General features: G+C 42.2%; 6 protein-coding genes and 1 long non-coding RNA gene across 9 annotated transcripts; 4 read left to right on the top strand and 3 right to left on the bottom strand.

Moving 5' to 3' along the window:
- Positions 1-19,765: 19,765 nt before the first annotated feature.
- Positions 19,766-22,219, bottom strand: LOC127343765 (uncharacterized). Its single transcript, XR_007877498.2, has 2 exons — positions 21,737-22,219; positions 19,766-20,166 (listed from the first exon to the last, which is right to left on the bottom strand). It is a non-coding gene; the product is annotated as an uncharacterized lncRNA (long non-coding RNA).
- Positions 22,220-23,516: 1,297 nt separating this feature from the next.
- LOC127343766 (polynucleotide 3'-phosphatase ZDP) lies at positions 23,517-31,925 on the top strand. Of its 3 annotated transcripts, XM_051369946.2 has the most exons (17): positions 23,517-24,078; positions 24,191-24,226; positions 24,521-24,832; positions 24,927-24,962; positions 25,117-25,203; positions 25,500-25,811; positions 25,906-25,941; positions 26,087-26,173; positions 26,678-26,779; positions 27,870-27,941; positions 28,048-28,104; positions 28,242-28,318; positions 29,057-29,138; positions 29,259-29,375; positions 29,679-29,806; positions 30,438-30,507; positions 31,611-31,925. In XM_051369946.2, the coding sequence occupies exons 1-17, from the start codon at positions 23,521-23,523 to the stop codon at positions 31,656-31,658; spliced, it is 2,217 nt and encodes a 738-aa protein (XP_051225906.1). In that variant the 5' UTR covers positions 23,517-23,520; the 3' UTR covers positions 31,659-31,925. The 3 variants fall into 3 exon arrangements, with proteins under 3 accessions (XP_051225906.1, XP_051225909.1, XP_051225913.1); XM_051369949.2 differs by lacking the exon at positions 26,678-26,779; XM_051369953.2 differs by lacking the exons at positions 25,500-25,811; positions 25,906-25,941; positions 26,087-26,173; positions 26,678-26,779.
- A 4,133-nt stretch (positions 31,926-36,058) lies between these two features.
- LOC127338595 (3'-5' exonuclease-like) lies at positions 36,059-36,754 on the top strand. The gene has a single exon (XM_051364646.2). The coding sequence runs from the start codon at positions 36,114-36,116 to the stop codon at positions 36,741-36,743; it is 630 nt and encodes a 209-aa protein (XP_051220606.1). The 5' UTR covers positions 36,059-36,113; the 3' UTR covers positions 36,744-36,754.
- A 418-nt stretch (positions 36,755-37,172) lies between these two features.
- Positions 37,173-44,335, bottom strand: LOC127343768 (protein farnesyltransferase subunit beta). Its single transcript, XM_051369956.2, has 14 exons — positions 44,037-44,335; positions 43,590-43,676; positions 43,412-43,517; positions 42,803-42,838; positions 40,587-40,669; positions 40,452-40,505; positions 40,301-40,352; positions 40,171-40,235; positions 39,999-40,055; positions 39,848-39,920; positions 38,613-38,699; positions 38,400-38,541; positions 37,792-37,895; positions 37,173-37,637 (listed from the first exon to the last, which is right to left on the bottom strand). Exons 1-14 carry the CDS (start codon positions 44,318-44,320, stop codon positions 37,392-37,394), a joined length of 1,476 nt encoding a protein of 491 aa, XP_051225916.1. The 5' UTR covers positions 44,321-44,335; the 3' UTR covers positions 37,173-37,391.
- Positions 44,336-44,460: 125 nt separating this feature from the next.
- Positions 44,461-47,888, top strand: LOC127343767 (uncharacterized). Its single transcript, XM_051369955.2, has 2 exons — positions 44,461-44,724; positions 45,100-47,888. The coding sequence occupies exons 1-2, from the start codon at positions 44,612-44,614 to the stop codon at positions 47,678-47,680; spliced, it is 2,694 nt and encodes an 897-aa protein (XP_051225915.1). The 5' UTR covers positions 44,461-44,611; the 3' UTR covers positions 47,681-47,888.
- A 1,260-nt stretch (positions 47,889-49,148) lies between these two features.
- Positions 49,149-51,166, top strand: LOC127343769 (uncharacterized). Its single transcript, XM_051369957.2, has 3 exons — positions 49,149-49,393; positions 49,477-49,598; positions 50,929-51,166. Exons 1-3 carry the CDS (start codon positions 49,218-49,220, stop codon positions 50,946-50,948), a joined length of 318 nt encoding a protein of 105 aa, XP_051225917.1. The 5' UTR covers positions 49,149-49,217; the 3' UTR covers positions 50,949-51,166.
- Positions 51,167-52,407: 1,241 nt separating this feature from the next.
- On the bottom strand, positions 52,408-62,980 carry LOC127343772 (uncharacterized). Its single transcript, XM_051369958.2, has 14 exons — positions 62,556-62,980; positions 60,525-60,585; positions 59,074-59,159; positions 58,707-58,963; positions 57,028-57,091; positions 56,528-56,598; positions 56,383-56,415; positions 56,211-56,306; positions 55,577-55,664; positions 53,963-54,057; positions 53,676-53,798; positions 53,390-53,501; positions 53,155-53,262; positions 52,408-53,076 (listed from the first exon to the last, which is right to left on the bottom strand). Exons 1-14 carry the CDS (start codon positions 62,877-62,879, stop codon positions 52,891-52,893), a joined length of 1,704 nt encoding a protein of 567 aa, XP_051225918.1. The 5' UTR covers positions 62,880-62,980; the 3' UTR covers positions 52,408-52,890.
- Positions 62,981-69,815: the final 6,835 nt, after the last annotated feature.

Here is a 69,815-nt window from a genome sequence, read left to right as displayed (position 1 = left end):
GGGTGTCTCGTTCCGAGGAAACATTGTCTTATAAACCAGGGACAAGGTCCTAGTGCAGAAATCAAGGAACTCGCGAACCTGACAGGCGCGGTCTTGAAACCTGACAATTTGTCGGGTACATTCTGGAGTGGCCCAGAAAAGAGAACCATGGTCAAGAGAAAGGTTAACGAGGAGATTTGTCCTTGCATCTACCCTTTGGTCTTCAGCAGCAGCGTCGAGAAAGGAACCTATTTGGCGACAGCACAAGAATTTCAAAAAAGGAAAACAGCGGGAAAAAAGAAGTTTTAGTTTGCAAAAGCATACCTGACATGTCCACACTGGCTTCATTCATCAACTCGAGCATAAAATTTTCTCGAGTAGTCGCTTTTTCATCCTCAGACACCGCGGCTTCCTTGGCAGCTATTGCTTCTTGAGCTTGCTGTAGACAATCTTCTCTTTTTCGGCTGCCTTTTGAGATCGTTCCATCATCACAAGTGTTTGCTTCTTTGCATACTAAAGTTGTTGACGAAGTTCTTCCAAGTCTTGTGCTAAACCTTTACTCGACGAATCTCCACCAAATTCATTATCGATAGGCATTTCCTTCGAGTGAGAGGAAGCAGGAAAAACATCGGAAGGGCGAGGACTTGAAGCACGGTTATCAAATGTCAACTGAAACAAAAAGTTCGACATCAATCATCAAGCAAAATAGAATTCCATTGATTTTCAGAATATTTACAACATATTACAATGGAGGTCGCCTTAACAAACTAGTGAGGTAAGTGTCGCCAAAGCTACTTTGGCGACAGCATCAAAAGGACAAAGAAAAAGAAAGACAAGGTGGTCTACTTGACCTTCGGCTTGGATGCGCTTGGAGCAGGAGTTGGTTTCACACCAAGGAAAGCAAGGATTGGCTTTGAGGGAGGCTTGGCAGCTCTAATTAGAGATTGCCATTTCTTTGTTTCCATCTCCCCTATGTCGCCAACCTTGGTCCAGTCGACGCTTTGCTGGCTATCAGCAATCAAAGCTATGGTGCCTTCAACACCAATCTTCAGGCCTTCTTGGCGAAGTTTAAGCCCAAGATCTTCCGGCACGTTGAAGCTCTTGGCGAGAGCAGTAAAAGTGTTGGGCTCCTCTTTCTTCGGTAAGAAATAGGGGAAAAGCTGCGATAGACCTGCTTCAGCGTCAGCAATACCTTCGCGTGCTTCATCCCCATGAATTTCAAGAAGAGTAAGTGTGTCAATAAGCTCATCGCTTTCAGGATCTTCCACTTCATATTCTTGATGAGTTCTCCCTGAAAACACGCAAAGGAAAGCCCGTCAATAAGAACGCTCGAGATATGAAGTAACCTAAAGAAATGCACAAGGAATTGAGCACTTACTAACAAAACATCGACTCTGCAACTGAAGGCGGCTGAGAATCTCTTTTTCTCGAGCAATTTGCTCGGTCACTTTGTCGCCCAAAGCAGTTTCTGCGTCGTGAAGTCTCTTCCGAAGATCTTCGATACCAGCAACATCTGCCTTGGCCTTCTTAGCGTCTGCTTCAGCCTTCTTACGAGCTTTTTCACTTTGCTCTAGTTTACGAGCAAGTGCGTCAGCACGCTTGTTAGCTTCCGCAAGATTTTCTGCCAAAATAGTCAAAATCAGTCAAAATCACGACAAGAAAGGAGCGAGAAATCAGTTGTCAGAAGAAGCAGCAAAATATTACCTTCAGCTTTGCTAGCATGATCACGGTACCCGACGAATTGGGCACCGAAGCGGATGAATTCCTTAATCAAAGGCTGGCGAACAAAGATAGAGAAAAGAAAGCATCAACATAGAAAAAGCTCGACAGCACAAAGCAAAAAAGAAGCAAACAACAAAAAAGTCGATAGCATCGGAAAGTACTTAGCACAAAAAAAGAGAAGGGACTTACATCATCCAGAAGAGGAGTCGTGGAGCCACCCAATTGTAAGGCAGGCTTCGTGATTGATTCAACCCTTGCCCTTTTTGGTGAAGGGACACGGGGGCTTGCAGGAGGAGTAGGCTGTTCGGTGTTTTGCTGAGGAGGCGAAGATTCTTCTCCATCAGCTTGCGCTTCAGAAACAACTAAAGTACGCGACGTACTCGTTCGAGCAGTCGCGTCAATAGCTTGCGCTTCTTCCTCGTCACCACTGCAGTAAAATGGCGATAGTATAAGAAGCAAGATAGACAAAAACATCGAGAGCAAAAAAAATAAGAAGCAATGGAGAACTTACGAGCTGACGAGGGCATCGTCGTATGGATTGAAAGTTGCTTTCTTATCTGAAGGACCAGCTTCTTCGGCCTTGGAGGTGCCGGAATCTTCGACTTCATCCCTTTTTCTTTTGTTCCTTGGAGAAACAGCGGGAGGAAGGGAGTGTGTCGAGGCAGTGGCCTCAGACTCAGCCTCTTTTTCAGAAGAAGCCGCGGATTTGTGAGAACCCGCGACTTCACTTTCAGGGCGTGAGGTACCTTGGTTGTCATCATCGACAACGGTACGATCTTCAACTTCTCCACCCTCCGGAAGAGGAGGAAGAGAAGCGAGAACGGGGTGGTTCTGAGAAAAAGAAAAAGTGTCGATGAAAAAAAGAAGTTATGCAAAAAAGCTAGCAAGGCAGTAGTCGACAAATAATAAAACTCGAGAAGACAATATAGCAACTAAGAGAAAAAGTTACCTCGGGAAGGGGATTGGCGCCACTATATGGCGTAATGCGGCAAGAAGATGGAATGGGATCCTTCTTGTTGAGCGATGAGATTTTGCGGATAAGCTTTTCAAAATCCTTCAAAGGAAGGTCTTTGGAGAGCCTGTCGACGTCCTTTTCACCAGCATACATCCAGAGGGGATTCTTGCGCGCCTGGAGAGGCTGCACTCTAATCCTAAGGAAATACGTTGTAATCTCGATACCCAACAGTTCCTTGCCGCGGGTGTTTTGTAGCTCGTGGATGTGAGTCATCAGCGCTTCTGTCGCCAATTTCTCAGCTTCGGTAGCTTCGGCATCCCAGGAACGGCGGCGAAGGATTTTGGATTCTCCGTCAAAAGGGGCGATGTTGTCCTCCACTGAATTAGCGCTTTCTTCATGGACATACAGCCATATCTTCCGCCAACCTTGGACGGAGTCAGGGAATTTGACGTCGAAATATTCGACGTCAGAACGAACACAGATAACAACGCCGCCAATGTTGTAGGCGACGTTGTGGGAGCCATTACGGCGGAGGCAGAAGATACGCTTCCACAGAGTCCAATTAGGTTGGACCCCGAGGAAGCACTCACACAGTGTGATAAAGATCGACATGTGGAGGATGGAGTTGGGCGTCAACTGATGCAGTTGAAGCCCATAGACAAACAGAAGACCTCGAAGAAACTCATGGATTGGGGGAGAGAGACCTCGGATGAGGTGGTCAACGAAACTGACCCGATACTTGATTGGAGGCGTTGGATAGCTCTCCTCCTTGGGGAAGCGGAGCAAGTTCTTCTTCTTGTTGAACCCCATCTTCTTCAGCAAGTTGATGTCTTGGGCAGAGATCTTAGATCTCTCCCACTCAGCGCTCCCCAGATCCGCTGTCGCCATCTTCGACTCCGGAGTGCTATGCCTAGTAAAACGGATGCGAGGCGGCATCAATGAGCTTGGCGGCGAAAGGTGTGAGTGTGGTTGAGCGCTTGAGGCAATGTGAGTAATGGAGGATTTTGCAGAGGAGAAGCAGAGGTGCGGCGCGAGCGAAAGGACTAGAGGAGGAAGACGATGCCTTTATATAGAGGTGCGGTGAATCGATGCACCGTTGGATGAGGAGATTGCGGGATAGATGGTGTACACGTGGACAAGGGGTAAAAGGTAATTCCATTCAGACTAGAAAGAACAGGAGCTACAGTACGTGCGCCAGAAAAAGCGGAGGACGTGTGTCCCCCACTTGCACGACGTGTCAATGCAATGAGTAATTTGGGCCCGCAAGGCAGAGAGAGTAGTTCTCGCGTTTTCTCGGTACAACGGTCGTGGCCATCGTCAGCAGTGATGTCACCTTAGCAAGAGAAAATTTCGACTAAGCAGCTTCATAAAAACGGCGACAACAGAAGATTGTGGATTATTTTGAGAGCCTTTGATCAAATACAAGTTTTTGATCAAATGCTCGGGGGCTACTTTGGAAAAATGAAAAAACTCGAGAAAGACAAAATAGAAATGGCGAGAGCCTATGATCAAATACAAGTATTTGCTCATAGCCTCGGGGGCTACTCCCATCGGGAGCGCTGTTCGCGCACCCGAGAGATTTGAAAATTTCGAGAGAGGAAAAAATATAGCAACATAAGGCGTGGAGCCTACACCCAAGCACAAGTCCTTGGCTGTAGCCTCGGGGGCTACTCCCATCGGGAACGCTGTTCGCGGGCCCGATGAAATTATAAGAAAAGAAAGAAAGAAGAACAAGAGAGCATATTTCGAGTTATATAAATAACTCTACATATACTCCCATCGGGAGAGCAATATAAGTCATCCGTTGACTCAATAAAATGTGTTATTTCAACAGCCGAATAAGCACTCGACAATATATTCTCAGAACGCCAAAGTTGCGAACAATTTCTGAATGCCGCAAAACTTTGCGAAGGTAAGACCCCAGATCCATTCTGTGTGGCGTGGCGCCGTCTCTGACGTCGGTTTGCTACTTTTTTCCGTATCAACAGATACGAAGAAAAATCCTAACGGACGCGTTAGGTACCCGATAAATATACTGGGACTCGACAGAATGGTAAGACCTTAAGCGACACCTGTCGAAGTTTACACCAGTATCCCGAGATCATGTCCAGGGACGTGATCTTCAAGTAGGTTTTTGCGGATTGCCACTAGAGCAGTTAACTAGTACCTGATCCTCAGATGAACTAGCCCCAACTACCATTATCCCTGTACAATATATAAATTCGTATGCAAAGATATGTGATAAAGTTCAGAGTTATCGAATAAATATAAAGGTGGAGATTTTACCTGACTCTACGATTCAAGCAAAATCTCGTGGGCTACTGACATAGGCATCCCCAATGGGCCTGCCAAAGGTGGTACCCGGGGTTTACTGAAGGCCCATGACCCGAAGGATAAGAAGAATCGGAAGCCCAAGTTGCTATTAAGGAAAGCTAGAGTTGTATTAGGTGAGAACACTTGTAATATTGCGAGATGAGTTGGAAACCTTCTCGGACTCTGTAACTTGTATATCACGAATCCCTCGGCTCCACCTCCTATATAAGGGGGAGTCGAGGGACAAAGAAAGCATCGATTCATTGTCTCACAAACCCTAGTTTTCATATCGTCGAGTACTTTTCGGGTGAAACCTTCGAGATCTACTTGCCCTCTACTTCTAGCTAAAACCCTAGTCTACAACCCGTAGGCATTGACAAGTTAATCCCTTGTCACCATGATCGCCTCCGGATTGATGTGTGAGTAGTTCATCCTTGGACTATGGGTCCATAGCAGTAGCTAGATGGTTGTCTTCTCCTCATTGTGCTATCATGTTAGATCTTGTGAGCTGCCTATCATGATCAAGATCATCTATTTGTAATGCTACATGTTGTGTTTGTTGGGATTCGATGAATATGGAATACTATGTCAAGTTGATTATCAATCTATCATATTTGTGTTGTTTATGTTGTTGCATGCTCTCCGTTGCTAGTAGAGGCTCTGGCCAAGTTGATACTTGTAACTCCAAGAGGGAGTATTTATGCTCGATAGTGGGTTCATGCCTCCATTGAATGCAGGGGATGCTGACAGAAAGTTCTAAGGTTGTGGATGTGCTGTTGCCACTAGGGATAAAACATCAATGCTGTGTCTAAGGATATTTGTGTTGATTACATTACGCACCATACTTAATGCAATTGTCTGTTGTTTGCAACTTAATACTGGAAGGGGTGCGGATGCTAACCCGAAGGTGGACTTTTTAGGCATAGATGCATGCTGGATAACGGTCTATGTACTTTATCGTAATGCCCTGATTAAATCTCATAGTAGTCATCACGATATGTATGTGCATTGTTATGCCCTCTCTATTTGTCAATTGCCCAACTGTAATTTGTTCACCCAACATGCTATTTCTTATTGGAGAGACACCACTAGTGAACTGTGGACCCCAGTCCATTCTTTTACATCTGAATACAATCTTCTGCAAACATTGTTCTCTACTGTTCTTCGCAAACAAACATCATTTTCCACACCATACGTTTAATCCTTTGTTTACAGCAACCCGGTTAGATTGACAACCTCATGCTTGTGACGGTAAAGCACTCGTCCGTTGGGAACCCCAAGAGGAAGGCGTGATGCGTATAGCAGCGAGTTTTCCCTCAGAAAGAAACCAAGGTTATCGAACCAGTAGGAGTCAAGAAGCACGTTGAAGGTTGATGGTGGCGGAGTGTAGTGCGGCGCAACACCAGGGATTCCGGCACCAACGTGGAACCTGCACAACACAACCAAAATACTTTGCCCCAACTTAACAGTGTGGTTGTCAATCTCACCGGCTTGCTGTAACAAAAGATTAGATGTATAGTGTGGATGATGATGTTTGCAAAGAACAGTAGAACAAGTATTGCAGTAGATTGTATTTGATGTAAAAGAATGGACCAGGGTCCACAGTTCACTAGTGGTGTCTCTCCAATAAGAAATAGCATGTTGGGTGAACAAATTACAGTTGGGCAATTGACAAATAAAAATGGCATGACAATGCACATACATATTATGATGAGTAGTGTGAAATTCAATTGGGCATTACGATAAAGTACATAGACTGCTATCCAGCATGCATCTATGCCTAAAAAGTCCACCTTCGGGTTAGCATCCGCACCCCTTCCAGTATTAAGTTGCAAACAACAGACAATTGCATTAAGTATGGTGCGTAATGTAATCAACACAAATATCCTTAGACATAGCATTGATGTTTTATCCCTAGTGGCAACAGCACATCCATAACCTTAGAGCTTTCTCACACCGTCCTGCATTTAATGGAGGCATGAACCCACTATCGAGCATAAATACTCCCTCTTGGAGTTACAAGTAATGACTTGGCCAGAGCCTCTACTAATAACGGAGAGCATGCAAGATCATAAACAACACATAGATGATAGATTGATAATCAACATAACATAGTATTCCATATTCATCGGATCCCAACAAACGCAACATGTAGCATTACAAATAGATGATCTTGATCATGTTAGGCAGCTCACAAGATCGAACAATGATAGCACAATGAGGAGAAGACAACCATCTAGCTACTGCTATGGACCCATAGTCCAGGGGTGAACTACTCACACATCACTCCGGAGGCGATCATGGCGATGAAGAGTCCTCCGGGAGATGATTCCCCTCTCCGGCAGGGTGCCGGAGGCGATCTCCTGAATCCCCCGAGATGGGATTGGCGGCGGCGGCGTCTCTGGAAGGTTTTCCGTATCGTGGCTCTCGGTACTGGGATATTCTCGACGAAGGCTTTAAGTAGGCGGAAGGGTAGGTCAGGGGGCGACGCGAGGGGCCCACACGCCAGGGCCGCGCGGCCCCACCCTTGGCCGCGCCGCCCTGTTGTGGCGGCGCCTCGTCGCCCCACTTCGTTTCCCTTTCGTACTTCTGGAAGCTTCGTGGAAAAATAAGACCCTGGGCGTTGATTTCGTCCAATTCCGAGAATATTTCCTTACTAGGATTTCTGAAACCAAAAACAGCAGAAAACAGCAACTGGCTCTTCGGCATCTTATCAATAGGTTAGTGCCGGAAAATGCGTAAATATGACATAAAGTGTGTATAAAACATGTGAGTATCATCATAAAAGTAGCACGGAACATCAGAAATTATAGATACGTTTGAGACGTATCAAGCATCCACAAGCTTAGTTCCTACTCGTCCTCGAGTAGGTAAACGATAACAAAGATAATTTCTGAAGTGACATGCTATTATAATCTTGATCAATACTATTGTAAATCACATGAGATGTATGCAGCGATTCAAAGCAATGGTAAAGACAATGGATAAACAATTGAACCATATAGCAAAGACTTTTCATGAATAGTACTTTCAAGACAAGCATCAATAAGTCTTGCATAAGAGTTAACTCACAAAGCAATAGATTCATAGTAAAGGCATTGAAACAACACAAAGGAAGATATAAGTTTCAGCGGTTGCTTTCAACTTGTAACATGTATATCTCATGGATAGTTGTCAATACAAAGTAATATGATGAATGCAAATATGCAAGTATGTAAGAATCAATGCACAGTTAACACAAGTGTTTGCTTCTAAGATGGAAGGAAGTAGGTAAACTGACTCAACATAAAAGTAGAAGAATGGCCCTTCGAAGAGGGAAGCATTGATTGCTATATTTGTGCTAGAGCTTTTATTTTGAAAACAAGAAACAATTTTGTCAACGGTAGTAATAAAGCATATGTGTTATGTATAAGATATCCTACAAGTTGCAAGCCTCATGCATAGATTACCAATAGTGCCCGCACTTGTCCTAATTAGCTTGGATTTACATGGATTATCATTGCATAACATATGTTTTAACCAAGTGTCACAAAGGGGTACCTCTATGCCGCCTGTACAAAGGTCTAAGGAGAAAGCTCGCATTGGATTTCTCGCTTTTGATTATTCTCAACTTAGACATCCATACCGGGACAACATAGACAACAGATAATGGACTCCTCTTTAATGCATAAGCATTCAACAACAGATAATATTCTCATAAGAGATTGAGGATTGTTGTCCAAAATGAAACTTCCACCATGGATCATGGATTTAGTTAGCGGCCCAATGTTCTTCTCTAACAATATGCATACTCAAACCATTCAACTCATGATAAATCACCCTTACTTCAGACAAGACGAACATGCATAGCAACTCACATGATATTCAACAAAGATAGTTGATGGCATCCCCAGGAACATGGTTATCGCTCAACAAGCAACTTATTAGGAAATAAGATACATAAGTACATATTCAATACCACAATAGTTTTTAAGCTATTTTTCCCATGAGCTATATATTGCAAAGACAAAGAATGGAATTTTAAAGGTAGCACTCAAGCAATTTACTTTGGAATGACAGAGAAATACCATGTAGTAGGTAGGTATGATGGACACAAATGGCATAGTTTTTGGCTCAAGGATTTTGGATGCATGAGAAGTAATCCCTCTCAATACAAGGCTTAGGCTAGCAAGGTTGTTTGAAGCAAACACAAGTATGAACCGGTACAGCAAAACTCACATAATAACATATTGCAAGAATTATAAGACTCTACACTGTCTTCCTTGTTGTTCAAACCCTTAGCAGATAATATCTAGACCTTAGAGAGACCAATCATGCAAACTAAATTTTAGCAAACTCTATGTATTTCTTCACTAATAGGTGCAAAGTATATGATGCAAGAGCTTAAACATGAGCACAACAATTGCCAAGTATCAAATTATTCAAGACATTATACCAATTACCACATGTAGCATTTTCTGTTTCCAACCATATAACAATTAACGAAGCAGTTTCAACCTTCGCCATGAACATTAAGAATAAAGCTAAGAACATATGTGTTCATATGCAACAGCGGAGCGTGTCTCTCTCCCACAAAATGAATGCTAGGATCCAATTTTATTCAAACAAAACAAAAACAAAAGCAAACAGACACTCCAAGTAAAGCACATAAGATGTGATAGAATAAAAATATAGTTTCACTAGAGGAACCTGATAATTTGTCGATGAAGAAGGGGATGCCTTGGGCATCCCCAAGCTTAGATGCTTGAGTCTTCTTGAAATATGCAGGGATGAACCACGGGGGCATCCCCAAGCTTAGAGCTTTCACTCTCCTTGATCCTATTGTACCATCCTCCTCTCTTGACCCTTGAAAACTTCCTCCACACCAAACTCAAAACAAACTCATTAGAGGGTTAGTGCATAATCAAAATTCACATGTTCAGAGGTGACATAATCATTCTTAAAACTTCTGGACATTGCACAAAACTACTGAAAGTTAATGGAATAAAGAAATCCATCAAACATAGCAAAACAGGCAATGCGAAATAAAAGGCAGAATCTGTCAAAACAGAACAGTCCGTAAAGACGAATTTTTTAGAGGCACCAGACTTGATCAAATGAAAATGCTTAAATTGAATGAAAGTTGCGTACATATCTGAGGATTACTCACGTAAATTGGCAGATTTTTCTGAGTTACCTACAGAGAATACTACTCAAATTCGTGACAACAAGAAATCTGTTTCTGCGCAGTAATGCAAATCTAGTATGAACCTTACTATGAAAGACTTTACTTGGCACAACAATGCAACAAAATAAATATAAGGAGAGGTTCTACAGTAGTAGCAACTTCCAAGACTCAAATATAAAACAAAAGTGCATAAGTAAAATCATGGGTTGTCTCCCATAAGCGCTTTTCTTTATAGCCATTAAGATGGGCTCAGTAATTTTAATGATGCCCTCGCAAGAAATAAGAGTTGAAGCAAAAGAGAGCATCAAAAGCAGATAAGAAACACTTTTAAGTCTGACCCACTTCCTATGAAAAGGAATCTTGTAAATAAACAAGTCATGTAAGCATAATGCAATAAGCATAGGAAAACTAGACAAGCGCAACTTCAAGATTTTCAGCAAAAAGAGAGGTGTTTTAGTAACATGGAAATCCCTACAACCATATTGTCCTCTCTCATAAAGATTTTCAGTAGCATCATGAACAAACTCAACAATATAACTATCACATGAAACATTCTTATCACGAGCTACATGCATAAAATTATTACTCTCCACAGAAGCATAGTCATTACTATTAATTGTAGTGGGAGCAAATTCAATAAAATAGCTATCATTATTATTCTCATCACCATAATCATCATATATAGGAGGTAAAGTATCATCAAAGTAAATTTTCTCCTCCATGCTTGGGGGACTTGAAATATCATGCTCATCAAAACCTGCTTCCCCAAGCTTAGAATTTTCCATAACATTAGCAACAATGGTGTTCAAAGCATTCATACTAATAACATTGCCATTAGCACGCATATAAAGTTCCATAGGTTTTTTAATTTTCTCTTCAAACACCTCATGTCCTAACTCAAGATAAATACTATAAAGATCTCTAATATTTTTGTGGTTTTCCATTAAGCCTAACTAGTGAAATAAAAACATGCATGGAATTAAGTAAAGTAAAACAAGTAACTAATTTTTTTGTATTTTTGATATAATGAGCAAACAAAGCAGTAAATAAAATAAGTAAAGCAAAACAAAGTAAAGAGATTGGAAGTGAAAGACTCCCCTTGTAGCGTGTCTTGATCTCCCCGGCAACGGCGCCAGAAAAAATGCTGCTTGTGACGGTAAAGCACTCGTCCGTTGGGAACCCCAAGAGGAAGGTGTGATGCGTATAGCAGCGAGTTTTCCCTCAGAAAGAAACCAAGGTCATCGAACCAGTAGGAGTCAAGAAGCACGTTGAAGGTTGATGGTGGCGGAGTGTAGTGCGGCGCAACACCAGGGATTCCGGCGCCAACGTGGAACCTGCACAACACAACCAAAATACTTTGCCCCAACTTAACAGTGAGGTTGTCAATCTCACTGGCTTGCTGTAACAAAGGATTAGATGTATAGTGTGGATGATGATGTTTGCAAAGAACAGTAGAACAAGTATTGCAGTAGATTGTATTCGATGTAAAAAGAATGGACAGGGGTCCACAGTTCACTAGTGGTGTCTCTCCAATAAGAAATAGCATGTTGGGTGAACAAATTACAGTTGGGCAATTGACAAATAAAGATGGCATGACAATGCACATACATATTATGATGAGTAGTGTGAAATTCAATTGGGCATTACGACAAAGTACATAGACCGCTATCCAGCATGCATCTATGCCTAAAAAGTCCACCTTCGGGTTAGCATCCACACCCCTTCCAGTATTAAGTTGCAAACAACAGACAATTGCATTAAGTATGGTGCGTAATGTAATCAACACAAATATCCTTAGACATAGCATTGATGTTTTATCCCTAGTGGCAACAACACATCCATAACCTTAGAACTTTCTGTCACTGTCCCAGATTTAATGGAGGCATGAACCCACTATCGAGCATAAATACTCCCTCTTGGAGTTACAAGTAACGACTTGGCCAGAGCCTCTACTAATAACGGAGAGCATGCAAGATCATAAACAACACATAGATGATAGATTGATAATCAACATAACATAGTATTCCATATTCATCAGATCCCAACAAACGCAACATGTAGCATTACAAATAGATGATCTTGATCATGTTAGGCAGCTCACAAGATCGAACAATGATAGCACAATGAGGAGAAGACAACCATCTAGCTACTGCTATGGACCCATAGTCCAGGGGTGAACTACCCACACATCACTCCGGAGGCGATCATGGCGATGAAGAGTCCTCCGGGAGATGATTCCCCTCTCCGGCAGGGTGCCGAAGGCGATCTCCTGAATCCCCCGAGATGGGATTGGCGGCGGCGGCGTCTCTGGAAGGTTTTCCGTATCGTGGTTCTCGGTACTGGGATATTCTCGACCAAGGCTTTAAGTAGGCGGAAGGGTAGGTCAGGGGGCGATGCGAGGGGCCCACATGCCAGGGCCGCGCGGCCCCACCCTTGGCCGCGCCGCCCTGTTGTGGCGGTGCCTCGTCGCCCCACTTCGTTTCCCTTTCAGACTTCTGGAAGCTTCGTGGAAAAATAAGACCCTGGGCGTTGATTTCGTCCAATTCCGAGAATATTTCCTTACTAAGATTTCTGAAACCAAAAACAACAGAAAACATCAACTGGCTCTTCGGCATCTTGTCAATAGGTTAGTGCCGGAAAATGCATAAATATGACATAAAGTGTGTATAAAACATGTGAGTATCATCATAAAAGTAGCATGGAACATAAGAAATTATAGATACGTTTGAGACGTATCACCTCACTGTTACGTTGGGCAAAATACTTTGATTGTGTTGTGCAGGTTCCACGTTGGCGCCGGAATCCCTGGTGTTGCGCCGCACTACACTCTGTCACCAACGACCTTCACGTGGCCCTTGACTCCTACTGGTTCGATAAACATTGGTTTCTTACCGAGGGAAACTTGCTGCTGTACGCATCACACCTTCCACTTGGGGTTCCCAACGGGCGTGTGCTTTACGCGTCATCATTCGGTTAATACAATTATAGCATGGTATGTAAACATTATCATAAACATAAAGATATATAATAACCATTTATTATTGCCTCTTGGGCATATCTCCAACACTAATAAGCCTTGGCTTAGCATCTTTATTTTCCGTAAGGTACCTAATTGCAGCATGATCAGTATGAATTGTGACTTTTGAATCAACAATATAAGGTCTAAACTTGTCACAAGCAAAAATTACAGCTAATAATTCTTTTTTCAGTTGTAGCATAATTTTTTTGAGCAGCATCAAGAGTTTTAGTAGCATAATGAATAACATTCAATTTTTTATCTACTCGCTGTCCAAGAACAGCACCTACAGCAAAATCACTAGCATCACACATAATTTCAAAAGGTAAATTCCAATCAGGAGGTTCAACCACAGGAGCAGTTGTTAAGGCTTTCTTTAGAGTTTCAAAAACTTCCTTACAATCATCATCAAAAATAAAAGGTACATCTTTTTGAAGAAGATTAGTAAGAGGCTTAGAAATTTTAGAGAAATCTTTAATAAATCTCCTATAAAAACCAGCATGACCAAGAACACTACGAATACCTTTAACATCCTAAGGATATGGCATCTTCTCAATTGCTTCAACTTTAGCTCTATCAACTTCAATACCTCTCTCAGAAATTTTATGTCCCAATACAATTCCTTCATTAACCATAAAGTGACATTTCTCCCAATTAAGAACAAGGTTAGTTTCTTCACATCTCTGCATAACTTTATCAAGGTTTCGCAAACAATTATCAAAAGAATTCCCATAGACAGAAAAATCATCCATGAATACCTCTACAATCTTTTCACAAAAGCCATGAAAAATAGCATACATGCATCTTTGAAAAGTAGCAGGAGCATTAGATAAACCAAAAGGCATACGCCTATAAGCATAAGTTCCATAGGGACAAGTGAAGGTGGTTTTATCTTGATCTTTAGCTCTAACATCAATTTGTGAAAACCCAGAATAACCAACAAGAAAACAGAAATTAGTATTTTTAGATAACCTTTCTAGCATTTGATCAATAAAAGGTAAAGGGTAATGATCTTTCTTAGTAACTTTATTAACTTTTCGAAAATCAATGCACATTCTATACCCTACAACTACTCTTTGAGGGATGAGCTCATCATTATCGTTAGGTACAACAGTTATTCCTCCTTTCTTAGGAACACAATGCACAGGACTAACCCATCTACTATCAGCAATAGGATATATAATACCAACTTCAAGAAGTTTTAATACCTCATTCCTTACCACATCCTTCATCTTAGGAATTAGACGACGCTGATGTTCAACAACAGGCTTTGCATCATCTTCCATGTTGATGGCATGTTGGCAAATAGAGGGAGAAATCCCCTTCAAGTCATCAAGAGTGTAGCCAATAGCTCCTCGGTGTTTCTTCAATATTTCCAATAATTTTTCTTCCTCAAAATCTGAAAGTTTAGCACTAATAATAACAGGATATGTTTTCTTATCATCAATATAAGCATACTTAAGATTACCAGGCAACGATTTCAAATCAAAAACAGGATCTTCCTTTGGTGGTGGTGTTGTACCTAGATCTTCAACCGGTAAGTCATGTTTAAGAATAAGTTGACGAAGGAAAATTTCATCAAGCTCATTCCTTTCTTCCCTAAATACTTCACTCTCATGATCCTCCAAATGTTGCTGCAAAGGATTATTAGGAGCAAGAGCAATAGATGCACATTGTTCAACTCTAAAATCATCATTAGGCAATTCAGCTTCATAAGGAACTTTGGCAAATTTAGAGAAATTAAACTCATAAGATTCACGAGCAAATTTAGTCACAATTTTCTCTTTCTTGCAATCTATAATACCTCCACAAGTATTTAGAAAAGGTCTACCAAAAATGATAGGACAAGTCTTACTAGCAGCAGAACCAAGTACCAAAAAGTCAGCAGGATATTTAATCTTACCACATAGAACTTCCACATCTCGAACAATACCAATAGGAGAGATAGTTTCTTCTCTATTAGCTAGCCGAATAACCACATCAATATCTTCATGTTCACAAGAACTAATTTCATGCATGATTTCCCTGTAAAGCTCATAAGGAATGACACTAGTACTTGCACCAATATCACATAAATCATAATAACAATGATCACCAATTCTAACAGAGAGCATAGGAACACTGACTTTCCTAGACTTACTAGGATGTGAAACAATATTAGAAGCATCTTCACAGAAAATGATGTGACCATCTTCTACATTTTTAGTCACAAGGTCTTTAACTATTGCAACAACAGGTTCAACATTTATTTCTTCCTCAGGTTCTATAGGTTTCTTTGCACTTTTGTTAACCACACTAGTTATAACAGAATACTCCTTCATTTTAGCAGGAAAAGGAATTTTTTCAATATAAGCTTCAGGAAGAATATGATCAACAGTTTTAACTTCAATACATTTACCTATAGGTGAATCAGTTTTATCTTTGTAGGGTTCATGATACTTATTAAAATTCTTCCCAGCCAATTCAAAATGAGAGGCAAAAGCTTTATAAAAATTTGCAACAACTTGAGAGTCAAGACCATAAGTAGCACTCATATTTCGAAATTTATCAGTATCCATAAAAGTTTCAATGCATTCATAATCATAATTTATACCTGACTCTCTACCTTTGTCGTTCTCCCAACCTTTAGTATTCTCCTGAATCCGTTCAAGAAGGTCCCATTTAAACTCTTCTTTGTTACGTGTAAATGATCCAGAACAAGTAGTATCCAGCAAGGTTTTATCTTGAAAAGAAAGTCTTGCGTAGAAATTATCAATGATGATATTACCAGGAAGCTCATGAATGGGGCATTTGAGCATTAAAGACTTCAATCTCCCCCTTGCTTGGGCAATACTCTCTCCATCATGAGGCCAGAAATTATATATGTGGTTTCGATCTTTGTGAATTTCACTTGGAGGATAGAATTTAGAATAAAATAGAGGCACAATATCCTTCCAATAAAGAGAATTTCCATTCTTCGGCAATTTATACCAATGCGCTGCTTTACCAGACAACGATGTAGAGAATAGTTTCTTCCTAACTTCATCCATAGAAATACCTACACACTTGAATAACCTGCATAATTCATGTAAAAACAGTAAATGATCTCCAGGATGGACAGTTCCATCCCCTTCATAGCGGTTATCCATAACGCGTTCAATAATTTTCATAGGTATTATTATATGGAATCACTTTCTCACCTGGCGCCTCATCCACTACCTTTGCAGTAGTAGTAGATTTTCCAAATAGGAATTCAAGAGAAGATCTCTCCATAATGAATTATAGCAGCAGGCAGAAATAAAAATAGCACGTACAGTAAAAGTTTTCCTTACCAATAGCGCTTCACTCCCCGGCAACGGCGCCAGAAAATAGTCTTGATGACCCACAAGTATAGGGGGTGTATCGTAGTACTTTCGATAAATAAGAGTGTCGAACCCAACGAGGAGCAGAAGGTGTTGACAAGCAGTTTCGATGAAGGATTCACTGTAAATGCTCACAGACAAGTTTTCAGGGGTTTTTGATATAGCAGATAAATAAAATACAATTGAGTAAAATGCGGGAATAATAATTGCAGCAAGTGGCCCAATCCTTTTTAGCACAAATGACAAACCGGTTTGTTTACTTATGATGACCAAACGTTCTTGAAGACACACGGGAATTTAGTCTAGTGCTTTCGCTTCATATAGTTGATTAATCTTCATTGTTTTGATAAGTGTTGTGTGGGTGAACCTATGCTAATGCACCGCCCTTCCTATGACTAATACATACTTGTGATTAAACCCCTTGCAAGCATCTGCAAATACAAGAAAGTAATTAAGATAAATCTAACCACAGCCTTAAACTCTGAGATCCTGCTATCCCTCATGCATCGATATACCAACGGGGGTTCAGGTTGCTGTCACTCCGGCAACCCCACAATTAGCAAACGAATACAAGATGCATTCCCCTAGGCCCATAAAGGTGAAGTATCATGTAGTCGACGTTCACATGACACCACTAGAAGAATAACACCACAACTTAAATATCAAACCATTAAATATTACTCAACATAGTTCACTACTAACATTTAGACTTCACCCATGTCCTCAAGAACTAAACAAACTACTCACAAGACATCATATGGAACATGATCAGAGGTGATATGATGATGAATAACAATCTGAACATAAACCTTGATTCAATGGTTTCACTCAATAGCATCAATAATAAGGAGTAATCAACACCGGGAGAGTTTCCCCTATGAAATAATCAAGATTCAACCCTAGATGTTACAGCAGAGACGAGGTGCAGCGGTGGAGATGACGGTGTTGGTGGTGGAGATGATGATGATGATGATCCCAATGAAGTCCAGCTCGATGACGGTGATGATGGCGACGATTTCCTCCTCCGGGAGGGAATTTCCCCGGCAGATTTCAGCCTGCCGGAGAGCTCTTTTCTCTCTGGTGTTTTCCGCCCCGCAGAGGCGGCTGCGACTATCCTTGATGTTCTGTCGCACTTTAGGGTTTCTGGGAGATGAAGTACGCGAAAGGGCGATGGCCGAGGGGGGTCGTGGCCCCCCTCCCCACATGGTGGCGCGCCAGCCCTGGTGGCCGCGCCGGCCTATGGGGAGGGCCCATGGCGGCCCTCCTCGGCCTCCCCTTTTGGCTGGCTCCGTCATCTGGAAAAATAGGAGCTTCGGTATATTTTCTGTCAATTGTTGATCTTCAGAAATATTGTATCCTGACGGTGTTTTTTCCAGCAGAATTCTGACTCCGGTGAGTAATTCTCCAATAATCATGAAACATGCAAAATAGGTGAAATAACATAAGTATCATCTCTAAATATGAAATATATCAGTGAATAACAGTAAATTATGATATAAAATAGTGATGCAAAATGGACGTATCAATAGTCGGATCTGTGAAGAGCCATGAAGTACCCGGATCCCATACGACGCATAAGGAAAGGTGGATCTTTGACGTGCATGGTAATGTAATATTCCGTAGTTAGGCATCTTGTATTCCGGCTAGGACTCTCCGTGTAAACCTTAGATCTAAGCGCCTTTATAAGTCGGATCCTGGGAGCCCTAAGGGCACAACCACAACTCATTGTAACAACGCGAAAGCGCCCAGATAATTCCAGACAAGCAGCAGTAGGCCCTGTTATCGTGCAGGTGTTCCGAAACTGGGTAAATCATGTACCACCGTCCCGGGAACTCTCCGCCCGATGGCTCCTACTTCTTCTCCCCCTCGTGAGGATCCCTCCTCTAGATAGGCTACCGTTGGATACATGGAGTATGAGCTCTCACCGGAGCAGATTGGTTCGTTTTGGAAGTATGTGAGGAGCCAACTCCGTCAGCTCCGTCAGCTTTTTCTGTCACGGGGTGCATGCAAGGCACGCACAGTGGGCAGGGCATCCTCGTCTAGCTGTATGGAGTTTACACACTAGAACGGCTGAGCAAAAGCATCATGAGCAGATCGGCTGCCACTCGACGCGACATGAGTTCCGTGCATGGAGATTTGGTGAGAGAATGTATAGTGTGCATGCCGTTTAGTTGCTTTTCTATCCTTGTGTGCATGTCATTGTGTTGCTTCAGTCAATGAATAGGTCGTGGATTCGTATGAAATTAGGTCCATCCTTGTTTCCGCACATCTGCTACTCTTCTAACAATGATTCTCCATGGATATTTTGGTGAGAGGAAGTGGAGTGCATGTCATTATGTTGCTTCATCCATGTAGTGAATGCCACCGTGTTGGTACAAACAATGGCCCTGTCTTTAGGTTCGTATGAAATTTCGCTCAGCTTTATTGCCGCACGGCTGGTACTCGTTTGACAAGGGATCTGCATGATTATTTTGGTGAGAGAAACCAAAGTGCACGTCGTCCTGACGCATATAACCATGTAGTGCATGTCACTGTGTTGCTTCAAGCATTGGACCGGTCGTTGGATTCGTATGAATTTTTTAGCTGCATCTATGTTGCCACACGGCCGTTCAACCTGCAGTTCATGAGCCGAAATCGAAAAGGATGCGTACCTTGCACCAGAGATAAAAGCTTTGCGACGGATTGACGGTACATGTCAATGAACCCGCTATACATTGCCACAATTCTGATTTCTATTTGCAGGTTAACTTTTCCTGTTTTAGGTTCGCCTAACCAAAGAAATCGTAAATTTATCTTGAATCAGAGATTGGAGCAGAGAAGAAAAAAAAATCTGCTGACGATCTAAGGCTATGAATTTTCTTCGCAACTTATGTTGAATGGTCCAACATGCACTTAGCTTCAGCATTGTCACCACAATGAAATCATATAAATCAGCAAATCTGCATTTTTTTTGTAGACACAAATCCATCATCCTAGCACTATAAACTACAAAATTATCAAAAGTAAATCAGACTAATCATGTGATGGACCAACAAGCCATTCCAACCTCAAATATATGTGCCTAATCACACAAAACCTTGCTACAACCTAACAACGTAAGATCAAGATAAAATACAAAGTGCAGACCACAAAAAAAAAAGAATAAATGAAGGGGAATTGGTCCACCGACAACAATCTCTAAAATGAATGCAATCCGACCAAATTACAGAGAATGAAGTGGGTAAAAAATCCCACTCTAAAATCACAAGAAGCAGATGCACCTTTTCTACTACTGAAAGAAACGGTGATTTGCAATAACAAATCTGGGGACGGTTCTTTACAATTTGCTCTAATATCCAATGAAAATATATGATAAGACAAATTTGTTCTAGCATCCAACGCAATTACATGATCGAGAGAAACCTGAAAACAAGCTGGAGCGCATTACGCTCCCTCTGAGCGGGTTGTTGGCTACGGGTCCTGTGGCGACGCCATGCCCTGCACGAACTCCGGTAGCCCTCCAGTTAGGCGCCAAACATAAACCAACATTAACGATGCCAAATGATGATTCCAAAATGCTGACTGGCGTTGGATCATGGCCGCTACCAAAATATCAGTAAGAAGACAAGGAGAAAAAATATCCTCCCCATGATCACACTTTCCGTGCTTTACCAGCAACTCCAATTAACACGCCCTACACACACAAAATCAACATCGCACGGTGAAGCAAAATCGTAATCAAAAACCAGATCGAAGGAAAAACACGGACGACCTCGTGCGTGCCTCAACTTATCAAAGACAAACTGCTGCTCAATCTATAATGAAACGGCAAAATATTAATGTGTCCGGGATCCACACAAGAAAATAATGATGCATGCGCCCCAAAGGCTTGAAGCTCACTGATCGATACGATAAAGATCAATTAAAATGGCATCAATCAAACGAGCCGAAAAATCCACCACATACACAGCTAATCAAATCAAATCAGTTTAGCTTGAGAATCCTTCACAGAAACAATAAAACCAAACTGAGTCTCCACTGCCGAGTCTGTGCTGCATCCAAATTTCTAAAGGTTTTGCAATATGTACATTTAGAAACATGATAGAAGGGGCTATGCATGATGAATTCGTACAAAAAACAAATCCTTCGGAAAATGATCTGGATCTTGGTAAATCTCAATTCGAACAAAAAAAATTAAGAGAGTCAAGGGAAAAAAGAACCGATCTGGATTCTGCTAATCAATCCGGCTGACTCCTCATGTTACATAGTGCGAGGCGATGCCAGCTCGCTTGTTCGCACGGAGCTTCGCACGGCTTTGAATGGCCGGCAGCCGGCGCGCGGGGAGTAGACGCGGCCATGGCCACCAAGCTCTTCACGCCGTACCAGCTCGGTGCAGCACCATGCTCCTCCGCCATCCGGAGCCTAAAGCCTCCACGCGCCGGCACCATCCTCCGCCGACGCCCGGAGCCCAAGGTCTCCTTGTGCCATCACCATCTTTCCCTGCTGGTGGAGGAAAGTCATGCATGGTAGGCGATGCTGGAGGCCTGCCGCGTGTGGAGAGGTTGGTGGCGGCAGCGCGAGGCCGAGACCTAGGTGAGGGTGGTCATGTGGGTGGCGGCGACGGCGGCTAGGTTGGGGAGGAGGGTAGGCCGAAACCGATCGAAAAAGGATGTGAAGCAAATCCACATACTGCAAAGTGCTACAACTAAACCGAAGCAAAAAAAAAAATAGACATAGCAAATAAACTAGCAAATGAAAAATTGGATCCGTTTGAAGCCAGAACAATTATATCTGGATGATGGATTATACCCCCAAAAAAAAAGCTCCGGGAGAGGATATGAATCTTGGTAAATCTTTATTCCAACAAAACAAATTAAGAATCTGAACAAAAAAAGCAAGAACGGATCTGGATGGTGGATTCATACCAAAAAAAATCCTTGGGGAAAGTATCTGGATCAGAACCTTGTTACAACCTAACAGCGTAAGATTAGGACAAAGATACAAAGTGCAGACCAGAAAAAAAAGAGAATAAATGAAGGGGGATTTTGTGAAGAAGGCAACAGCAGCAAGAAATAAGGAATCACAGAATGCCTCTCTGGCGAAAGCAAGGGAGCGGCGTTCTTCTCGTGTGGGCTATAGCTAAAACGAGCAAAGCTGAATCTAGCCAAGCTTCCTTTTACAAGATCTGGTCGGGAAACACGCCATAAACAGACCATGGGATCTGGATGGGGCGTGCCTCCGCTGGAGGGAAAACACGGACGAACCTCGTGCGTTCCTCCACCACGGCTTCTCCTGCCTCCCGACGCCACCTGCTGGAGGCCCTCGACGCTCGGGACGGCAGATCATCTTCCCGTCAGCGAGCAAGGCGCCCAGGGGATGGATCTACTCCAAATCGTGTGCCACCGAACGAGCTGGAGAGCGCCTGCTGGGATCCATCGGTGGTGGGGAATCTGGGAGGTCGGGCATGGAAAGGGATGGATTTGTAGAGAGAAGCAGGCGACACCGGTAGGCTGGGGTAAAAAAACGACGGTGGTTGAGGTGCCTGCGGCGGAGGACGGGACGGCCGTCGGCGGCGGTCGGTGGGAATCACGGTGGTCTTTCTAGATCGGGAGATGGTGTGATAGGTGCGGGAGGAAAATGAAGAGTGGAAAGAAAGGACGACACGCAGGCTGTCCATCTACCCAGCAACAGATAAACACCGCGAAAAGGGGATATGACGCGCTCTTGGTATGACGGCGTTTGGCCCGGCGTTGGCATTGTCCTACCAAACATCGTGCTCCCTATATCATCAAGTGTGTATATCAACGGTTGGCACCCCGTGCGTAGCTAGCCATGTGGTTAGCTGGCTATTTCCCATATATATATATTCGAAAAGCAATAGAGACTAACTACAATGACACATACCGAATTTCTTTGATTACTTTTCTATATGCACCTAAATTTTGACCATTAACCGCTGAGACTACTTCTTACACAGTCGGAGCTAACCATGAGATGTTGAAGTCCCATATCAGCGGCCAACGCAAGCGCATCTATGTGAGCTATGGCTTCAAGTGTTTCTGGGTCTGTATTGGACGACGACTACCACTACCAGAGATCCCACATTTCAGAGTTTATTCCACTGCCGCAACAACATTGATCTTCACACAATCTGCGGAAGGGAGATCTGCCGAGGTGATGATTTTGGAACTCGGTTTGTAGGGTTTTCCACCCATACTGAAAAATCCCGGACGAATTTTTTCACAAATGTCTATCGAGAGGGGATGTTCGCTCTGAAAATTATTCTCATGAATGGCCTTCCTTCGAGTGTGCCAAACCACTTGCATTTTTGCCTTGTCCATTGGTGACCGGGTTGAAGACGTTTTTTGGGCTAATGGGTTCTGACTCTTTCTTAGGCCTTGTTCGGTTAATCTTCACCCAAGTGGATTGAAATGTTTTGGAGAGTATTGAGAGCAATTTTAACTTAAAAAAATCTACTCCCTTCATCTTAAAAACTGCTCAACTTTTTTCTAGATTCGGATGTATCTATAGATAAATGTATCTATATAGATCTTTACCTATGTACATCCACATTTTTTAGGTGTATGTATACACCTCAAAATGAGTGAATTTGGCTGAAACCAGTCCAGGTCTAAGCTGCATCCTGCCCATTTTTTACAAATTCAGTGGCCCATAACAGATCGATTCAGCTGGCCCATGAATTTGGTCATTTCACAAGATACGTTCTCCGAACAGAAATAGGGGTGGCCGCAACTACACCTGGGCATTCTTCGGGCCGGGCTGGTTTTGGGTCAGGCCCGAAAAAGCTCGAACCTAAATTTCCAGATCCTAGCCCGGCACGGCCCGATCTTCGAGCTTACAAATCGGGCCCAAACAGGGAAAAGCTCGGCCTGGCCCAACAAACCCGGCCTAAATTAGGCTTAAATCACGTTTTCTGCAAGCCCGAACCTAACCTGGCCCGATGTTTGAGGTCCGAAATGAGACCCGAACACGGTCCAACCTGCAAGCCCAACCTGGCTCGACTCGGGGTTTTCGGGCCGGGCTGCCCATGCCCAGCTGTAGCCGCAACGAGGGGCAAATAGGAACCGCCGCAACCGACCCCGCGACGGCAGCAGGTGTCAGCGGAGACCACGTCCTCACCGGCCACCTTCCTCTTTCTTCCCGCCCGCCCTCGCCGCCGCCCCACGCCGTGATTCCAGCGCCGACCGACCGCACCGCACAAAACCCTAGCCACCACCCCACCGCCCCGTCCTCATCCCCATTCCCCACCTTCCCTCGCATGCTCCTGGCCTCCCTCTTCTCCCGAAACCCCAGCCTCCGCTTCCTCCCCGCCGCCGTCCGCGCCGCCCGCGCCGCAATGTCCGCCTCGCCGCCGGCGGAGCTCGCCCCCAGGGCGGCCGTCACCGTCGAGTACGCCAAGTCCGCCCGCTCCGCCTGCAAGGGCTGCAGCGCCGCCATCGCCAAGGGCGCGCTCCGCCTCGGCGCCCACGCCCGCGACCCCCGCGCCGGCTACGACACCACCAAGTGGTACCACGTCGCCTGCTTCCCCGCCTCCTCCCACCCGCTCGGCCCCCTCGACAAGCTCCCGGGCTTCCTTTGGATTAAGGTTTGGGGGTTTTTGTTGTTGTTCCATTCGTTATTTCGTTATCTTCTGTTGTTTCAGTCTGTTGGTTTGTCCTTTGTGGCTAATAAACTCCGGGTTTTTGGGCGGTGTGCAGGAGAGCGAGCGTGACGAGCTGCGAGCGCTTGCCAAGGTAACCCATTCCTCATCTGTTGAAATGCATGTTCCATTGGTGCCGTTCCTGCTAGCAGTGTGCTGAATATCTCTGCCTACTACTATCTGCCAATTTTGAGTAATGTCGAATGATGTTGTTTGCTCGATTGTAAGGTCGGTTCAGCGTTTGGGTAGCTTTCAGTAGAAACGATAAATTTTACGATGAGCAAATGGATACCGGATATATCTTGTTTCCCCGATAAATTGTACATCACTTTTGCTCGGTAAAAAGATGTGTACAGTTCCACGAAACTGAGAAACCCACCGTTTTCAGAACAACGAGAGTGACGGGACCGAACTCGGTCCATCGGAAGAGCCGAGCGCGAAGAAAGCCAAGGCAGATCCATCTTCGCCCGAAGCGGCAGTGGCAGATAAGGGAACTGTCTCTGTTGAATACGCCAAGTCTGCCCGTTCCACCTGCAAGGGCTGCAACGTAAGCATCGCAAAGGGCGCAGTTCGCCTCGGCGTCGCAGCCCACGACCCCCGTGGCTGGGACAGCACCAAGTGGTACCACGTCGCCTGCTTCCCCGCCTCGTCGCACCCGCTGGGTCCTGTTGAGATGCTCAGCGGGTTCGACTCCATTAAGGTTTGGGCTCTGCGAGGCTTCATTTCGTTCGTATGTGTTGTTGTTCCGTGTTTTCCTTTGGGTGCTAAACTCCAGACTTTGTGTGGGCCTTCAGGATGAGGATCGCGTGGAGTTGCAGGAGCTAGAGAAGGTAACACATTCCCCACTTATTGAGATCCCTATTCTGCTAGGTGGTGTTTCTGCTACGGTGCTACCGTAAGCTGAATGTTTCTGATTTCTGAATTCCAAATTTTGCAATATTCTGTACAAGTATGTGCAAGTCCATAAAATGTACTCATTTTCAGAATAATAAGAGAGACCAGGCTGCAGTCGGTCCACTGGAAGGGCCAAGTCCAAGCAAAGCAAATCCTGAAGTGGAGGTGGCAGAAAAGGCAAGTGTATTTTCTCTTGCACAATATTTACCGTAGAAAACTTTGAGGGCTTTGATTCTGAAGAGGTTTGGGTTTTAATTAATTGCAGTTGTTTGGGTGGTTTTTGTTCCATTCATATTTAGTTTGGAATGCTTAATTTGATACACCATGTGTAGAGATAAAGTGTCTCGCATACTTTCAAATCCCTGTACCTGTCCATCATAAAATGTAGTTGTTTCCCGGATAAATTGTACATTACTTTTGTTCGGTAAAAGATATGTACAGTTCCATGAAATTGAGAAATCCACTATTTTCAGAACAACAAGAGCGATGGGACTGAACTAGGTCCATCGGAAGAGCCAAGTGCGAAGAAAGCAAAGGCAGATCTATCTTCGCCTGAATCGGTGGTGGCAGAGAAGGGAACCGTCTCTGTTGAATACGCCAAGTCTGCCCGTTCCACCTGCAAGGGCTGCAACGTAAGCATCGTGAAGGGCGCACTTCGCCTCGGTGTCGCAGCCCACGATCCCCGTGGCTGGGATAGCACCAAGTGGTACCACGTCGCCTGCTTCCCTACCTCGTCGCACCCGCTCGGTCCTGTTGAGATGCTCAAGGGGTTTGACTCCATTAAGGTTTGGGCTCTGTGAGGCTTCATTTCATTCATATTTAGTGTTGTTCCGTGTTTCCTTTTGGGGGCTAAACTCCAGACTTTTTGAGGGCCTTCAGGATGACGATCGCCTGGAGTTGCAGGAACTAGAGAAGGTAACACATTCCCCCACTTATTGAAATGCCTATTCTGCTAGGTGGTGTTTTTGCTACCGTATGCTGAGTACTTCTGACTACTAAATTCCAATTTTCAACAGTTTTATAGAAGCATGTGTAAGTCCATAAAATTACTCATTTTCAGAATAATAAGAGAGACCAGGCTGCTGTCAGTCCACTGGAAGTGCCAAGTCCAAACAAAGCAAAGCCTGAAGTGGAGGTGGCAGAAAAGGCAAGTGTATTTTCTCGTGCCCAATATTTACTGTAGAAAACTTTGAGGGCTTTGATTCTTAAGAAGTTTGGGTTTTAATTAATTGCAGTTGTTTGAAAATTTTAGATTCAGGAGGTTAACAGTTTGGCCACTCATAGAGCTATTTTAAACAAAGTGGTATTGTAGCTGCTTGATATTTCTGCACATTAATAATTGGTGACTTCTCATTTGTTATCTGAAGGTTATTTTTAGTTCCGAATGGCGAATGTTAGTTTGATTCACCATGTATAGGGTTTTTGGGTGGTTTTTGTTACATTCGTATTTTATTCGTTCTTTTTTTGTCCTTTGGGGTTAAACTCTGCTGAAATTCTGACTACTCCCTCCGATTCATGTTACTTGTCGCTAATATGGGTGTATCTAGAACTAAAATGTGTCTAGATACATTCATATTGACGGTATAAATACCAAATTTTGCAATAGTTTTGTAGAAGTGTATGCAAGTTCATAAAATTTACTCAATTTCAGAATAATAAGAGAGACCAGGCTGCAGTCGGTCCACTGGAAGTGCCAAGTCCAGAGAAAACAAAATCCTGTATATCTTTACCTGAAGTGGAGGTGGCAGAAAAGGCACACATATTTTATCGTTCCCAAAGTTACAGTAGCGAATTCTGAGGGTTTTGGGGTATGTTTTGTTCATTCCATCTCATGCCCTACCAATTTTTGCCAACCGTTGGCTAGCCAAATAATCGGCTAAGGATTCCTTGGCCTAGTGTTGGCCAAAATTTCTGGCAAGAACTGTGAGGGAAACATGAGGTAGGTGGGTAACTTTTCATTGGCAACCAAAATTTTGGATATCAACCAAACAATAGCCAATATGTTATAGGTTGCCAAAATTTTGGCAGGTTGCGGGACAACAAATTGTACTAGCTCTCCTCTAAATCTCCCCCAATCTGTAAGCAGGTTTGCTCTAATTTTGCTGTTTGCGGGACTTTGCGGGCACGCCGCTTGCAACCCTACCCTTGATGCTTAAGAAGTTTGGATTTTAATTAATTGCAATTGTTTGAAAATTTTGGATTTGCTGGATGTGCAGAATCAGGAGGTTAACAGTTTTGCCACTCATAGAGCTAAGTTTAAACAAAGTGGTACTTTAGCTGATTGATATTGCTGCACATCAATAATTGATGAACTTATGATCTTCTTTGGTTGGTGCGACATGTCGTTTCTTATCTGATGGTTATTGTTACTCCTGAATGTTAATTTGATTCACCATGTATAGGGTTTTTGGGTGGTTTTTGTTCCATCCATATTTAGTTTGGAATGCTTAATTTGATACACCATGTATAGAGATAAATTGTCTCGCATACTTTCAAATCCCTGTACCTGTCAATCATAATATGTAGTTGTTTGAAATTTATAGTTCTATGTTTCGCTTGAACCTTCCTTATGAGCATTTGATAAACTGTATGAATAAGCCAGAGGAATGACTAGTACATGCTTTTGTATCTTATACATTCCCCCCCCCAAAAAAAAAAAAATCCTACCCTTCGCTGAATCAAATATGTAACCAAGGTTATGAAGTGCTAAAATGTTGAGAGAACTATGGAGTAACTCTTAGTACTGTATCCACCTCCTTTTTTCTTTTCTTAACTTCCATCTTAGAGCTCAACTGCATGCTTATATATTTGATTTATAATGCTTGTTTTGTTTCTCATAACAGTCGTCCCCAGGAAACAAAGGGGTTGGTACAGTAATACCCTTTTCAGCTTCTCATGTCAAGAAAGAATACAAGGTTTTTTAGTTCCTAGCAATTCTCACTGCGGTATTTCTCTCTTGGGCTGTTGATAAGCATTTTATTGTACTGAATTACTATGCACATGTTCTTGTCTTTGATGCAGGATGCCACCCTTCCTGCTCACTGGAAAGCTTTTGAGACAGTTATTTTCCGTGAGCAGGTCTGTTGAGCAGAAAGAGTAACAACCCTCGAGAATTATTCTATATACTTCAATACTCTAAAACATTCCAGTACTTTTGGTAATACAACGTCATGTATAATTGTCAGGAAGTAATCTTTTGCACTTCTAATGTTCAGGATGATGGCCTTCGTGCTTCAGCTAAGATTGCTGCTTTCGATTTCGATGGGTGCCTTGCCAAAACTTCAGTGAAGATGTATTACATTATATAATATAATTCCCTTCTTTTAAATATGTTAAGCAATATTAGTTGATGCAAGTGTTTGATATGCTTCTTCTGTGAGTACTGTATACATTATTCATCGATTTATAAAGAGGACACATTTTAGTTGACTTGCTAAAGGAAAGATTTGCACTAAAGTTGAATACTATGGGCAATGTTGCTCTGGTTGGGTAGTTATATAATGCAAATTATATGTAAACCGTGGGCTATCATGTCCCACATCCTGTTATAACTGGAAGCGAAGCGAAACATGATGTCTGTGAAATCCAAATGGCTTATTGTTATTGTTCTAATATGGAGAATTAATTAAAAAGGTTTAATTCATGCATGCATGCCGTTGGCTGTACTTAGGGTGCTCGATACCATATATTAGTTAGAACCTGTAGACTTTGATATGCTAATCTTAATGAGTCTTGAAAGCTAGGAAATCACAAGTTCACAACCTTTCATCATTCACCATCCTTCTGCCTTGGTGTCCTTGACCCAAGCAGTATCAATTGTTTCAGTTAACCATCTCCGAAGAAAAATATTTGGTATCTAGATCAATTAGAGTTGTGTTGTGAAAAAAATTATGATTGGCCTTTTGATGGTCTTGAGTATAATCTTTAGGTGATCTTTTGTGCGATATTGCTCTCCTGAGATTATGTTATTTTACAAATACAGTTTCTGATTTGAATGAGAGTAGATAACTTTGACCTACTGCAAATGCAGCACTGGTGCAGACAAGTGGTCTTTACAGCATAAATCCATTCCTAGCAAGTTGCAAAGCCTGTACAACGATGGTTACAAGTTGGTTAGTTATGTTCTTGTTTTGTTCCCATCACCTACTCTTCTCTTGGATCTGTGCACTTTGTTTCAAGATAAGTATACGCATAGTTTGTTTATACAAAATCATGTTGTATGGTGCTGTCAGGTCATATTCACCAACGAGTCAAACATTGACCGCTGGAAGAATAAGCGGCAGCAAGCTGTTGACTCAAAAGTTGGACGTCTTGATAATTTTATTGAGTGTGTTAAAGTCCCTATTCAGGTATTTTGCGAACCTATCTTCTTTTCTCTAATATTTGTGTTTATGAGTATCTGTTGAGTTTCTGATCGATCCTCTGAGTATTCATAATAATAGAAGAACTTTAGCATTTTGTTTGTCTCGTAATTGAAATGATATTTAGCTATTGTTAGTCTATTACCTGATCACCTAGATTTTTTCCCAGTCTGCTACTGTAGTTCATGACATTGGGAACACCACATCTTGCTTACTTAAAATCACCTAGTTATTTCTTGTACTAGTCAGTAAGTTAATAGTCAGAAACACGTGGCTTGTGTTTTCCTACAGGTTTTCATTGCATGTGGTGTAGGGAAAGGAAAAGGCACACCAGACGATCGATTTCGCAAACCAAATTCGGGAATGTGGTGGTTGATGGCAGAGCATTTCAATTCAGGAATTGCCATCGACATGGATCAGTAATCATTCTATTCCGGACGTTTTTTTTAACCATTTCAAATTGATTAGTTTCATAATGGGCTTAAGCTTAACTCTTTTTTAATAGTCTTATTATATCTGTGCATGTGTGGTTTGGTGGGAAAGCAGGTGACATGCACACTTGCACAAATACACGTGCTTCATTTCTTTGTTTGTTTTGGAATATTTGAACGCCTCTGCTTTAAGGAATGCATTCATTCAGGACCATTGCTTCTTACTAATGCCCCTGTTGCTGACTTGGTTATATGTCTGTCAAGAGCACTCACAAGACTGTCTTGTGATATATATGAAGCTACTGTAGTTATATGTGTAAGATTGACAACCTATCCTATATTTGGGCGATTGATTGGCACATTGAGTTCCCATAATAGCGCAGGCTAGATCCAAACAAAGAATAAGGGACCCACAGCATATCTGATATCAGGGTTGATCAAACTTAAACATTAGTTGTGCTGTTATGCAATACTAAACTAATATTGCCCACCGCGCCCTTATAGCTTAAGTTTTTGGGTCAGTTCAGTGTGTTGATGGATGAACTCATACCTTACCTTTCCACCTTAGGTTTTTTTCATACCACAGGCTCCCCTTCTGAGATTTGCTGTGATTTTTCAGATCTTTCTATGTTGGTGATGCTGCTGGGAGAGAGAACGATCATAGCGACGCAGATATAAAATTTGCTAAGGTATGGCAAGCATCTAGCCCTTGAGCTACAGTGCACTAGCATTTCTTTATTCGATTAAAACATTCAGCAACTCAAAATGCCCCTTACAGTTTCACTTGTCATTTATAGAAATACCAACGACCTGGTTACAGATATATATTTCTTTAGAATCTGATAAGTGACCACACCATATACAGCAGCATTTAAATTTGTGGTATCCGTTTGGAAGTTACTCTCACGAGTTTACTTTTCAACTGATTCCTGGACAGTTTAGCAAGTAGCATCAACCCAGCCTAGCTATGCAACCAATTAAGGAGATGCTTTTACGAAAACTGACAATAGTTAATGGTTAGGTAGGATACAGATCTTAAAGCTTCTAACAGAACCATCAGATTGAACATGATTGTTGCTTTCAGAGTCTGGAAAGCTAGCCTTAGAATCCCTGATTATAAGTCAGCCCATCTTGTGTGTTAGGAGAACTTGTAAGTTGGATATCTCTAATCCGAGTTGTGAAGGTTTTACTCTGGAATTTGATGAGTCTATGTGAATCAACTATTTAAACGTCCTTTCATAATGATCATAACGAATTCCGTGCGCTTGCAATTTGCTGGGCATGGCTCTGGTAACAGGTGCAGATTGAAGTAGGTTTTAGAAGTGCCTTTCCTTTAGGGATGATACCTGTTCTAGTTTGATTACCATTTTCATTGCCTCATGCGGTATTCTCCTTGCATGGTTTCAAGACCCTACTTGCTAGCTTGGCAGCATGTCAGAGTGATACAAGAAAATCTCAGATACCCATTTTGGTAGCCATTTTGCCAATCACCAATGAAATTGGCCATAGTTGAACTTCATTTTAGTTTGGAGGATGCTGGTTCCATCTGCAATAATTTAGTTATGTTAAATAATTTAATCTTGTCCACAGAAAACTGGGCTATATGAAATTCGACCCATCAGGTTTATGTGCTTATGTGGGCAACTTTGTCTCTACCCTATATTATTTGTTCCATCAATTTTTTTTGTTCGCTATGCTACTTCATCACTAATATTAACTGGTGAAGCTTTAATTGGCTATATTTTTTTTTTTGCTTCCTCATTTCTGAAGTTCTGTTATTTTTCTATTATAGGATATCGGTCTGAAGTTTCACGTTCCTGAAGAATTCTTTGGTCCCTAGGTGTTCATTGTGATGGTGATGGTTTACCAAATTACCGTAGGCCGATGTGTCGTGTCTGGAAACTAAGACTAGTGGTCAGCGAGTTACTTTGACATGGAAATCTAGCACAAAGGTTGCTGTTAACTTCCCTTAGCTGTTCCCAAATGCTGTTTGCGGCAGATCCTATCTTAAAATACTTTGCTGTCAATCGCGTTTACATGCACCCACTGGCCTCTGAATGAGGAATCCACATCCGCCTGTTTACCACTGAGGATCGGTGTCCTACAATTGGGAATTGAGTCAAATGCCATATTGGGAAACTGTTGGGATTTGAATTAACGCCATTTGTGGGGACTGGCCGCTCACTGGTTACTGCCTCCCTTTTTTGGGTCATGATGTCGTTTCCTGGTAATTAGGCATTTAGAGCATCTCCAACTGACGATGTAAAATATGACACATGAAAACAGTTTTAGGGCTTGGTATGTAGGGCACCGGTTCTAGATGATGTAAATTAGGGCACATGCAAATTTTCAGATGATGCAAAATAGGGCACCACGCACATAGAGCGGCATTCCACAATTTCAGTATCACCACAAACATATAAAATACATATGAATTTAGATCTTTGCAAAATCATTGACTCATACATTGAGTTTTGAGTATACTAGAGATGGTGGTACATTGCAGAAAATTAGAGCCGAAGATGAATGCCTAGTTTTTTTTTGAACAAAGAAGGGGTCTAGAAGACCTTAGAGGAGCTTCATTCCAACACGGGGCAGTACATATTACATAGAGACCCTTTACAACACTCGCACTAAAGAACCTAATATTTGAGGATAGGGCCTCCACTCTTACATAAAACCCCCTGACAAGAAAAGGAAAAAAGCAATCAAGTACAATGGAAGCTTCGCCACCAGTCGCTGGTGACCTCCAGGTGTTGTCATCGAGATCGAAGAGAAGCTTGCTCGAAATCTCTATTCTGGCGGAGCAATCAAGCCGCCGACCACTTCTAGGGTTCTGGGACGCACCACTTGGCTCCCTAGAGGTGTCGAGCTTCGTCGAAGGATTCGAAAGCATGCCTCTGAAGTGGTGGTTGAAGATGGGCCACCATACTGGCCAAGGATCACGTCGACGATGGTGCTCACCATGTGTTCCGCACGAGAAAAGCCCCAAAGCCGCCCGAATCCTCCTTCAGCAACAACTCTTGCCTTCTTCCTTCTGTCACCATGCCGACCAAGAAGAAGAGCAAGAACTCTGCTATCAGAACAAATCCGAGCAGGAACACGAACCGCGAGCTTATTTTGTGGGTAGACCGCTAGATCTGCACTGCTCATCTTCAGCTCAAACTGCCGGCCGCTAGAAGCCGAACGAAAGCTTCAACAACTTGCTCCCCTTCGGCATATCGCCATACTCCATATGGAGCCCGAGAAACACTTGGACACGTGATAAGGTGGTCTATGATCTGGTCCACTCTCTAAAAGTGGCCAAGGAAGCTCTGCAAATCTTGGAAATTCCGAAGAAATGGTCACGGTCACCGCCCGCTTATGACGATGTGGTTAAAAACAACACTGGTGAAGGGCTACCGATGGATGCTTGAAAAGGTGGAGTAGGGGCTGCGGCTCGCTCGCACATTGCCTACTTGAGAGCATGGAGTAAACCCTACATAGGGATTACCGGTGGCGGGGACGTTCTAAAAATTTGGTAGGGAAAAATCATAGGCATACATTATTGTTTAACGTGAACCATGGGGAGTATGGAAGGGGAGGGTGGGAGGGGGCATGCCCCCTCCCCTACATTTGTATTATGTAAGTCAGTTTTGTCAATTGTTAACCTTTCAGTAAACTGGTAAGGAAAAAAGTGCGTCTGAAACTTGTTCTATTTATTTTGACCTCCATACTTCGATCGAGATATTGGACATAGAATGCCACTCTTTAAAAAGAAAAAAAAAGGAGTAATCAGCTGTGACACGAAAAAAAATGAATCCTTTTGTAGCTCATCATTTATTGGCAAAAATAGAAAAGATAAATATGAAGGAGGAAAAAAGTGCGTCTGAAACTTGCTGCTTCAATCAAAGTACGGTTACATCATTTATAAGCCTACGATTTGATTGCAAAAATTGGGTCGATGAACCCCTGATTTTATTCTTGGTAGGCTTATAAACGATGTAACCGTACTTTGGTTGAAGCAGCAAGTTTTAGACGTACTTTTTTTCTTACCAGTTTACTGAAAAGTTTCTAATGATGCTTTTTAATGAGGCGGCTTGCTGGCTTAATATATATGTTATTCCAAAAAAAAGATTTGATTGCATCACTCAAGGTAAACGTTGTTTATTGAAATTGGTATATTATTTACAAACCCAAAGTAATATAGCAACATCTTTAAATAGAAGTACAACCTATGAACAGTAAAAAAGCTATAGCTTCTTTTTGAAAATCTTTCTTAATTTCGGAAAATCAAGACTTTTTAATATATCTCGTTCTATGTAGCACACTCGTACGAAACATATATATATCTATTTTAATGTTTTTAATATTATTATTCATGATATTTGATAAGTTCTATTATATTTATTGAGACTAACATGTTAGTAGTTGTAAAAGTGCACACGTTTTTTAATTACACTTTGATATGTAAGGATGGCATTGATACGGGACTAATCAGGAAGTAGCCTCTCATTGCATTGAAATTCAGATTTTCTCAAAATTTATCCCTCATGGACCAGTTCTTTAAGATGCCAAAAGGCTTTGGGAAGATGCTATCAAATAAAATAAATCAAGACAGTTGTGTCCTTTTTCTAAAGCTTTCGTTTGCCTTAAACATATAAATCCGAGTTTTCATAGGATTAAAAAGTCCGATTTACTTAACAGAAAATAGTAAACATTGTATACACATAAGAACATATGTGAATAGATGTAGTTTTTATCCAAAAATTAAGTTAGGACAGTTGCCCTATATTGCCCTAAGGGAAGCTCCACCCCTGGAGATTACCGATCCTCTCGTTGCTGAGATCTTGGCAGTACGCGATGTGATGATCATGGCTAAACTATGGGACTGTCGATTCTAATACATCCAAATTTTAACAAAGTTGAGATATTTTTGGTGGGACGAAGGGAGCACAAGAAATATGAGAGCTAACTCTAAGTTTTTCTTACTTTGTTATTTAGCATGTTTCTAGGTCTGCAACAATTCGGCACACCTCTGTACTAAGTTAGCTTGTACTTTGGTGGCGACGAGCAACTGGCTTGATTGTACTCTTGATTTTCTGGTCGTTAGCCTAGGATGGTTGCTCTATGTCAATGCAATGTTACCACTTGCATAGGGGTTGAGGAGACTGCAACACAAATAAAAATGTTTATAAAAGAATAACAATGACAAAAAAAATGCCTATTCATCATTCATTTTTAATATATTGGAGACCTCGTGGACGACGGGACTGATTTGGGTTTCAGGGTTGATTATGGTTATAGTTGGCGCAAATGAAAAACTTCATGTCTAGCCAGTTAGAAAAATCCTCCACCCCATTCACCTTGGCAAGATGGCTGCACCAAGACCACTATGCTCTCACCACCTAGGGTAAACTTGCATCCTTCATCTTCTTCGGCCTAAAAGTTTGGTCCAAGCAAAGGCATACTCGTGGTGGCAAAGAATTGGCACGAGGAAGAGGAGGATTCTTAGTACTAGTACATCAAAACAAATCGATGCCTGGTTTATAGAAGGATATATATACAACGAGAATTGGTGGCGGGAGAAAGTGGAGGAAATTGCTGGCGGGGGAAAATAACGGAACTGCTGGCGGGAGAAAGTGGTAGGACGAGAAATGGTTACAATTCTCGGCCTAACCACGTACACACTATTGTGCTCATGCGGGCTCGGTCGTGCCCAAGCCGAACAGTTTTGGTCGGCACCGCCCAAGCCAACAAGCCTTGTCGGCTACACCCACTCCGACATGGTTCTATCGGTGTTGTCCCAGTCCACGTCTGCTTTGACTGGATTGAGCATGGTCGACCAGGCTTTCGGCTTCACCTGCGCTGACAAGTACTGTCGGTCTTGCGGGTGTATTATTTTTAAAAGTTCTCAGATTTTCGTATTATTTCTGAAATTGAATAAAAAACGTATTATTTTGGAAAAAAAGAGCCACGATCTATATCCTCTTCCATCAACCCACACCGCCACACGTTGTTTCTTTGCCAAAAATACGTCGCCGACCGATGCCATATAGGACTGCCCTATGAGCTATGACGGTTGCATCTCAACATAACGTAAGCCGTAGGTTCTGCCAACACGTAATCTGGGCCGTCCATCTTACCGCCAAAACAAACCGTCGTTTCGCCAAAACAAACGCACCGTCGTTTCGCAAGCATATATACGGAGACCACCTGAAGCCTGCTCGACAATCTGAATTTCTGGGTCTGACCAAACCAGACAAGTTCGAGTTTCAAATAAATAAATAAACGACAAGTTCGAAGACGATCGAAGATGTCGACTAGAATCGTCAAGGACTTCGGCAACGGCCACTACATCGTGGCGTTCGGCGAGGACCGCGTCTACACCACCCTGACGTCCTCCGGCGACGTCGTCACCGGGTGGCTGGACCTGATCTACCGCATCCACCGCCGCCGCCTCGACACGCTCGTCGTGGGCCTCGACGTCGAGTGGCGCCCCGCCCAGTCCCGCGGCGCCGCGCCGGGCCCCGTCGCGCTGCTGCAGATCTGCGTCGGCCGCCGCTGCCTCGTCTTCCAGATCCTCCGCGCCGACTACGTCCCGGACTCGCTGTTCGACTTCTTCGCCGACGAGCGCCTCACCTTCGTCGGCGTCGGGGTCGGCGCCGACGCGCAGAAGCTCAGCGCCCACTACGGGCTGGAGGTGGCCAACACGGTGGACCTGCGCTACTTCGCCGCCGACGTGCTGGGGAAGCCGGCGCTGCGGAGGGCCGGGCTGCAGGGCGTCGTGTGGCAGGTGATGGGCGTGTGGCCGGAGAAGCCGCACCACGTGCAGGTCAGCGCCTGGGACGCGCAGCGGCTGACGCTGGAGCAGCTGCAGTACGCCTGTGCCGACGCCTTCATGTCCTTCGAGGTCGGCCGGAGGCTCTACGACGGCGTCTACTAGCTAGGGTGCCATGCCATCTGCTTAATCATTCCACGTCTCTAGTATTAGTCGTTACTACTAGTAGGTGTGCTAATTTTTTTGCTTCGCATCTGTGATGAACACTGTCCAGTGCAGTATGGTGACGTAGAGTTTGTACGTATCCGGTTGATACATGCATTATGCACTAGTGCAGTCGCGCCATGAGAATATCCGTAGCTTTCGTCCGATCCTTTAATTTGAATTTTCCCTAAATACTTCTCACAGGTTGAATGTACCTATACATTTGATCATCCCGCGACAAATATTTAGGCGCCGCATGGAGTATTTGACCTATGTTTGCAGCTTCGGCCGGGCTCAGCGAATTTGCTTCTTGCGACTTCAACTATCCGTGGGCTTCGTCTACGCAAACCAAACAAATCAATCAAAGGACAAAAAAGACCAAACATCATCTTTGAAAATCCCTGAGTGACAACATCCAGAGACGTGGTTACCATAAGCAAGAGCTCAGCCTCTCAAACTGATGCAGTCATATACATGTAATGTGCGCAATTCAAACATTAAAAACCAGCTACTCTGCTAGGATACAACAAACGGGCACATTGCAAAAAATTGCTCGTGTGCAAACAAGAGAAATACCATACTGTCCTAGCTATCTGTAACTGTAAAGGTCTACATTTGGTCATTCTCCTGGAAGAAATCATGTGCCTCATCGTATTTGTCTAGTACAACATTGTAGAGTGGATGAATCGGCTCTAGCAAGTTCGAGTATGGGCCAAGCATGTGCTGAGGCAAGGGGCATGAGTCGGAATCGTTCATTGCGCTGTACTGGCTGACGGAGAGTCCACTGAGGCAGTAGCATGAGTGGTAGTGATCTCTGTTCTTTCCAGGTTTATCCCTCAATCCACCTTCCAGCACCTGTGTTACAACAGTAGGTGTACTTTCAATTACGATATGAAATTTCACATCTAGAGAATTATAGCTCGCCAAAAAATGAATGTTTGGAAATTTTAAGTGTTGAAAAGAGCAACTCAAGATATCCATCTATGAAAGAAATAAGCTGTTTTTTCACCTGTGTGCAAAGCAGGATGTATTGCTGCAGGGCAATGTTATGGAACAAGGGGCCAGTTTGATTGCTCTGCTTTACGAAATCAAATCCAAACTTCGCATAATCCACTGTTTCAGAACAAAATAAAAAAAAAAAGGTAACATAACTCAAGATCAGACCCAACACCTTATAAATCATACGTACTCAGATGTAATGTAGGTTATGATGTACTAGAAATTTGTATTGAAGTTAGCAAATTGTGTCAAAGGTCGGCAAGGAGACCAGAAGACACTAGTGCAGTTATACACGTTAGTTATGACCCTGAAGGACTAAAAACTACAAAACTTGAGAACAACACTAATCATACTATACTGAATTGCCAAGCCCCAGCTCATCAGAATTCGAATTCCAAAAGAGAAAAACACACCAGCTCCCTTCAATTTTTCACTTAACAGATGAAAAGCGCACCAAACAAGATATATAAGCATGGTAATTAATGTACACATGACAAGGAATATTAGTCGACAATTTATTCACCAGATATTTGAAACATAAATATGATTTGATAAAGAAAAGCACTCTAGCCCCACAAGTTAATCTTCCATAAGAAAATATTGAGCATAAATACTCACAGCTAGAAGATTTTTCTGAAGCCAGCCCAGATGAGCTGGTCCCACAAGCATCACCTACTGAAGATGATTTGCTGGAATATGATGGTTTAGATTGTTTATCAACAATTGTCATCAGCTTTTGTGCTAAAGCAATAGCAGCTCCCTGAACAACCAACCAGACATCTGTCATATATGGAACAGAACATGTGGTTAAGGAAAAGTAGCGGTATTTACCTGCCAAAAGGAGTAGCAACCATCAACCAATTTATTTGTCCGTCCTTGGAATCCGCATTCCACTCCTTGACGAAATGCCACCCAGTCCTAAATGGGGAGAGGCCTTCGTTAGTGTTGCAACAAACAGTGCTGTGCATAGTTTTGAAGGCGTCCTGGCGCTCCCCCTTGGAAAAACGGCCGCTTTAGGCGCCTAGGCGTCCAAAGCGCCCGCCTAGGCGTCAGAGCACCCCCCCCCCCCCCCCTCCGCTCTAAGACGCCTTAACGCCTTTAAAACCATGGTGTTCTAACAACAAATTACATACTTCCTCCATTCCAATGAATAAGGTGCCCTCATTTTGTGTACTTTTCTTTGACCAAAAATTACTCCAAATATATAAAGATTCTGAGATAAAATTAACATCATTAGAAAGTGTTTTTCAATACGAATCCGAAGATATAATCAAGATTTTGTTGCTCAATTTTTTCTGTCAAAGTTTGTCCCGGAATACGCATGTGCCTTATTCATCGAAACGGAGGTAGTACGTGGCTGAAAAGACTTCATATATGATATATGATATATTATTATATTTCTTAGGAAAAGGTCCACTTTTCAACCTGGAACTTCTGCAAAAGTCCACTTCCAACTCTGAACTACCACAAAAGTCAACTATTCAACTTTGAACTCTAAAACTGTCTGAGTTGTAACCATGAAAATGAAACTGGCCTCCGTACAACCTTGGCTGGTTTTCACAAGTGGTTTCGGCTAACGTCGATATCATGCCAGTGACATGCCATCAAACAAACTAGTTCATGTTGATTAGATGGGTAAGGTTTCAGCTAAACCATACTGCTCTCACTACTGGTCATGTGCCATATGTCCCCATGTTTTCACTTTGTTCTCTCTCTCATCTACTGATCTATCCGATGACATGGTAGTGATGTGGTGAACACATGGCATCCTCGCCAGTAAAAAACAGTTATGAACCATCCGATGTTATAAAGTGGGCGGTTTAGGTCGCTAGAGGTTGCAACTTGGACAGTTTTTGAGTTAGTTGAGGGTTGAGAAGTGGCCTTTTCTATTTCCTACAATAACTTAACACCAAAGGACAAGTTCAGCTAATTGAAAAAAAAAACTAAATAATTCATTGATATAATGGTGCCATGAAATGAAAAAAGCTAGGCAATAGGGCAATAAAAGTAGCACAACATATACCATAACAGAAGGAACACTGAATAAAGTAATAGGGCTGACTTACAATCAAGCTAGGCAAATCGAGTTTCTCCACTTCATTAAGCAAGACCATTGCAGCCAGCCCGCAAAAAGTGTACCTTATCAAAGCAACTTTTATTTAAAGTTCTGAACAGGTACATCCAGAAAATTATCAGAGATCATCCTTAGAAACGTACCCACCATGAGCTTCAGCATAAGGTTCCCCCGCAATCCCACCTTCATAAGTTTGACAACTGGGGGCGTACAGTTTATGAATTAATCAATCATTCTATAGAAAAAGTAGACCTGAACCAACCAGACGGGTGCTTTGCAGTTACAAAATTGACAATCACGTCAACCAAACCAAACCTTGCTATGTAGTTTCCAACACCTTTTGCCAGGTCAGCATCAAGAATGTTCACGAGGCTGGCAACCTTATCTCAACAAACGAAATATTAGAGAACGGCAACAAAAATGTTAAGAGCTGCAAGAAACTCACTGATATTGCAGTATAACAAGCCCGGACATCAATTTCACCGCCATCATGCATTCTGGTTGAAGGATATTCAATGGAGAAATAGACATTAGGTGGAAGGACTTGGTATGGAAAGAGACTTTTCCTTGCCCTATACTATCGAGAAAATGCACACCTGAAAGCACCTGATTTGTCCTTCATTTGAAGCATAAACTTGTACAGATTGTCCCTGATTAACAACATGGAACTGTTAGCAAAAAATGATACAGATGTAAATCACATCTTTCTCGAGGAGCAGACATAGAGTTACCTTTTTATAGATGATAGTGCTTTTTCACTCCCTATGGTTACAAGTGTATTTACAGCAGCATACGATGTCGCGAGATGAGGTAACTACCAAAGAAAAAGCAAGCAAACGGATTTAGTTTAAAATTAGCCAGTAGACATTATCATCTGAATGAGTATGCTAGCATGAATTAAAAACCAGTAGATTAAATAACAAAAAGATAAATGCTATCTCTGAATTTTCAAAAGGTTGGTGAAAGAAAACAACTACATATGGAACAGATCTCCCAAGTTTTCTCATGCTAAAATGATTGGTCAAGTTATATTGTACATTTGTGTGAACATGACAAGTAGCCAAGAATAGTCTAAGCACTCATTTCGAAGCAAAAAATTAATGCAAATGTCAGGTCAGGCGCCTCATAGGAAATTATGGTTTGTTAGATAACTCAAATAAAGTGGCCTCATAGGAAATTATGGTTTGTTAGAATTCCTTTGAAAATTAAAGTGTTTTAGAGGTTAGCTGATCATAAGAGTATTCTGATAGGGCTTGTTTGATTCAAAATATTTCTAAAGGAGTTTTGTAGGATTCTTACCCACATGAATTTTTCCTATTGAGGTCATTTGATTCAAAGGATTGAACCTCCAAAATTCCTATGGATTCCTACACTACAATCCCATAGGATTTCTAACAAGAGGTTAGACCTCTTGGAAAATTTCCTATGTGTCTATGACAACTGGCACATGCACTCAATCTCTACTGAAATTTCCTGCGTTTTTCCTGTGGTGCAATCAAACAATTCTTGCAACTGATTCCTGCATTTTTCATTCCTGTAGGATTTCACATGGCATGACATACAGTTCCTGCACTTTTCCTATTCCTATGCTTTCAAAATCCTTTGAATCAAACAGGCCCTAAAGATGTGCTTATCCATAGTAGAGGTTGGAAGGGGAAGGAAACTAAATGTAGTTTCTGCAAATGTCATGAGACTTTAGATCGCCTTTTTTTTCAAATGTGCCATGGCTAGATATCTATGGGGTGTTATCAAATGTAAGAAATTAGGGTTAGGAGCTATTCGGCGTACCCTCTATTCCTCTGCCTTACCGGTGGTGCCGCTGACAATGCATATTGAGGCTAGAGGGTAAGGACAAATTCGCAGGCTTTAACAATCCATAGAGCCAATCCTACGTACAACCTGGCATTCCACTCTATACTGTTCCCGGGTATAATTCCACTATATTCATATACACTGTGTTCCAATATAGCCGTACCGGCTTCCTTAAGTATAATTTCACATCAAATATTCCATGTTATTTCCATGAATACTTCCACATTGAGGCTTTAATTCCAGGAGTATGACAATGTAGTAAACCATAAAAAATATTGCAAACCACAAATTCCTACATCAAATGTACTTTTTGTTTATCTAGTAATCCTGATGGTTTATCTACTTTCTGTGAAGGGGAAGGAAACTAAATGTAGTTTCTGTGAATGTCATGAGACTTTAGTTCACCTTTTTTTCAAATGTGCCATGGCTAGATATCTATGGGGTGTTATCAAATGTACTTTTTGTTTATCTAGTAATCCTGATGGTTTTGATGATATAGGATGATGGATTTGGAATTTTCCTGGTAAAATTAGGACAGTAGTACCTGCGAGAGTATCTGCTCTCATTTGGGCAATCTGGAAAACACATAATGATGTAGTTTTTGACAGAGTTAAAATTTTAGATCCTGGTAGTGCTGCTCATAAGATTTCGTACTGGTTCGCTCATTGGGCTCTATTGCAGAAACCAAACGTGCGTCAGCATCAAATCATTGCGGCGCAGTTGCTAACTAAGGTGAAGTGGTGTATGGGTTTGGAAAGCTGTTCCAGTTTGCTGGGTTGATGGTTGTAATAAAAGGAGTTCTATGGATGTTGTTGATTTAGTTATGACTGTGAATTTTGTACGGGAGTAGCGACTAGTTTCTAGTTGCTGGATGCTTGTGGGTGTTGGTTTCAGGTTTCGGGTGTGAGTCTTGGCTGCCGTTTGGCAAAAACATATAATCTTGGGCTCCTCAATTCTAAAAAAAAGGTCCAGCCCCTCTACACCCTAGCATGTAGCATTCACATGACCTGTTCCAAGTTCCATGGTTGCCTCAAATTGCAGCTCAAGAATAAATGCAAAAGATTAACCACCAACCAAAAGCTACTACCGAAGCTAAATGTGCGGAACTTAAAATAAATTTGAGATTAGAGCAAACCTGCCCAGGTCCACCACCATATCCACCCTGTTTGTCCTGGAGCAATTATAATTACAAAGCCAGCATAAGAGACCAAATGGCAATGAAATATTCAGAAATCACTACATGTGCAAATGGGTACCTTCATAGTTATGTTTAATTTATTACTTTTTTCAGTAAAAATAAACAAATTCATATTGATTTAAAAACTTTCAAGGGAAACATTAAGTAACCAAGTAGCACAAAATAAATTAAAGCATATTTTCCTGTACCATCCTTCTATGAAAGCAACATAGTCAACTGAGTTTATTGGATTTAAATAAAGATGTACTGTTATGTACAACCAGGATCTATTGTCTCTGTATCTTGTTTTTAGTTTTTAGTATGTGTAAGCAAAACTCCACGTGGATTGAGAGATCTATTCATGTAGCCCTGCCCTCTTAAGAAGTTGAGCTAATCTTTTTGGACATTCAACCTTGTTGTCATGTCAGCAAAGGAGAGCGGAAGTGTGAAAATCAGTCTGCTTGTGAAGTTATCGACATACATATCTTTAAGCGTAAGGATTTAAGAAAATAAAACAGCAAACCGTGCCAACATATCAGACAATTATATCGCAGCAGATCAACAGACCTGGCATCGAGATAAGAAGTCCACAATATCATTCTCAAGGTCATCATCAAGCGTTTCGTCCAGCAACGCAAGTCCATGAACCATCCAGTAGCACAACCAAGGTCGACTGGAACAGCCAGAAGGAAGATATCAGCGAAATGCAGACCAGGGATGGCATGCAAGTTAGTTCAAGCATTACTTGGCATCGAGCACATGGAAGCTAGGTGAGAGATGCCTCAGCCCGTGCGTGAGATACTCGGCGTGCGTGTCGCGCCACAGCTCTAGCCTGCAGCAGAAGGAAACCACGATTATAGTATCTCGGTATAATAAGCAGGTGGAGAACATCATATCTCAAGTCAGTGCTTCTGAAGGTCAAAAGGGGCGCTTCTACAATACCTAATTGGTAGCGGTAAGCATCTATGAGCAAAAATGTTGGTACCACACCCAGGCAATCCCTCACTTTCGTCTGCTAAATAGGTGGATTATCTTGTTGAGCTTCCAATTCCTAGCAGAAGCCAAGCAAAACTATCTGATCTCAGGTCTAACCGAGCCCATCTCTCGCACCCAAACCCTCCACTCCCAGTCAGACACTGCGTGCGAATAGCGGGCCAGTAACTGAAGAGAAGTAGTACCGAGGGTTCCTTACATGACGGACTTGGTGCTGGGCGGGGCTTCGAAGAGGACGCGGTAGATGTCGGCTATCCGCCCCTCCACCTTCATCTGCTCCACCTGCGTCACGGTGAGCCGGGGCAGCTCAGGCTCAGGGGCCGCGCCTTCCTCCGACGGGTCTCCTCCCGTGGGAGGCGGCGGCGGCGGCGAGGACGAGGACTCCATGGGGGCGGCGGGCGCAGGCGGAGTGGCGCCGCCGCTTGGTCGCCTGCGAGCTCTGTCTCTGTGCGGCCGCGAGGATCTCAGCGAGAAGCGAACCATGTGTCAGCTTGGAGTGGGAGGACTTCGACGCTAACGGAGACGTGAAAGTGAAAAGCCCGGCCCAGTATCCAGCGAAGCCCAATGGGCCGGCCCATCTTTCGTGCTATACCTGCCCGGCCCGAGCCCGGGCGGATCATTCCCACCACCACCACCGCACACACGGCCGCGCCGCCGCCACCGCCGCCGCACCGTAGCGCAGTCTCTCTTCCCGCTTGGCGGCTGGGGCTCTCTTCGGCTCAGCTAGGGTTTAAGCGGCACACAGGAGCACGCGGCGCTGAGAGGTTGAGGGAGATGGCTGCCATGGTTGGAGCGCGCAGGGCTCTCTTCGCCGCCCGCTACTCCCCTCGCGGCGAGCTCGCGGCGGCGCTCGTCTCACCCGCCCGGCGCGTCGATTCGCTGCCCAGGTACCGCGCGCCGCCTCCGGTGACTCGCCATGTCGTACGACGAGTTCTTTCCCTGCCTTGTACCAATCTAGTATAGTTTGTAGCGTTCGTATGATTTCATCATCCAGTGGTTTAGTCCTCCCCGTGAACTTTATACGATAAAAAATAGAGCCACGTACGGTATACATAAGAGAAATCAGTTTTACTTGGAGCTTGAAATGGCAAAAAAAATACGAAACACAGACGCCCACCCTGAAACTAGCTTTGCCACTTTGGCCTTGGATTGTAATTTCAGTGTTCGCATGCCTGAACATATTGCTTTGATGCCTCTAAATGCCTGTACATCTGTGTTTCTTGCCTGAAAATTCACGTGTACCCTTTGCTATTCTGTTTCAGCCTTCCAGCTGGAGGAGGATGTCTGCGTTCTTTGGCTCAACATCGAGGCGCTGGCAGTCTGGCATCTGAACAAGTTGATGGGGACTACCACCGCGAGTGGGGAGTGCGAAGCGAAGGGAACTACGGGGAGCCCCGCTCAAATCACTCAGCTGAGCGTCACAGCCGCCCCCTGCAGAGGGATCCCCCTTCAGCTCATTCTTCAGAAGCCACCGACAGAAATAAAAGTGTGCATGTTGGTGGCGCTGTCAACGCACCTTATGGACGCAATTCTGAGCAGTATTACCAAAGTGGTGGATCATATGGCTTGCCAAATAGCCGGCAGCCATATACCGGTGCAAGAGTGAATAGTGAGACACCTGGATACAATACCAGGCAACCTTATGGGGGCAGTAGTGCGTACGGTCACCAAAACCCGAATGGCGATCTACCAAATTCACAGCAGCAGCACAATGGCACAACAGCTAATAATGACCTTTCTGCAGATGGTAACGTGCAAATGAATCGCGATCTTACCAGATATGACACGTACAACTCTGGATACAACACCCAAAGTTACCAGCAAAGATATACGAGTGGGCAGTATGGATACGGTCCATCAGCATACCAAGACTCAACTGGAAATGCTCATCAAGCCTTTCAGCAGCAGAAAGTTGATCAAACATCTGATGGTAACTACGCAAATAGGCCTGGCAATTCTGCTTCACAATATCCAAACCCAAGCAGTTCCGATAAGGAGCAAGCTGCAGGATTTCAACAAGGCCACCATGGTGATTTTGCATATAGTACCAGGCAACCTGATCGGGCAAGTAGTGCATACAATCACCAAAGTCCTAGGGGAGGTCCACCACATAGTCATCAACAGCCCAGTGGCACTGGATATGGCACACACAGCTTAGGTTACAACAACCAAAGTAACCAGCACAACTATACTAGTAGGCAGAATGAGTATGGCCCTTCAGGACAATCATATGAAAGGTCAGCTGGAAATGTTCAGCAAGTCTTTCAGCAACAGAATTATGATCAAAGTGGTCATTATACAAATAGGCCTGGAAATTCTGCCTCTCAGTATACAAATCATAGCAGTTTCCGTAAGGATGATGATGCAGGATTCCAGCAAAGCAATGCTTCACAAGCCTATTGGAGTCCTTATACTGCTAACAAAGTTGACACGCGTAGAAATCAGACAGGGCATTTCAATGTAAACACAGATGTACAGAGCAACCGTAATGGAATTTATCAAGAAAAGCATTTGGATAATCAACCTTTCATGTCAGGTGAGAACAACTTGGGCAGTACACCATATCAAGATAGCAGGTACCAGCATTCACCACCTGGCAGCCTTCCAAACAATGGATCACCTTCTGAAGTATCTGGTGAAGCCAGTGGCATACCCAAAGTCACTATTGAAGAACTGGATAAGTTATGTGAAGACGGTAAAATAAAAGAAGCTCTGGAAACTCTACCATTGCTGCAAGAACAAGGCATTATACTGCAGGCTCCTCAATACTTTAAATTGATGCAAGCATGTGCTGATGCATCTGCTCTTGCAGAAGCAGGACAAATACATCATCAAATATCTCAATCAGAACTAGCTGCTGACACAGATGTTAACAACAAAATTTTGGACATGTATGCTAAATGTGCCTCGATGGAAGATGCAAAGAAAGTGTTCAGTACTATGGCTCAGCATGATTTGACGTCTTGGAGCACTATGATCTCAGGGTTTGTGCGCAATGGTCTTGGTGAAGAGGCAACTGATTTTTTTGATCAGTTTAAGCAGACGGGAGATAAACCAGATCCTGGCATGTTCACACATGTTTTCTTGGCCTGTGGAATTTTAGGATCTGTTGATGAGGGCATGTTGCATTTTGAATCAATGCAGAAGGATTTTGGTATAACTCCTGCCATGGATCATTATGCCAGCGTTGTTAATATGCTTGGCCAGTCTGGGTATCTTGATGAAGCACGTGAATTTGTTGAACGGATGCCAATGGAACCAAGCATAGATGTGTGGGAAAGTTTGATGAATATGTGTCGACTTAGTGGATCTTTGGACCTGGGGGGTCGTTGTGCTCAGATTATCGAACGCCTGGATCCTTCTAGGCTGAATGAGCAGTCTAAAATGGGTCTTTTCCCTGTAAATGCTTCAGACCTTGCAAAGGAGAAAGAAAGGAAGAAGGCTAATTCTGTTGAAGCTAGAAGCAAAGTTCATGAATACAGAGCAGGGGATCGAACCCATCCTGAAACCCTTAAGATTTATGAAGAGCTGAGGTACTTGGCGGCTCATATGAAGGAGGCAGGCTATGTTGTGGATACACGATTTGTGCTTCACGACGTTGATCCAGAAACTAAAGAGGACGCCTTGCTAGCTCATAGTGAGAGACTCGCTGTTAGTTATGGTCTTATAACTAGCGCTCCCCGTGCGCCTATTCGGGTTATAAAGAATCTCCGCTCCTGTGGAGATTGTCACACGGCTTTGAAGATAATCTCCAAGCTCGTTGGCCGTCAGATCATTGCAAGGGACGCAAAGAGGTTCCACCATTTCGAAAATGGTGTCTGCTCTTGCAAAGACTACTGGTAATCAGAATGCAACGAGTCTACATTGTTATCAGATTTTGTAGGTACAAAACCACAATAGGTTGTGTAAATCCTAAAGGTATGCTGTAGCCTATGAAACATTTAGTTAACCAGAAGTTTCATGACATTGACATGCTGTATTCTCTCTTCTATGTAATGCCTTCTTTTAGCGTTCTGCTTTGGAATTCAAGCTTGAAGCATTATTTATGTGATGATGCCCCTTGAAGAAACTAGCTAGGCCTAGAAACAAATGCATTCAGGAACTTTTCTGGGTATGTGGCAACTATTGCATTCGCCTATTTCTTAAAGAAAATCACTGACTTTCTTCTGTGATGTGACTAAACAACTTGCACCCTGGTGTTTTCCTGTGTACAATTGTCACGATATCCGTTTGCAGTTTTCGGGACTAAGAGTGGATTATTTTGAAAAACTTGGAAATCATATTTTTAAATTTTAAAAAATTCTGAAAAAAAATCCTGAATGTAGCCAATGATGGAATCTACAAACATGCAAAATCATAATGTGAAATTCTTAGTACTTTAGGCTACACAAAAATAACAAATGTGTGGATCTGAGAATAGTAAATAGTGCACATTTCAAAACTATAAAATCTGTCAGATTTTGTCATTTTTGTGTAGTCTACAATACAAAGAATTTCACATCGATTTTACACGTTTGTAGATTTCATCATTGTCTACATCCAGGTTTTTTGTTAGATTTTTCTGAAACTTAAAACTATAATTTCTGAATTTTTGAAAATAAAGAGCTACATATAGCTTGGCCTCGGCCTCTGTTTGTAGTTTTCGGGGCTAATATTCCCTATGTTCATCTTCTGATTTATAACATCCCATTTGTGTTTTTTTGTAACTAAAAAAAACCATTGATGCATACATTTTGGATAATTTCCTGTAGACCCTTATGGTGCTGCCAAATAGTAAGACTCAAAATTCATGAGGAACCAATAACGTATTTTTGTTCCGGCTATGATAATCATGTAAATAAAAAAGACCTGTACTCTGCTAACAAGAAGGCACAACTCCACCGTATTTGTGAGATCTAAATGCACTCCTTGGATTGGAAAAGTAGACATTGACCAACAACTGTTATGTTACTATGCAATTTACGTACAGTAGCATTTTTCTTTTCTTATGGTTGTGCTCCAGTTCTGTACCACGTAAGTGACGTAACAACACATGTAGAGTAGTTGTTGCCTGTTGGTCAAATTTTGAGAAGAGCCATCACCTGATTCTGAAAAATCCGATCTAATCTATTTCGCTCTGACGCACATACATTTGGCTTGGCCGCTTGGGCATGTCCAAATAGCGAATTCAGAGTTTAAAAAAAAAGCGAATTCAGAGTTCTTTTCATATGGACACGGTCCACGGAACATGCGCGACAACATTCCTGGCAAGTCCTATGGACCGCGTCCACGAAGGCCGAGCCCTCGGCCACTCGGGTCTCACAGGCCCTCAGCGTCCAAGCTGTAAAAGAAGCCCACAAGAGGGCAGCGGCGAGGGTTTTAGAGCCCATCCACAGCAGCCATGGCGACGGCGGCTGGCGGCGCGCGGCGAGCCCTCGCGGGGCTGCGCTCCGCTTCCCCATCCACCCTCTCCAGAGCGCTTTCCCGGCCGGCCGTGGCCCACTCTCCGGGGGCGTCGGCGGCGGCGGCCTCCGCTCTGCCCCGCGCCGCCTCGCGCCGGCGCCTCGCGATCTCGAGGTACACACGCTGCTTCTTTTCCTCGAAAGAATTGGTCCTGTTTGGACGGTACGGTTTGCTCAGATTCGGGCGTGCGCGTGCAGGGTCCCGGTGGCGGCGCTGGGCGGCGTGCAGGGTCTGATGCCGCTGCACAGCGCGACGGCGTCGGCGCTGCTCACCTCCATGCTCGGGCTCAAGCCCGGGTCCTGGGGCTGGCTCTCGGAAGGTAAACCGACTTAACTTGGTTCGTCTCTTCTCCGTGTCACGGATCACGCGTGGAAATGCTAACAGTTAGCATGTTGAACGAACAGATCAGAACTACATTTTGTTCTCCCTACTAAGTTTGCTGTATCTGTAGACACAATTGTGCTTTGTTAGTTCTGTGCTTTTAATGTACCTGCATTCCCGTGAATGTGATGGCTATTGAAGGCCAGGCCGAAAACCACAAAACCATGCCTGAGTTGGAATGATTGTAGTAGGAAGCCAGTGACTAGTGTGTGCTACGTCTATAAGTTCACACCCAACTGCTTGATTTACTGGAGAGTTTCAATTTCAACCCAATTGTCGCTTTGTTTCTCCTATTTTTAGTTTAATGGATCACACTCACTACATTAACATTGTTGCTGACTTAGTTTCTGGATTATGATAACCAAAGTGGTCCATAATGCATGTATCTATTTTAGTAAAATTAGGATCAGAAAATGTATAACACCTTCAGCTGTGTTGGTCATTCACTACTTTAACGTTGTTCGGCATTGTTTGTGTTGGACTTTTAATTATATACAAACCTTGGAAGTCTCTAATTGTTACGTTCTTTACTGGAATGCTTTCCTGTTAGCAACAGGTTATCGCCTTATCGGAACTAAAATACTGCTTGTCAATTTTCTGTCTGCAAATATTTTGTGAACTGCCTTATCCTTTCGGACAACTGTTATGTATTCTCCCATTTCTACCTCTGGCTTGGCTGATTCAGCTTTTCATAAAGTTCAGATCTGGTAAAATAGGTTGATCACCATTAATGTTCTTTACAGTACCATGACAAGACAGATAGTTTATAGGGCATATACTTTATACACACTGAGATCCCGAAAGATGGTCAGCATATGGCACATACAACCAAGGAGTTGAAGCCAAGGTGTATGCAGTCCTTCGTACCAAATAGTGGTTAATTCGTTGACTGTCACAATTTTTGTGCTTATATTGTTGGTTTGCTGGATCACTTGATGAATTACTTTCCTTACCAAATGGATGTACTGCACTGGTAATTAAGCCGGGCGTATTTTATTGATCATGTTATCACATGGAGCATCTCGATACTCTCTCTGCTGCCTCTATGTGTATGTACACAAGTCAATACCTTTCACTGAACACCATTATTACCCCAGTACTAATACCTCAGTTCCTTAATATTAGACGTTTTGGCAGTTCAATTCAATTTAAACTGCTAAAACGTGGTGGCTTTTCTGTAATGTGATAGTGTTAGTTTCACGTTCAATTTGTTATCGGATGTTGTTTTTGTTCTGACCCATTGTTTTTTCTCTCGTTTGCAACTCCAGGGTTCGCAACACCACTATAACAAGAATGGGGTTTCAGTTACCATACAAGAGTCTTCGTCTTCGGTTTAGCCTTCCCTTGGTGGATTGTAATAACAGTAGCTACATGGACTGTGGACAGTACCCTTGGAATTTTGCTGGTGGTATCTGTAGTTTCACTACTTAAAACTTACCGATGTGTGCCAGTCTTATTGTCCAGTGACGATATTCATGGCAAATTTGAAGGAATCTTGTTTTGTGATGCCAGTTTTGTTAATTTGTTAGCATTTTATGATTATTCATCTACCATGGAATTATTATAAATTATCATCAGTTCGTAATGTCATTTGCATAACTGCTATGCAAAGTGATTACCCACATGTTTCAATAGATACAAACCGTGTTTCTTTTTTTTGGAGTAAAGAGAGATTTTCATTAATCAGAAGCCATTGCACCTGGACAATACCATTACACACACTATTTGTTTATATCTTACAAACGTTATTAGTCTAATAGTCTCACAACTTCCTGATCCATCTGTTTTCCACCGCAGGTAATGAATCAGGAGCCACTTGCCATGCAAATATTCGTACCTTTGCTTGTGCTTTTATATTCCACCGCAGTTCTGAATCATTCTTTCCCCATCTAGAGCTCGTTCTCGAATCATGAGAGCTTGCGTTTGCACACTGCCACGCTAGGTGGGTAATATTTTGTTTCCCAATTCCAAGTGAGGAATTCTCAATTTGAGAATGGTTTCCGCTTCCTCCTCACCCCCACCAAGTGCCTTACCATCGGTTCATCCCAAGTCTTCTCGTCTTTATACCCTCCAGCACCCAACCGTGCCCCCAGATCTTAATCATTTTCCAACATGGTAAAGCGTAGGAAGGTAAAGCGTAAACGTGTTGTTGAGATAGTACTTTGCCTTCATGATTCGTGCACATAAAATGTCTAGATTTGCCTACAGTCTTCAGGCCTGACGTGCCAACAAATCTTGGTTAAAACACTGCATGTCTCTGAACACTATGCCCCCAAAGGCTTTCGGGTAGGTTATTTTAGCCCAAGATAGCCTCCGGTCATGACCTCACCAGAAACTTCTAATCATCGGTGTATACAAACTGTGTCTCAACAACCAGTGTTCCGTTTCCCAGTCAGTACATCTGTACATGAATGGTACAGGCCAAGCACAATTTTAAATCTAAATCAATATTTTTTTTTATTTGAAAAATCTGCATTATATTTCGAATCATATGGACAAACGCCATAGAAGCTTAACATAATAGCGATCTTATGTCAGACAACTTTGGACCCAAAATCCCCTGCAGATCTCCATGGTACTCGATCTACATACATATCACAAAAGCAGGGGAAATTGACTTGTAAAAATAGCGATCTTAAGAAAAAAAGAACTTGTGAAAGTTGCATTGTTGTAAGATCTGCTTCTAATGCTAATCATGGTTGAGTTTTATTTGTGACGCAAACATACATTGCACTCTTCCAAGAAGCTGGATAAAACAGTAATACCATAAAATTTAAAAGTCAGCGCATGTGAGTTTGCTGTGACTTTCAGTCAAAATATAACACTGAGCTACAGTTTTCGTTCCGCCAAAATTCAAACTGTAAGGGTGCAACAAGGAATATTTGCTAAGCAGGACTGGCAAACATCTCAGCTTCATCATCCCCATGAGGCAGATCTTGGGGGGTGAACAGGTCTGTCCACCACCCTAAGATTTCCATGTAGCCTATATATCATAGAAGAGACTTAAGTATATTTCTATGGACAATTGCACAGTTGGACCACCCTGGCATATAGAGCTGGATCCGCTTGACAAAATATATTGTTACATAGCAACCATTGTGACCTTTAGTCTAAGCTATATCGTCGCATTACAGCAACATGCAGCCATAACTGACAGTGCTGGTGAAATCCTCATGCGAAACTGCAGTACAATCTTTGTGTTGTATGACACCGTTCATCCATTGCTACATTCAGGCGATAATAGTCACAGCTGTAACCTCATCCTTGTCTTCATCTTCAGAGTGATCACAGGAGTGTGACTCTGTCTCTGAATTTTGATCATTGACTGGAGTGTTCTGAAACACATCAAACAGAAGAGCTTGCATTCGCTCCCGCAGCCCCGAAGTTTCTTCAGGATTGAACCATTTGCGCCCAAACTAGAAAAAACAGCAAGAGCGTGATAGTCAAGACTCCCGATTGTTACTGAAACAATAATGGAGCAAGTTGATTTATACCTTGCAAAGTCGCTCTCTTGTCCATCTATCTGGTGCTTCTTGAATAAATTTCTCAATGTAGTAAAGCATAAAGATGCCACAGTCATACTCATTTCGCTGGCGCGGCACCTTGCAAGTGGACATGAAAGAGCTTTAGAAAATTGGCACAAAAAACATGATAAAGGAAGTGCTAGTGTAAAGCCACAACCAGCCTCTTGACTCTTGAGAACTATCATCAGAACACTAAGGTTCTTACCTCGACTTTTTGCTTGCGTATATTTCTTGGAAGACATCTCCATATCGTGTCTGAAAAGGGAATATCATAAGACTGATCCTCTTGTAGATAGCTCCATTCTTCTCTGAGGTAGCTGCAACAACAATTTTCATATTCATGGACACGACTAAATTAGATCAAAGGTAGGAATTTTCAGAATGAAAAGTTCCCCTACAGGGACGGTACACAGCACCACCGAGCCCCCCAGTTTTGAATTGTAAATGCTTGGGATCAAGAGCAAATATTCGCATAGTATCACAGAATATACCTCTCAATCACATAAAAAATCTTGTCACTGGAGTGCACTCCTAGAGAGTCCAAGTGAAACACTGTTGGCCCTGATTCTTTCTCTTTTGCAGGCATGCAGATAATAACCAAGCTCCAGTGCAGCCTAATTTACAAGAACATGAGGTCAGCACCATCTTATATAACTAGATACTCTAAAATGTATTCTGCCACCAAATATTGACCAAACTAATCATATATATGCTTCAAAGAGCGGATAAACACGGCTGATTTCATCATGTAGTGTTATCAAAAGATGAAAAAACTTACTCTCCATGTATAGGCAAAAGTACATATGGTGTCTTAAAAATATCTACACTTCTCCACCATTTCCTTAACTTGCAAAACTGAGAGTCGCAATTACCCTACGAAGAATGCAAGTCAATCAGCAGTTATCAAAATTAGCTTCGAGGGTGAATAACAGATAATCCCAACATGCAAAACGTATTGAATGAATAGCAATTCTTAAAACAAAAGAGTAATGATGAATAGGCTATTTTCCAGAGAAAAAGATATGCACCCGCTTTTTGGAACATATCATGTTGAAATAACCATGCATACTTCCAGTTTATGCATTAAACAAACAAAGACCGCCAAGGTTTTATACAATTTGCTGGAACTTAAAGTGGGAATATCCTTTTGCAATTAGGAAAACTGTCTCAAGGAGAAGAGCAGAGAACTAAAAAAAATCTGTTAAGCGGCTCCATATTTTACTAATCATAGCAACAAGGTGATATAAACTAAAACGAAGCTTTGAAAGATTATGATTTAATGTGAATTGAATGACACAATCACACGAGGGTGTTGTTAACTACGCAATTTAAGAACGTATAGAAAGAAAGTCAGTAGTGGGAACAATGAACCTTCCAAGTCAAGCCAACTCATCCACCAACTAGAGAGACGACGAGAGTCATTGTGACATGTTATTTAAAAAGACATGGGCGGTATGCTGTTATGACATGTGCTTATGTTTTGTGCATTGTGACATATTTCGCGTGTATCTTAGTCATATGATTAGCCTTCGAGCTATACTATGTTGATGTTTCATCATTCAAAGTATTTTTTTCTCTGAGTATATATGTTTGTATCATCATTAGCACTTTCATAACTCTTTGATGGAAGTTCCACAAACATCATCACTATTACTGAGTGTATACATGCGCAAGTGTTTGTGGCAGGGCGAGAATATTAAGGAGGTGAGGCCAATACGGACCATGACGGAGTTGCGCCTATATAAAAGAGTGATGACGGTGTAGTGACGGCAAGTCAAAATAGATGCCAATGTTTATCATGGCCTACATTGTCAAATACTGGATAGGCATTGCACTTAACACACATGTTCAAGAAAAAAAGAATGAGACAGTGTGCAAGCTTCACAAAAAAACTTACATGTATGTATAGTTGGTGCAGAAAAAACAGTATTGGTGCTCTCTCTAGATGACGGTAGAGGGGATTGGAGCCACCAGAGAATGAATAGATTAAGAGAAAGGGTTGACATAGTGAGAAAGAAACATAGGAGAGAGAAATTATGTTGGTCCATAGCAACATATGTGTATCTTTTCTGCACGCTCGGATTTTAAAACACATTATGTTTACATGTATGACATGAACGATAGTCTTGGCTCTTGATAGGACTGCATGGAGATCAGCGATCCATGTGCCAGAATCTTAATTTACTCTTTTTTCCTTCTTCTTGTTTTGGTTTCCTTTTAATTCTTTTTTTTCGAGAAAACGCAAAAGACTTTTGCGTTTCCTTTTATTTCTATTGGATTTCATATCTAGCCTACCCCAACTTGCTTGGGAAAAAGGCTTTGATCGGTAACAACGAGGATAAAAGTAATGTTGTAAATTATTAAATATAACACAGAAGGATCAAGAACATACCGTCCTGGATAATGCCTTTTCAAGTTTGCTATAGAAATATGTACTGAAGATATACAAGTCGTCACAAGGCCGGGATTTTTTTAGGTACCTGACATGGTCATAGTCAGAATGGACAGAAAACATGTTAAAAACTAGACAGTTGACGTTTATTCAGCTAACCCCGTCCAAATGTGAGAAAAAAAATACAGTGCCGACATTTCCATCTTGAAGGGAACACAGCACGGTAAACATGAGATACGTTGAAAATTCACGAATCAGTTGATGGATACAATTCACATTTATTCCTTTATTATACAGATCAACTATGTCTTTCAAACATGGCATTCATTAATTACTTTGCATTTTGCAGGTACTGATTATTCCCTGTAGTAGCTCAGTGATAAAGTGAGTAGAAGGAGACCTACTTTTCTATTTCAACATAGCATTTGGTAGCCTTAAAGTGGCATCTAAAGTAATTTACTACAGATTTTAAAAAAAGCTGGACAAAGACATATCAAATAAATGCAGTTCAGAGTTCAGTCATACCCACCAAGACATTCTAACAGCTGCATGCGAGCACTTGAATGTTGAACTTACTAACAGAAGAAAGAGGAAGGTAATGTCATAAGCCACAAAAAAAGAATAGAGTACTTACTGGATGTAGAAATTGATAACAGGTGAATTTAAATATTCTGTGGGTTTAAGACATTCTATGTCAGAATATGTCAGCCCAACACTTTCCGGATCAGTTCTGTAGACAGTAATAGACATTAGTTTCGCAGGAGATTCTCTCTGTGAACACCTCTGTAACATTACATGATTCTCACCTTGATGGATAGTAGATCACTGACTTTCTGTCCCTGCAGAAGTGCGAGTGATTAATGAAACATCTACGATTGGTCACTGATTTTACAATATACAGTGATGAAATACACATGACAGACACATTATGTCTTTGTGTTATCAAATTACCACTTATTAGCCATCTCAACATCAACTATTTTAGCAGGTTCTGTATCTTCATCATCCAAGAGAACTACTTCCTGAAAAATGCAAGAGTAAAGAAATCTTATTGATGTCAAACGTTTGCAGCTAAGATCAATGACAATAATAAATAAAGTATTAAAGCATCAATGCAGATCTTCTCAGTGAATCAAATCCAAACACCATACATGATTGATGCCCAATTTTTGGCAGAGCTAGGTTCTCATTTTGTTTTATTATAAATAAAATAACTTCGGCGATTTAAGTTCAATAGAATTTTAATTAGGGAAACATAAATATGGATGAAATAATGAAAAAGAAACTTTTGTACTTGTACTTATAATGTTACGATGGTAAGTATAATGCTAGATGCACAGAGAAATTTTAGCTTTGAAACAGATTTCAGTTTTACAAAGAGCGAAAGGAAAAAAAAAAAACTACCATAGAACAATGTAAGAAAAAGGTGAAATAATTATCAGCGTATTCACCTTCTTTTCGTTTCCTTTATTTACCATCCCGAATTGGTAGGTCCGGTTGTTAGAATTTCCCCTCCTGCACATCAGAATTATTTATCAGCAAAACATAATGACCGCATAGAAAAGAACCGCAATTCTTGCCAAAAAACAGCAATTCTTGCCAAAAAACATTGCATATAATGCCAAAAAACTGCAATTCTTGCCAAAAAAAAATGTTAGCAAATCAATAGAGAATTGCTACACACAGATATACTGATGATATATAGGAAAGATGTAAGGTGATTTTTTTATTTCAGATCAACTATATAGCAAGGGGATTAAACACTTCATGACTTGATTTCTTGCATACCCTGCTTAATTTGAAGCTCCACTAGTAATGTCCCACAGCGGCGGATGCCAGGCGGCCACCACTTGACCACCATCAGTCCACCGATCATAAGTTGGAGCTGCGGCTTGCTTCGGTTTGGGCTGGTTTAACTAGCAGGAGAAGGATTGAGAGCTATGCCATGGGGATTGGAGGAAAAAAAAGGCCTAGAAAAGAAGATTTGGGGGGAACGGGCAGTGAGAGGAAAACAATCGTGTACTGGCAGTGCGTACAGGACGGCGACTCGGTTAGTCGGTCATAGTCCTGGCTAGATCAGCTCACTGAACAGCGAGGATCGACAAGGCGGCCAAACAGTGGTTGTTTGTGGATGGACTTGGGGTATAGGCAGTAGTACAAATATTTTGCACTTTTACGTTTGGGTTTGCTACTTCCTTCACGAGGTTAGATCTATGTCCAACCTGTTAGGTCTGCATAATATATTTTCCCAGTCTATTCCCCTATTCTAACACCCATGTTACGGGAAGTTACCACTACAAGACCTGGCCTCCATCGAGCACAACTACCATCCATCCTTAGGATCCACGGTTCATACCACAAAAAGTGGTTTTAAAGACAGATATTAGTTGCAAGAACTATTAAGATGGAACTATGTTCCTCCTGTAAATTGGAAAAGATAAGACGAGCTTATCCCAACAAGGAGATTCCATCAGGTTCATCCAAATAGCTGGCTATTGGTTCACATGAGTCGTATATGCAGATTATAAGCCCAATGGTTCACGGAAATATAGCACTGAAGATAATGCACTTAGCACGCCAATTGGTGCAATAACAAGAACCATATAGTCTTTGAAGTCCCTAATGACAATGACAAAGATATAGGCGTCTATAAAATCAGATCATAAAACATGACCATGAAACTGAATTTGATATGGTTGTTAGACATTGGAAGATAGTTAATGAGAAAAACAGTACTGCAAACACAGTTATTACTAGTTGTAAAGTGAGACGCCAGAGTTACGGGAGAGAAATGGTCAGCAAACTGTGACATGCACAATCAAAATGACAAAATGAGGCATAAATGGTGACAGCAAGGGCAGAGTGAAAAGTCCAGGATGTGTGCGCGAAACAGGCGAACTGGTACAGAAGAGATAGCATAGCTCATCTGGATGAACTTCATATCCATAGGGTTTCATATCCATAGGAATGGCTGGTTTTTACATTGGCTCGCCAAGCCTATCACAACCCTCCTCCTTTACCCGGGCTTGGGACCAGCTATTCCTAAAGGGCATAGGCGGGGTTCTCATCTGGATAGAACTACCATAAGTAAAACATCAAATGAATTGGGTCAGCAAATAGGAGGGAATACCTCTTGGTAAGAGTCTCAATAGCGTCATCTTCCGTATGTCGTTTATTGGACATACCCTTTGACCCAACGTTGCTATTTTTCTTTCGATCTTTGGTACAGATCTTCAAACCTAACCTCGTACCATCCATATCTGGAAGTCTATTATTAGTAGTATTTTGACAAACCGTACGACTTTTTGATTCATGATTCACTGGTCTTCTTGCTCTTTCCCCAAGTGTAAAATAGGCCATCTCATCAGAGAATGCAACTCCATCATCCTAAATATAACCAGGAAAGTTTGTCAAAACATTTGTAAATACTAATCACAAGCTTATTGTGACAAAAAGTGGCATATAAAAATTAGGAGTGAGGATAGGTAAGTGCGCACCTTGCCATTCTTTGTACGTGGAGTGAAATGTGATTTCAGATGGTGTTTGCCACCGAAGTTGCTGCAATTGCGCTCATCGCCACTTTCTGCAAAAGAAATGCATGGTACATTGGTGACTGGTAGAATATAAGCTACATCCTTCAGACAGTTGAAGGCAAGAAATAGGAATGGTGTTAGAGCAGCCAGCATGAAAACGCCTTGAAAACCACCAAAAGACCTAGTTAATGAACCCTTATGCCTACAGATCAGATGCATTACAATGGAGAAAATATTAAAAAAGGGAGGAGGAGATGTGCAATTTATACTTTATACGATAAGAAAAAAAAAGATTCTGCTGAAAAATTGTGGTCCCATAGGAAGCTTGTTGACCTTGACTGTCTAGAGTCTGAAACATCTATATTCTCCACTGAAAAGGGAAACATACATATGTTGTCCATCCAAAACGATACATGATCTAAACAATGACTCCCAGGCAGTATGCAAGATAATGAGATCAAATGACCACCACTATCCAGTATAAGAACTTCCTTTTTCCTACAAAAGTAGGGTTGAGCTATTTTCTGCTCGAGGCTTGGACATATCTGGTAGGTGCTTGCTTTTTCTCTCATGCACCTTCAGTCATTCACCCTAGGGGTGTTCAAACCCAGTTTGGATACAAACCGTGAGAGCATGTGGTAGTTCAATTTTCTTCATTAGCTCCGATACCCTAGCAAAACTAATGCAAAAAAATGACCTATGGGTTTCATGGTTTCAAATCAAACCGAATGTGAACACCCTGATTCACCCACTGGTTACTTCATTACCCCAGTTGGCAGCTTATGCCACGAGAACAACGGGTATTCGATTACCCTTTTGTTAATTATATAATTGCATAATTATCGGTATATGCAAGACATAATTATTCCTTTTTTCAGATGTTAACATTTAAGTTACAGATAGTTATCATTTAGCTAATTATGTTACAGCAAATATCAACACATAAAAATCCTACTTTTCAGATGTCAAAATGTATCAAGTTACAGATAGTTTAAAATTGATACGACCATTTAGCTCAATGTGAATCTAAATTCAACTTTGTGCAAAAGTTCCAAATCAAATTCACATTGAAGCTTCCACAAAATTTTGCATTTGAGATTTTAAGGCCATAAGCCATTGAGCAATAATCAACTTTCAAACTAATTGGCAGTATTTTGTAGTGGGACTGCATTCATGCATTATTCATGCAGAGGCTGTTATAATATTAGTTGGAAAGTAGAGAGGATAATTAGTTTCCTTATTAGTCGTGTTTACTTAATCACCCTCAAGCCATGCATCTGGCCTTTTTCGAAAGGGAAATTATTGCTATGGGTTTACGTAGCCATCAGATGGGTACAAGAAAAAAAACAGCATATGCATCTGGCATTACTAACGATGTGCATTGCATAAATAACAAGGTCATGCATAAAGCTTACTTGAGGCATTGGGATCATTCCCACTGGGTGTCTGCACCGACTGTCTCCGACCCATCTCAACCTACAATTATTAATGAAAATCATTAACTCACTGCATGCTTGAAATATGCTGAAAATTTGTTCGAGAGAAAATATGCTGTCAAATAGGAATATATTAGAATGGCCCAATGATACAACTAGAACATAGCAAAAGTAAATTGTTCTGAAACATTATTTAGCTGTCAAGATTGTGAAGACAAAACATTTCATTCACCTGTCTATTACACCAAAAAGAAGCAATGCATTTAACACATTAATGATACAAATCAAACATCATGGAAAGAAAAATATTTGGCATAAGCTGCTTATGTGCCAACTTCATTATTCAATTGCAGGTTTATGATCATCGCTTGGAACTTCCAGTGCCTCATTGTCATGAACAAAATAAAATATATGCTTTCCAGAACTGAATACAAAAGGCAAGAGCATACATCTGCAGTTCATCAAGAGAACAAGGCTACTGTCAGTGGAGCGCCAAGTAGTTAACCATGAACCTAGATATGACATCTTGTAAGTGGAGCGCCAAGTAGTTAACCATGAACAAGGCTACTGTCAGTGGAGCGCCAAGTAGTTACCCAAGTAGTTAACCATGAACCTAGTAATGACATCTTGTACCAAATTACCAATCCTAATGTCATTGATGAGCACTGGGCCGGAGCTCTAGGGCTAAGAGCTGTTCTGCCAGCCAGTTGGGATGTACACTAGGAACCCGCTTTCCTATATGTACCACTGTCTCCTAGGAGACTTGTAACTATAACTCTTCCTTTTCAATGAAATGAAGCGCAAAGGTCCTTTGCGTTTTCTCGAAAAAAAATTACTTGCACCTGAATCCCTACCCCACGCTCCAAATCAAACATTATGGAAAGAAAGATGTTTGCTGCTTATGTGGCAACTTCATTGCAAGTTCATAAACATAAAAAAATTGCTTTCCTTAACTAAATGTAAAAAAGGGAGATCATAAATCGGTAGTTAATCAGGAGAACAAGGCCACTGACAGTGACAACGTGAGCCAGCTCACTGGTAAGGCTCGAGGCGGTGCAGCCTGCCCCAGGTCCAACCCATGCATTGAGCCGCACATGTGCGCTTTCAGTGGTGAACCGTGTGCCCTGTGATCCGTGAAATAGGAGATATTGTAGATTCATCGGAGGGACCTCCGCTCCAGATCTAGCGTGTTTTTAGGTCAGGACGCCTACTCGTGTATGAGTGGGTGCGGTGGCGTGAATGCGGTGTGTGTGAGTGTGCATCCTTATAAAACAAAGAGGGCTATTGACAGTGGAGCGCCAAGTAGTCATTTACGAGCCTGAACTTGACAACTTGTATCAAATCATCAATCCTGATGTTTATTCATGAGCACTGACAGACATAAATACATGACATGAAATTACTTGACTGAAGTTAAGTGACCTGAACGGCTACCCAACATTCTAAATCCACATCACCTAAGGCTAAACTACTAGCCCAGTGGTTACAAATTCATTACTGAATACAAAGTAAGCTTTGTGTCGACTAAATATGGAACATGGTTGCCTGCTAAGATTCTCCTTTTGGTCACCTGCAAATTGTTGTCCTCTTCAGGAAAAAAAAAACATCTATGAAGGACGAGTGGCATAATGCTTAGCAATCATTCCAGCTGATGATTAGGGATCTAGAATAGGCTGTAACATGGAAGTCATACACTTCCAAACAAACAAAAAGCATATATATTCACCATTCAGTTCAATTTCTTTTTTATGGAACTATTCTATTTCGAAAGCTGAAAGCGACTAAATATCTATCACTCTTTAACCCAGGTGCCCACCCTAAACCCAAAAGGCAAAGCCAGAAACCCCTCTAAAAACAATGACAAAAAAACAACAAACCCTTAACCCCCAACTTCCCAATCCAAATGTCGATGATCCTCGTATGCACGACGAATCCAGACTGGGGGAAAGCACGGAGATCCGAGAACTGCCCCCAAAAAACGATTGCGCAAAGAAAACACATTCTGCTCACCTTCCTCGGCCCAGCAGTGCGGCGGCGCTCAAGCTCCTTCTCCACCCGGCGGACGAGCTTCCGCGACTTCTCGCCGCCGTCGTTTGTATTACCATGGAGACTGCGCAAGCGCGCGATCTTGGCCCGGAGTTCCTGATCGGTGGATCCCTTGAACTCCTCCGCTCCCCCCTCACCGCCGTCGGAGGCGCCATCGTCGCCCGCCTGTATCTGCGCAGGCGGCCGCGGCGTCACGCGCGAAGAGGAGGAGGCGACGATCTCCAACTCCACCGGCGGGGAGTCGAGGGACATTAGTGCCCGGTCGATGGTTATCGGGCCGTGCGCCATGGTTAGTGCCGGCCGCCGCGGCGGCGGCCGGGTGAGGGCTTCTGCCGGTCGAAAGGGCGGAGGAGGGCTTTATGACCAAACGAGCCAGTGGGGGCGGAGGAAAGGGCAAAAAATGAGATTTCGCAAAGTGAAAAAGAATTTCTGGTTGATATATACATACCGCCGCTTCAATTGCAATCCAATCCAATGCAGTAATTATGTGTCCAGCTGCCTGCCTGCCGCCTGCAATTTATGCACAAGATCTGCCCCTGCCCATGGAACGTGCCTTGGAGAAATAATAACATTTTGTGATGCGTGTTAAAAAATGTTATTACTTGCAGCAATAATAACATTTTTATTTTTATTCTAAAAAAAGCAATAATAACATTTTGCGCAACTAGGTCGAGATGACCTCGAAAAATTATCAAGGTCTAACTTCTCTCACAAAACTAGGATTGCCAAGTAGGAGTAGAAAATAAACGAGGGCCTCTCTGTAAATTTTGTTCTTCGGAAACCGTTTTGGCGCGAAAAGGCGTCAACATCCTCCCGCGCTTACCCATTAAACCAAGTCAGCATGGCACCTCCGCAAAAACTTACGACCATGCTAAAACTTGCGACTTCGATGCTCAAGCTACTCGCATTATTACTATACTGAATTTTCCTCAAAATTAATTACTGGTTGAGTCTTGTTCTTTCAAAATTTCTGCAAATAAATCGTATGGTTTTTCATTTGTGACGGAGTAGCATTGATCATGGACATACAATGACCGCCGGTCAAACCGTTAAAAGAATGGCATGGTTTAACACACACATATAGTACTCGAAACTAGGGTTGTCAAGTAAAAAAACAACAATGGCACAAACCGTTCTGGGGTGAAAAAAAGCAAACACCAGGACATAGATTTTTGGCTTCTGGACACTGCTCCTGCTATTTAAATAAAAAAATCACATTTCTACGTTTCAAAAAAATAGAAAATAAATCATGGTGTAGCCAATGAATTATCCAATAAACATACAAATTTTTAATTTCAAATACAAAATATTCTGGACTACACAAAAATGACAAATGTGTGAATCTGGGTATGCATATTTCAAATCCCCAAATTTCAACATATTTTGTCTTTTTTGTGTAGCCTACAATGTAAAAAGTTTCATATTAAAATTTTACACGCTTGTAGGTTACGTCATTTACTATGTCCAGATTTATTTTTAGATTTTTTAAAACAAATATGTATGATTTTCGATTTTTTTTAACAGCGGGAGCACTAGTGCCCAGGAGTCAAAGACATTTTTCGCTAACACCCTCTCATACTTACCTACTTACCTGTTAAGCCGAGTCAGCAAGCCAACTTGGCTGAAAAATGTTGGCTAATTTTTGACTAAAATGCTACAAAATCGAAGTTATCTCACCATCATGAAACGCTACGAAAGTTAGATGGCCAAATTACACATTTAGATTGTTTATGTTTTTCCCTCAAAACAAAACAAAAATCAAATTTTGATAATGTTCACAGATGTTCCACAAAATGGTCATTTTGTTTTTCATTTGTGAGGGAGTGGTATGGATCATGGACTTACAATGGCCCCATATCGTTCAGACAATGACATAGCTTAACAAACATAGACCTAAAAGTTTCTCTTACTAATTTATTTTTAGAGCACCTCCAGTCGTGTTCCCCAACCGCGTCCACGAAAAGCGCTGGATCGGCCGGGTTTGGGGACGTCACACCATGATGCCTTGCATGGAGGGCATACCTCTCCAGCCGCATCCTCCGAACACGGCCCCCAAACAATTTTTATTTAAAATTAATGATTTATTCATAATTTTGGAGATGCTTCGTCACTTTAACATGTTCTGGGGGCACTCCGTCTCCTCTTCCTCAAGCGACAGCGAGCGTGCAACACGACTGATGCATGTAAAATGCATACAAGAACTTTTTCCTTGATCATATTAAATTCCCACATTTTACAACATATACGATGATAATACCATGTTTTACATTGATTTATGGAGATTTACCATAATCACCTTTATTTGGTTTATAACTCTGCAGAACGGGAAAATCTCGTTTTGTATATTTTCACTTTCAGTGACCTATACGAAGTCAAATTGGCCTGCGGTTTTTGGGGCATCATTTTTTATCGGAAGAAGCACCCTGGCCCTTGGAACCACACCTGGAGAGGCCTGAGGCCCGAAAGAGCATAGGTGGCGCGCCCAGCAAGGTATGGCGCGCCACCTAGCCTCTTTCGGCCGTCAATCGTCCAAACCGCGTGATCTTTTCGCCCACCGGTATATTTTAACCTAAAATCACTATATGTATGGCGCCGAAGAGTTCTCGGGAGGAGAGAGCCACAGAAAGACAGAAACACGAAAACGGAGGCTCCAACAGAGAAGATTGGATGGGGGAACTCCGTCGGGATCACCGCTGGAGGGATCTCCACCTTCTCCAACGTCTTCATCATCATCACCATGATCAATGAGGAGTAGTCCACCTCTGGACTACGGGTTTGCGGCAGTAGCTTGATCTATTTCTCTCATGTTCTTCATAGTTTGTAGTGCCATATGAGCCGCCTCATATGATTATTGCCATATTTGTAATACCTATATGGTGGATCATTATTCTATGATATTGTGCTATGAGATATGATCGTATTATGTGCAAGATGTGTTGATAGATGCATATTATATACCCCGTTCTTAAGTATTTGTTCTGATACAACATCTATGCAGGAGCGTGTGTGGGGTGATGTGTGTATTAGATATAGTAGCATGGTTTTAGTGATTGGATAGTGACATAAATTCATGATCTATGTTGGCTTTGCTTTTTTCTTTTGTTACCTCACTAGGATAAGTGAATGCATGTGCTATGTTCGTCACGTGATAGTAGTGATGATCTTGTTGGTTCAAGGTAGCCTATTTGATATTCAAACATCATGTCAAAATACTTATTGCTATGCTCTGTTCATTCTTAATACAAGATTGCATGGAGTTTTTATTTCTTGTGGAGTATAAGAGAGATGTGTTGCATCATCTCTATGTTAGGACGTGATGCCCATATGAATGCTTATCTTACTCATATTATTATTTTGCATCCTCATATTTCATTGATGAATTACTATTTGTCCACTCTTAAAAGAGAGGATAGTTACGTGAACCCATGAACCCTAGTCCACTTTTTATCATAAGAAACACCATTATATTGATTTTATCTTATTTTTTATTTTAATCCGAAAATACAAAAAAAAAAATTCTTACTTGCATCTAAAACACCAAAAATAATCAACCCCTTTACAATTTTTCTTAGGTATTTATTTAGTTTACTTTTACTTGTTTTATTTTTACTTGTGTTTTATTTACTTATATGAAACCTTGTGCTTGACAACCACACTTTAAAATTGTGGACACAAGGATTTTATTTTACTTGCAGGATTGCTAAAAGAACGGAGAAGAGAATACTCTTTGTCCAGTTCTCTGATAGTTCGATATAAATCCTCGAGTCACCCTTGTGGGAAAAATACTCTGCTGACACAACACTCTGTACTTGGAGTCCCAACGTCATCAACGACCACCCCTGACCCTGCCGCAGTTGTGGTGGCCGAGTCCGCGGTCGCGTCTAGTTGAACCCTCCATTGAGTGCATGCGGAGAAAGGTGGGTGGTGGCGGCTAGGATTGTGGATGCGCGGCGGTAGGGTTGTATGCGAGGCGCGACGAGCAAACACCCCATTTTATACGTCGAAGGCAGGCGAGTAAGCGGTGGCGCGCATTAACATCGGCACATAGGACAATACGCGACAAGGCGTCTCCCTACGCGTGGGGGAAACTGCAACGTAAGTATGGGACATTAATTTGTGTTGGCCATAGGTAGGCTACGGGTGCACGGCAACCCTGTGTGGCTGAAGAGGCTGGGCCGCCACTCGCGACACGGCTTTTGGTTATTTGTATTATATACTAGTTGAATGCTTGTGTGTTGCTACAGCTCTTATATATCAATATAATACATGAAAAAAAATTACACGTGTGAAAAGAACAACCACATGATATTCTATAACAGAGAAGATTCAACCTTGTTTAAAATATATTTTAATACTACCCTTGGACTCATTTTGCTTAGAATTTGTACCATTTTTTGTTTTTTTGCAGAGTGCAGACATACATTTAAGAGAAGTTTAAAAAAAAGCACAGATAGACCAATAATATTGACTCGAAATTCACATATGTTGCCACTACTTAGAGAACCAAACAGAATAAGAGTATGGGTAATATTTCGGATAGTGTTGAGCTCTCCACTATGACTAGTTCGAGCGCGAGACCGTGAGCTTGTTACTCTTGGAGGATTTACCTTCTAGTTGGCTTGGTGATTGGTGCTCTCGTGACCGCTTCATGGAAGAATGTGAAGAGACTCGAGCTTCTCCATCGTGGAAGTTTGTGAAGTGGTTGTGGAGCTTGTTATCTCCGGAGTGGAGGAAAAGCTAGCCATAAGGGAAAGACCTTTATCCTTTGTGAAATTGGCTTGGAGAAGAAGGAGAGCCTTCGTGGTGTTCAGAACAACTTCGTGGCAACCCGCATCTGTCCAACATGACGTACCTTACTTCGTGTGAGGGCACACCAGAATAAATCTCCGGCTCCGCGTGCCTTGATTATCTTTATATCTGATACGTCTCAAACGTATCTATAATTTTTTATGTTCCATGCTACTTTTATGATGATACTCACATGTTTTATACATACTTTATGTCATATTTATGCATTTTCCGGCACTAACCTATTGACAAGATGCCGAAGAGCCAGTTGCTGTTTTCTGCTGTTTTTTGTTTCAGAAATCCTACAAAGGAAATATTCTTGGAATTGGACGAAATCAACGCCCAGGGTCTTATTTTTCCACGAAGCTTCCAGAAGACCGAGGGGGATACGAAGTGGAGCGACGAGGCGCCGCCACACTAGGGCCGCGCGGCCTAGGGGGGCCGCGCCGCCCTAGCGTGTGGGGCCTCCGTTAGCCCCCCGACTCTGCCCTTCCGCCTACTTAAAGCCTTCGTCGCGAATACCCCAGTACCGAGAGCCACGATACGGAAAACCTTCCAGAGACGCCGCCGCCGCCAATACCATCTCGGGGGATTCAGGAGATCGCCTCCGGCACCCTGCCGGAGAGGGGAATCATCTCCCGGAGGACTCTTCATCGCCATGATCGCCTCCGGATTGATGTGTGAGTAGTTCACCCCTGGACTATGGGTCCATAGCAGTAGCTAGATGGTCGTATTCTCCTCATGTGCTATCATTGTTAGATCTTGTGAGCTGCCTAACATGATCAAGATCATCTATTTGTAATGCTACATGTTGTGTTTGTTGGGATCCGATGAATATGGAATACTATGTTATGTTGATTATCAATCTATCATATATGTGTTGTTTATGATCTTGCATGCTCTCCGTTGCTAGTAGAGGCTCTAGCCAAGTTGATAGTTGTAACTCCAAGAGGGAGTATTTATGCTCGATAGTGGGTTCATGCCTCCATTTAATCTAGGACAGTGACAGAAAGTTCTAAGGTTGTGGATGTGCTGTTGCCACTAGGGATAAAACATCAATGCTTTGTCTAAGGATATTTGTGTTGATTACATTACGCACCATACTTAATGCAATTGTCTGTTGTTTGCAACATAATACTGGAGGGGGTGCGGATGCTAACCTGAAGGTGGACTTTTTAGGCATAGATGCATGCTGGATAGCGGTCTATGTACTTTGTCGTAATGCTCAATTGAATTTCACACTACTCATCATGATATGTATGTGCATTGTTATGCCCTCTTTATTTATCAATTGCCCAACTGTAATTTGTTCACCCAACATGCTTTATCTTATTGGAGAGACACCACTAGTGAACTGTGGACCCCGGTCCATTCTTTTACATTGAATACAATCTACTGCAATACTTGTTCTTACTGTTCTTCGCAAACATCATCTTCCACACTATACATTTAATCATTTGTTACAGCAAGCCGGTGAGATTGACAACCTCACTGTTACGTTGGGGCAAAGTACTTTGATTGTGTTGTGTAGGTTCCACGTTGGCGCTGGAATCCCTGGTGTTGCGCCGCACTACACTCCGCCACCAACAACCTTCACGTGCTTCTTGACTCCTACTGGTTCGATAACCTTGGTTTCTTACTGAGGAAAAACTTGCTGCTGTACGCATCACACCTTCCTCTTGGGGTTCCCAACGGACGCGTGTTGTACGCGTATCAAGCTCATTTTCTGACGCCGTTGCCGGGGAATTGAAGAAAAGTTACACCACAAAGATTTCTAACTCCCACGTCAACTACACGCCAGCAAACATTTTCTGGCGCTGTTGCCGGGGAGATCAAGACACGCTGCAGGGGAGTCTCTCACTTCCAATCTCTTTAGTTTGTTTTTGTCTTGCTTTACTTTATTTTATTTACTGCTTTGTTTGCTTTCTTATATCAAAATACAAAAAAAAATTAGTTAATTGCTTTACTTGATTTACTGTCTTGTTTGCGTTCTCCATATTAAAAACACACAAAAAAATTAGTTACTTGCATTTACTTTATCCTATTTCATCATGTTTTCTCCTAAGTTCACTCTAAAAGATGTACCAGTAGGACGAGGGTCTGTCATTGGAAGAGATAATATAGAAGAATTTTTCACCCATGTTAGTATGGATGAAGATTTTGAAGATATACCATTATTAAAAGTTGCTCCTACTTATGAAAGTGCTTCTGCTTGTTTAGTACACATGTTGGAAACTAGATTTGTTAATCTCAATCCCATAATACAACATATGTTTCTTACACTTTCTGATATGGAGATGGGAGAAAAGAGAGATTTTGTTTTAAAAGTCCTTCTTAGAGAATTTGAAGATATAGCTAAAGAAGCTAGAAAAGTTTTTATTAAGCATAAGAGGCTTGGTTTGTTCACTGATTTTAAAAGAACACTTGAAAAGATAG

This window comes from Lolium perenne, chromosome 3, assembly GCF_019359855.2.
Source record: "Lolium perenne isolate Kyuss_39 chromosome 3, Kyuss_2.0, whole genome shotgun sequence".
Classification (NCBI taxonomy): Eukaryota; Viridiplantae; Streptophyta; class Magnoliopsida; order Poales; family Poaceae; genus Lolium; species Lolium perenne.
The sequence above is the reverse complement of the archived record's forward strand: the minus strand, read 5'-3'. Positions and strand labels throughout refer to the sequence as shown.

What these genes read in the sequence shown, in the direction of transcription:
- LOC127343766 (XM_051369946.2), top strand. Translation starts at nt 23,521, where the DNA reads ATGCCCAGCTGTAGCCGCAACGAGGGGCAAATAGGAACCGCCGCAACC. An exon ending in AGTTGCAGGAGCTAGAGAAG is followed by an intron (nt 24,963 to 25,116) that starts GTAACACATTCC and finishes ACTCATTTTCAG; the next exon opens with AATAATAAGAGAGACCAGGC. An exon ending in CAGATATAAAATTTGCTAAG is followed by an intron (nt 30,508 to 31,610) that starts GTATGGCAAGCA and finishes TTTCTATTATAG; the next exon opens with GATATCGGTCTGAAGTTTCA.
- LOC127338595 (XM_051364646.2), top strand. Translation starts at nt 36,114, where the DNA reads ATGTCGACTAGAATCGTCAAGGACTTCGGCAACGGCCACTACATCGTG.
- LOC127343768 (XM_051369956.2), bottom strand. Translation starts at nt 44,320, where the DNA reads ATGGTTCGCTTCTCGCTGAGATCCTCGCGGCCGCACAGAGACAGAGCT. An exon ending in CTTGTTATACTGCAATATCA is followed by an intron (nt 40,236 to 40,300) that starts GTGAGTTTCTTG and finishes TGTTGAGATAAG; the next exon opens with GTTGCCAGCCTCGTGAACAT. An exon ending in GTTGGAAACTACATAGCAAG is followed by an intron (nt 40,056 to 40,170) that starts GTTTGGTTTGGT and finishes GTACGCCCCCAG; the next exon opens with TTGTCAAACTTATGAAGGTG.
- LOC127343767 (XM_051369955.2), top strand. Translation starts at nt 44,612, where the DNA reads ATGGCTGCCATGGTTGGAGCGCGCAGGGCTCTCTTCGCCGCCCGCTAC. An exon ending in CGCGTCGATTCGCTGCCCAG is followed by an intron (nt 44,725 to 45,099) that starts GTACCGCGCGCC and finishes ATTCTGTTTCAG; the next exon opens with CCTTCCAGCTGGAGGAGGAT.
- LOC127343769 (XM_051369957.2), top strand. Translation starts at nt 49,218, where the DNA reads ATGGCGACGGCGGCTGGCGGCGCGCGGCGAGCCCTCGCGGGGCTGCGC. An exon ending in CGGCGCCTCGCGATCTCGAG is followed by an intron (nt 49,394 to 49,476) that starts GTACACACGCTG and finishes GTGCGCGTGCAG; the next exon opens with GGTCCCGGTGGCGGCGCTGG. An exon ending in CTGGGGCTGGCTCTCGGAAG is followed by an intron (nt 49,599 to 50,928) that starts GTAAACCGACTT and finishes TTGCAACTCCAG; the next exon opens with GGTTCGCAACACCACTATAA.
- LOC127343772 (XM_051369958.2), bottom strand. Translation starts at nt 62,879, where the DNA reads ATGGCGCACGGCCCGATAACCATCGACCGGGCACTAATGTCCCTCGAC. An exon ending in GTTGAGATGGCTAATAAGTG is followed by an intron (nt 56,416 to 56,527) that starts GTAATTTGATAA and finishes GCACTTCTGCAG; the next exon opens with GGACAGAAAGTCAGTGATCT. An exon ending in CAAGAGAGCGACTTTGCAAG is followed by an intron (nt 53,077 to 53,154) that starts GTATAAATCAAC and finishes TGTTTTTTCTAG; the next exon opens with TTTGGGCGCAAATGGTTCAA.